The 60,948-nt window shown below is 43.0% G+C and overlaps 4 protein-coding genes across 9 annotated transcripts; 1 reads left to right on the forward strand and 3 right to left on the reverse strand.

The window, feature by feature from the left end:
* Positions 1-4,662: 4,662 nt before the first annotated feature.
* Positions 4,663-12,384, reverse strand: rce1a (Ras converting CAAX endopeptidase 1a). The gene is made up of 8 exons (XM_040181918.2): positions 12,008-12,384; positions 11,603-11,705; positions 10,809-10,892; positions 10,362-10,440; positions 10,064-10,231; positions 8,993-9,064; positions 8,832-8,894; positions 4,663-7,779 (listed from the first exon to the last, which is right to left on the reverse strand). Exons 1-8 carry the CDS (start codon positions 12,175-12,177, stop codon positions 7,550-7,552), a joined length of 969 nt encoding a protein of 322 aa, XP_040037852.1. The 5' UTR covers positions 12,178-12,384; the 3' UTR covers positions 4,663-7,549.
* A 3,457-nt stretch (positions 12,385-15,841) lies between these two features.
* Positions 15,842-33,831, forward strand: peli3 (pellino E3 ubiquitin protein ligase family member 3). 3 transcript variants are annotated; one of them, XM_040181614.2, is made up of 7 exons: positions 15,842-16,645; positions 27,817-28,017; positions 28,341-28,470; positions 28,969-29,070; positions 29,413-29,637; positions 31,940-32,128; positions 32,986-33,831. In XM_040181614.2, the coding sequence occupies exons 1-7, from the start codon at positions 16,287-16,289 to the stop codon at positions 33,583-33,585; spliced, it is 1,806 nt and encodes a 601-aa protein (XP_040037548.2). In that variant the 5' UTR covers positions 15,842-16,286; the 3' UTR covers positions 33,586-33,831. The 3 variants fall into 3 exon arrangements, with proteins under 3 accessions (XP_040037548.2, XP_040037549.2, XP_040037551.1); XM_040181615.2 differs by having other exon boundaries at positions 27,820-28,017; XM_040181617.2 differs by lacking the exon at positions 15,842-16,645 and adding an exon at positions 16,678-16,811.
* Positions 33,832-35,648: 1,817 nt separating this feature from the next.
* Positions 35,649-44,652, reverse strand: rab1ba (zRAB1B, member RAS oncogene family a). The gene is made up of 6 exons (XM_040181619.2): positions 44,289-44,652; positions 41,020-41,092; positions 40,845-40,940; positions 39,256-39,351; positions 39,015-39,146; positions 35,649-38,131 (listed from the first exon to the last, which is right to left on the reverse strand). Exons 1-6 carry the CDS (start codon positions 44,300-44,302, stop codon positions 37,937-37,939), a joined length of 606 nt encoding a protein of 201 aa, XP_040037553.1. The 5' UTR covers positions 44,303-44,652; the 3' UTR covers positions 35,649-37,936.
* A 67-nt stretch (positions 44,653-44,719) lies between these two features.
* Positions 44,720-60,495, reverse strand: LOC120822172 (ephrin type-A receptor 3). 4 transcript variants are annotated; one of them, XM_040181612.2, is made up of 16 exons: positions 60,271-60,495; positions 58,480-58,541; positions 57,491-58,109; positions 56,530-56,685; positions 55,864-56,196; positions 55,010-55,045; positions 54,856-54,964; positions 51,114-51,202; positions 50,387-50,500; positions 48,796-48,876; positions 48,620-48,712; positions 47,778-47,899; positions 46,974-47,083; positions 46,538-46,697; positions 46,265-46,401; positions 44,720-45,476 (listed from the first exon to the last, which is right to left on the reverse strand). In XM_040181612.2, exons 1-16 carry the CDS (start codon positions 60,374-60,376, stop codon positions 45,200-45,202), a joined length of 2,604 nt encoding a protein of 867 aa, XP_040037546.1. In that variant the 5' UTR covers positions 60,377-60,495; the 3' UTR covers positions 44,720-45,199. The 4 variants fall into 4 exon arrangements, with proteins under 4 accessions (XP_040037546.1, XP_040037545.1, XP_040037544.1 ...); XM_040181611.2 differs by having other exon boundaries at positions 54,856-55,045; positions 58,480-58,538; positions 60,271-60,494; XM_040181610.2 differs by having other exon boundaries at positions 54,856-55,045; positions 60,271-60,494.
* Between the last annotated feature and the right edge of the window lie 453 nt (positions 60,496-60,948).

Consider the following 60,948-nt stretch of genomic DNA (forward strand, 5'->3'; position numbering starts at 1 on the left):
AGAGACGTATCAGACTACAGAGCAAAGCTCATCCTCTGGGTTGCACCATAACAAAAATACAGCATAAAGCCCCTACTTTTGAAAGTCTTTACAAAATATACCACTACATACAGCGACCAACAGCAGGTTGCTTAAGTTTTAAATAATTGTGTATGTTCAGAGGACGAAAGGATTGTACGTTTAAAATGTATACGTATATAACGATTTTTTTTCAGCAAATCTTCACTCTCGAGCATCATTTTACGCTCCACCCAATTTCCGCATGGGTTTAGTCGGATCTATTAGGAAAAAGGGGGATGAAACAGGCAAATTGGCCAAAAGAGAGTTGAAGAAAAGAAAAAAGAAAGGATCCACATTTTACTGCTCCGGTTTCTGGGCTGTGAGGTCTTTTACAAAAGCGTGTCCTAGAACAGTAATCTTGACTCTATCTACTGTACTGTCCACACACTGGGCTATCATGTGCTATTAGCCTGGTTTCTCCATGTTTTATAGGACTCAAAATGTGAAGTTTTTTTTGTGTGTTATATTGATTCATTTCTTCATCAGTAACATAAACGGTTTTGCTGTAGCAGAGGCCAAAAAACTGCCTCAGAGTGTAAAACTTAAAATGTACTTGGTGATACATGCCAAGTATGAGAAGATTCATCTAAACTAACAATTGATGATATTTTCATCAGTTGATCCACAGGTAGCACAATCTCTCCTCTGCTCAAAGCAAAGCTGACAGCACTGATGAAATATGAATTTCATTTGAGGTTTGGTTGAGATTTTGGTATATATATTTAGCAATTGGAATGTGCTTCTAGTTATGGATCACTACTAAAAAGCACGAATAATTATAATTAATTCATGCTTTTCTGTGATGAAAAAGAAAATACCAGTACAAAGGAACGTGATATGAAGGGAAATTGAATGTGGGCTGCATCATCACAGCTCTAATTTTTTGTTATCGGGCTGCTCTTGTAAATCTCTTAAGCCTCTCCAGTTGATTCAGAATGCTGCAGCACGTGTATTAACAAGAACTAAGAAAAGGGATCATATCACTCCTGTATTAACTTCTCTGCACTGGCTCCCTGTTAAATCAAGAATAGAACCTTCCGTTATCAAGCTCCTCTTTTGTGGAACCAGCTTCCACTTTTAGTCCGGGGGGCAGATTCGGTCAGCTCTTTTAAAGTAAAACTTAAAACGTTCCTCTTTGATTCTGCCTATAGTTAGGGCTGGCTCAGGTTAGCCCGGACCAGCCCGTAGTTAAGCTGCTATAGGCTTAGACTGCCGGGGGAATTCTTAGGACACGCCGAGCTCCTCCCTCACGCTCTCGTTCTACGATAATTGACGTTTTATTAATGCACATGACTAATTCAGCTTCTTTCCGGGAGTTTTTTTGTGCTTTCTCCCCTAGCAGGTCTCCGTAGATCGTAGTTCCTTCTGGACCCTGGTCCTGACACCTGCCGTGGCCCTGCTGACGCCTGCTGCTGCCATCATCATCATCATTATTATTTTAGATATTAATCATATTACTGTACTCGTAAACCAACATTACCCTCTCCTAAAGTCTCTGTGCTCTCCCTCCCCACAGGCTTCTGTAGATGGTGGTTCTATCTGATGGTGGTTGCCCCTGCAGTGGTCCTGCTGTGCGCCTGGCTTACTACTCACAATTACTTGAATCATTTCTGTCATAGGAATTGAATGTATCATGCATTGTTCATTCTGTACACATGGCATCCATTGTAGTCCCTCCTCTGACGTTCTCCCTAAGGTTTCTTCCCTTTTTTCCCTCTTGGAAGGGAGTTTTTCCTGTGCCGATGGTGGGTTTCGGGACAGAGGATGTTGTATGTGTACAGACTGTAAAGCCCTCTGAGGCAAAATTGTAATTTGCGATTTTGGGCTATACAAAATAAAATGAATTGAATTGAATTAATGATGCAAAATTCTGCATTCTGCTGTTTGTTTTTATTGTTCAGCGGGTCTGCCTCGGAAACGGCGTACATTTATGAATGACACCCCAGCTTAGTTCTCTAGGCGCAGAATATCAAAGTATCCAAGAAGGCAAATGTATTCCAGGTGCTGAGGTGAAGTGATATCACTCTCTCCTCTCGGTGCTCAGGCTCCCTTGAGGCTATTTTAATTTCCTCCATTTTAAATTGACATTTTATTGTTTTCAGCTGAAGACAAGTGATTGATTGTGACATACAATGTAGAGGAAGAAGATGGAGGGAGTAAAACATTGAGGAAAGCAAATGAAAGAGGAATAAATTGAGACTGAAGAGCTGATGGAAGGAAGCTGATAGAGGAGAGGGGAGAGGGACAGCACAGATTCAGGAGATGGGCAATCAAGTGGAGATGTAGGGATGCAGTTTACTGCACTCATCTTTTGTCTATTCTGACTGTGGCTAATGTTCACTTTGCAAATTGGGCGAATGCAACGTAAGGAAACCTTGAATTTGTATTTCAAACGCTAATGCGCTTGAGTCAAATCAAAGAAAACACAGATAATAACCTAGTGTGACGATATTGTTGAAGCCCCCCCACCACCGGGACCTTCAAGAGGACCGCAGGTTCATGCATGCAAACATAACCACGTAGCGCAACATTTCTATTTCTACGTATTTGGTCATCTTTGCATGCACAATTTTTACATCAGCAATTCCACCATACACAACTGCAGACGTACTCTCACAGGGTGCAGAGCGCAGCGTTTTCCTGGCCAGGAAACCAAGGTTACAGAGGAAGGAGCCTCCTGAAGCTCTTGAGAAGAGACCTACCTGTCCTCCAACATCACAGCCGGTACCCTACGGACAGGTACTGCCAGAAAAGCGCCATGGCAACCGCCTCGAACAACCGTCACAGGTTCAACCAGCAATCAAAATCAATGTGAGATTTCACATTAATGTTGAATGATACAGAATAATCAGTAAAAGAGTCTTTATAATTTATTAGATTGACCTGATGAGGATCAGAGGTGATAAGAGTAGGGCGTGGGACAGCGCCTCGGGTGCTCCCTTGCGTCAAACTGGACATCGGCACAGTCTTTGACCTCACGTTAAAACACTAGAACTCTTATTTTTTGTTAAGTTGGATTGAAAAAAATACTGTAACACGCATTTGGAAATATAAGGCAGGCCACCACGGAGGCTGACACAGATGTGCCATCAGGTGTCTGCATCAGTTAGCTACAACAGAAAGTCCTGGTGTTTCTAGTCACGTGTCCCAAATCACTTTGTCCCCACAAGGCTTGAAACGTGATCACAAGAATCTTGAACTGGCCTCAGAACTTGATGGGAAACCAATACGGAGAAAACACCCCGCCGAAAAAAAGCCAATCTTGGCTGCATCATTCTGGACCACCTCGAAGGCTTGGGGGTTGTTGTGGGGAAGCTGAAAAGAGACCTGCAGTAGTCAAAGCGGAAGGAGTGACTGATGGAGTTCAGCTCAGCTGGGAGGAAAAAAAGAGAATTAAACTTTCAGATGTTGGTGAAGACTCAACGTCTGGATGGAAGGTTTGACAGAGGGGGATAGAGAGCCAAAACACTCTGACAGCCTCGGGACAACGCCAACTTCTATGGATTTGACGCCATTTTGCTGAAAACAGACTGTTCATCACAGGAGAGCAGTCACTGTGACCCGTTAGCCGGAATGGCTGCAATTATGAGCATAACCACCAGGCTGATGTAATTACATAATACTCATAGTCCTTTTCCTCACTCTTTCAATCCCGAGTTTTCTTTCGCTCGAGTGAAAGCCTTTAAAAACCAAGCAGGACTGTGAAGGTCAACTTGAACATCTGGAAACTGAGCTACGATTACAGCTGTGAAACATAAGCCGCGCGACCCAACCGGCCACGTCTCAGGAAAGCCAGCGCAACATTTCACAGCAGCTTTAGATGCCGCGGAACTGTACTGTCATTACGATGCCTTTTACAGACAAAAGCAGGAAAATATACAGACCGTCTGCATCAACCCCCCCACGCACACACAGAATAACCCCACCCCATCGTCACATTAAATGGTTATTCTGTTGGTTTAAGTGGTGGAATTAACCAAAAAGTCCAGAAGCCCACATAGGGCTCAATATGAAGCCAGTCCCCCCGTCCTCCATTCCTGCTCAAGCATATCTCTATGTGGGCTAATGTAAGAATGTTTTCTTTACTCAATCCATAACAAATATAAACATTTACAACACAGGCTTAGTTTTCATGGACGGTCTCAATAAGTACGTCCCACATTGAGTTTACATTTCATACAGATATGCGTTGTGCCTGAGCTACACGCTATGAAGGCAGTGAAGTGAATCTAAAAACTAAATAAACCTACAGGGCAGGAAGAGATACTGTGCAGCTTAAAAGTGGAGGTCATTTTGAAAAGACAATATAATGAGTAGAAACTCCCACATGGAGGTTTATTTTGAAAGGACACTGCATCTACCCGCCTTACCTTCTATGTCCGAGGGTGGGTGTCATAGTTTGAAGCATGAAGCCACTAAGAATCAATATTTGACAAGTTGGGAGTGCCAATGTATCGCATAAAGAGTTTCACCTACTGTATTTGATCTGAAATTAAAACAGAGAAGACATGAATGTCAAATTGAGAGACAAGGATCACCTTTAAAGCGGCCACGCAGACAAGTGTGCAATGAGGCATCAATAACAGCACAGACACGGGGAAATGTAACAAAAAAGACATCATTTATTTACAAATAGATACTTCGTTGAGTGACTCTAAAGTTTTTGTATAAGATTGTCATACCAAAACACGGTTCAGTCGTCTCCAACTTGAAATGTACAACAAGTGTGACACTGTGAGCATAAAATACATGCACATATCTGTACACTCTGTTCCCATCACCAAAATAGATCTGATTACAAAAGATAGTGCTCAATATAAACATCTGTGGAGTTTGGTTACCCCGGCTCACTTCCTCTACTCTTTTTTCACAAGTTCTGAAATACTCCTCCTTTGGGTGCTGTGTATTAAAATAACAGAGCTGCCAAAGCTCTGCAAAAATAGACTCAGCTGTGTCTCTCGCTGTTGGAATATCAAAACAGCTTTTCCATCTGCATACTGACGTGTCGTTGCTGGCTGAAGACAGGGTTTGGAAAGAATACAAGTGCCTTTTTATTTCTTTTTGTCGTCTCTTTCTGTAGCATAACAGGCCAAACTGGTGTTTCCACAACCCGATTGAGTCGGAGGTTAAGCCGCCGACAGGGAACGGAAAAAAGCTCAAAAGACTCATTTGAGTTTGGTGGAGCAAGAGCAAGAGCACAGAGTTATACAGAAAATATATAGATATTGGAATCAGCTGATGGGGAGGCAGGAACAAAGAACTGCTGTGGGATTTGACTGGTGTAGTTTTCTTTGTTTTCTCGTTAAAGCCACTGTGCGTTCGCTGTCAAATGGCCCCCACCAGTGGCAGCATTGGAAAAGACATGGCAGAGAGTTATGGTAATGACCCCAGGTATGTCCGTCCCCTGGACGCTGACAGCTTTGTCAGACGGACTTGCAGTTTATGACAGAGAGAACATGAGAGAATACACATCATCGCAGTGACACGGACCACGCATGCACATAATATTCAGGTTTGTGCCCTTATTCTGAAAAAACATATTCCTACAAAGATTACAACATGTAATGATACAGGGTTCAACAATAAGCACCGTCTGATTCCCCGGGACAAATTGAAGGACCCCTCGAGCTAGTGGGTCCAGAACTAATTTACCCAGTTAGGTCAATGGTCAACAAAACTGGTCTTGGTTGTTATTTGATAACCACTAATCAAATAACAACGGTTTGCTATCAGGACACTAGGATACAAACTATCTTACGTGATGTATTGGAATTGTATGTTAAACCTACACACAGTAACATTGTACAACATCGTACAGGTGTGAATGGATTCAAGGGAAAGTTACATTTCTATATGGGCCAATTTAATTTGAACACTGCAAAACTGTGAAAACAGTGAAGAACAAGAAACCTGGACGACCACGTCACAAAATGTGTTTGTCCATCACTATAACACCCATTTGTACGGGAATAACATCCTGGGGCCAAGGTGTTCAGAACTACTGTTCAAAAGCCCACTGGAGTGGAGCAGAGAAGCACATGACGCAAGAGGCAGATGAAACTAAAGCTCACATGCATCCATCCCCAGTGACATTCTCCCCTCGGCGTCCTCCTCCCCACGAAGTTGGGTGGAAGCATTAGTGAAAATGAGCTCGAGCCGAATGCAGATTTCCCCTCAGCGAGGCTAAATATCCAACTGTGATATTAAAAACGAAAAAATGTAAAAGGATTATAAACTATGTAGATGGAAAAGTGACAGCGTCGTGACTCATCTCAAAAACAAGAACCATAGTGCATGTACACTGACTGTAGAAGTGCTGTTCTCCTTCAGTACTGCACCAAGTCTAGGACCTTAACGTAAAAGGAATAATCTTTGAGGCCAAAAGGGCAAAACAAATGATGTAAAATGACCCAAACCCAAAAGTTTCCAGCTAAACAAAACTCACATTCGGGATCTGTGGTGTCACCACTAAATCCTAAAACCTGGGGAAAGGGATATCCCTTCACCCACAGGAACCCGACCAGCAGCAGTAAAACCCTTGAGGTATTTTACTAAGTAGTAAACAGTAAAACAACGTTTCTCTACAGCAGATAACAACTCCAGATGACATGTGGGCGTCACAAACAAGCCCACATGTCATTTCAACAGCACACCTGTGCTCCAGTGCAGCTACAGCAGAGTGGGAGGGGGGGCTTTATGGACCACAAAGCAGTGCAGCCATAAGAACCACATTCTCCGACAACCCCCTTCAGGGATTTCCATGTGTTGTCACTCCAGAGATGCTAAAAGGCATCAGAAAGATAGTTCAAGTCTATAAGAACCTAATAGGAGGTCTGTATCGAGACACCGGCCTGGAGCTGCTTCCTTAGGATTCACCTGAACCCAACTAGTAAGATCCACACCCGAGAACCAGCCACACGCAGCAAAAAGAAACCAACCCGACCCCAAACCCCACATGTATCAGAAGGCTACCACTCAGGCCTTCTGCGGATAGACCTGGCCATGCTTTCTGTTGGACGAGGGGGGGCGCGGACGTGGTCAGATAAGTTGTGAACAAACCAACTGATTATATAAACCTTGTTTGTGGTAAAACTAAAAAGCAGCCCAGCTAATACTGGATTTATTTGGCCAATGCCAAGATGTTCCCGTTAAAAACTGATGGATTGGCCAATGTTTATGCATTTTACAACAGCATGAGCCTGCTGAGAAATATCAGGGCACGGTATCCTGTCTCATTGGTTGGATTAATAAATGAATAAAAAAGACAGCTGCTGCAGCACTAATGTATGCGTGCACTACTGCAAATACAGAAGATCAAAGCTGACTTCTTTGTGATATCGCTTTGATTCTGCAAGGACACGCTTATTGTAATAATACGGGCATTCATCATAGACATTCATCCCCACCTTCCTAAGCAGACTACTCAGCTGAACGCTTAACTTGGCAAAAAAAAAACCTGACAATAGAAGTGTGGGGCAGCAAGAGGGGGTCAGGAGAGGCAGAGGGAGCTGGGGGAGGAGGTGAGAGTGCACACCGGTGTGGGGAGGCCATAGTAGGCGGGGTCGGTGAAGGGGAACAGGCAGAGCAGGAAGAGGAGTACCCCCATCAGGTAGGAGGTGAGGACGGCGAGGCGGTGGGGGTGCTCCATTGCCGTGGTGATAGCCGGGAAACCCATGTAGTTACAGAAGGAGTGGCAGAGCACCGGGCCCATCAGGTGACCTGCAGCAGAGAGGAGACATTCACGAGTAATGACGTCATTATATGTTGCGCTTTTTTTTCGTCTTCTTCTTCGAAGGTCCTTATTGAAGCTGCTACTGGAATTGTAACATTATACTGCCACCTCGTGTTGTTAAGTAAATCCTTCATGGGTCATGTCCTTTGCTGTGTTAGGGTTAATATCTCTTTTTGTACTTTAAAACTGAGTTTTTCCAGTGGAGCTCCGTTGCCTTTTTTTTAATACCGCCATTGGCATAGCAACTAGAAGGCATTTCCGTTAGTAGTCGTGACTTAAAATACATTTTCTAAGCGTTTCTCCAATTGCCTCAATGCCAAGAGTCATTCTGCACCGCAGTTGTCATAGTAATGTTTTCTAATTATTTAAACAGCCAAGTGTGAGTGAGAAAATTACCTTCAGACCATCTTTATATAGTTATTATTATTATTCCCCTTGACCCCCACTGGTGTAGAACTATATTTGATTATCTTAGCTGATGCCATTAAAGTTATGACCATGTGTTTTAAGTACTTCAGCATTGCTAATCCATGTATCGTAACAAACCTCTTAGAGATTATATATTTATATACATCTGAAAAGCAGATGTCTTTAATATTGTTCAACAGTAACCTTTTAATGACCTTCTTCTCTCCTTTGAGTGAAGGTGGATGCTTGTGCCAGATTCAAAGAAATCCCTTCAAGGCATTCCATATATCCACAAAAACAGACTCTTGACAGATGCTACAGCGTTAAGGCGCTGGCATGCTTCTGCGGCTGCATCTTTTCGCGCAGTCGTGTCGATGGACTCATTTTGGTTCATGGTTCTAAAAGGCCTGTGGGTGTTGCAGAGCAATTCACCGCCAGAACAACAGGTGGAGTAACATTTTTTCCACGGCTTTGTCGAAGGCGACCTAGAGACTGGCGTCTTTGTGTGTGGAAGTCATTGGTTTGTTTATTTACTCTTTTGTTTATCTCCCTCCATGAATCGGAGGCCATCTGCGCGTCCTTATAGTCCGCTAATGGGTTGTAGAAGTGGTCATATTTCTGTATTTCTCACCTGTTCGGATGAAGAGGAAGGCAGTGTAGGCCCCAAACACCGCCGTGTAGGAGAACTGGAACACTGTTATGGACCGAAAAAAAACAAAAAAAAACACCATCATCCACCTCCTTCCCTCCTCACACAAACAACAGGAAACGGGGGACACGTCGGGCACTCACCTGCAGCGAGGAAGATCCCCGACAACGTCCCCTGTCTGAACCTCAGCAGCTCGATCACGTGGTGGAAGTGAGCTGAGGAGGGACGGGCAATGTTTGAGACTGTGCAGCCCCATTGCAGGGTCACGGTTAGGCTGTGTCCTCAAAAGTGAGCTGATTTTAAATAATGTTTTCACTGTTTTTTTGTCAGAACAGTTTCAATGACAAAATTCAATATTTGATGAATAATGAGTAAATATCGCATGCTTTCATGTGGATTTGTTTGTGCTCCATCTTCAAACCTTGGAGAGACATCTTGATCCTCCTTGCGGCAGTGGCATACAATGGGAAGCCTGTGGCGCTTGTCAGTGAATCTGTGGCAACTCCGTCGGCAGCGTCACAACAGCGAGCCGAGTGGGCAGAGCCACATTTCCGAGAACGGCCGTAGTTTGTATGACAGCTCAGCTGCAGTAAATCAGCTTTATGATTTTAGTTGAGCCACCTGAGCCACCCGTTCTCTTAGAGCAGGGGTGTCAAACAAATTTTAGGTTTGGGCCAGATCCTGCCCACTTTGATCTCAAGTGGGCCAGAGCAGTGAAATCCTAGGCGATGGTGTTTAGTGACACCTCTAAGTGCAAGCGTCCGTGCAACCATTAACTGCAAAGGACTTTCCTCTAAGTATTAAAACAAATCCTTATATTCACTGTGTTGGTTTGTCCTACTACTTTATGAGCCTCTGAAAATGAGGGTGACTTCCAAAATGGCTGTAATGCCTAAACTGTTAATGTCTATTTGTAATATCCATTGAATTAAAACTGGAAGTCTACACTTTACACTCCGCTCAAATCATTTAGAGTTGGGTGAAGAGGCAACTTTTTTAGAAATGGTGTTTAGTCCTAATAGTTAAGGCCCTGACGGGACGTGTAACACTCACATACCACCACCCTGCAAAGTTGATATGCATAACAGGCTAGCAACAGGATGGAAGCAGATAGCAATATGATCATCTTATTGGAGTGATACCGCCAGTGTTTCTCTGACCATTATACAGGCGCCGTGGATGAATACTATGAACCTCACACTGGCTGAACTCACCCACTCCGAAGAAGAGCGGGCAGGTGAAGATGGCGGCCAGAGGCCCCGCACAGGGCACCAACATGGGCAGCATGCAGGCCCTGAACACCAGCTCCTCCGTCAGCGGCGCCACCACCTGATTCCTCAGCCAGCGCATGTCGCTAAAGCACAACATCCAGAACGACGGGTCTGCAGGAGGACATAGACAGAGGAGGAGCTAGAGGACACGCTTGGAGCTTTGTACAGACATATGGGGATTTGAAATGGCGCTATAACTTCGACCCAAAAGAGAGACAATCCTGCATGTTTTCCGTCTCACCCAAAGCCACCCGGATCCCATCCATAAAGCTCCAGGGACAGTCCATCGCTAATTGCATGAGGGGCCCCAGAAACAGGACCTGGACACAGAAGGCAGGAGTTTGGATTTCTCAGATATCTACTTATGAAAAGAAATATGACTTGTTTATTTAGCCAGTTTGTGTAAGGCAAGAGAAAGATGCCATTGATAGTTGGTTTTGCTTAACAATGGCGACTCAGGTTGTTCTCCCCCATTGCTGCCACAGCTGTCAGCAGTGTTTACTGTGTGTTTTTAGGTTGTTAACGAAAAGGTACAATAATAACTGTGTGCTACACAAAACATCCAGTCTTTTTCTTTACCATTTAGTGTAACAGAGCAGGATTCTTTTCATCGGTCAACCCAACTGAATTCCGTAGTGGGATCCTTCAAAATCTGCTTATGACTGATCGTGGAAGATTTGTTCCTTACCATGGTGAGCATCAGAGGAAGCATGATTGCAGGAATGAGGCCTTCAAACCGGATCCCCATAAGAGCGAGTAATGATGGGACAGTCTGACACACAAACGCACACAAGAACACTAGTCTCAGTTTGATGATACGACAACGCATGTGTCAGACTGCAACATGCAAGAACAGCACATGAATGGCCACATGAATAAGGGGGTAGTGGTTAAAAGGGGCAGAACGTTTCCGTTAAATTTCCAGAAGCTTTCCATGGGATGTTAAGCATGGGAATGGTTTTTTTTTTTACGAAAGCATATAACAGGGAACATAAATGTCGTTGAGAAAAGACTCTGCAAGCAGAGCTCAGCTGGACCCTGGAGGCAGCCAGCAGGGAACATTGTCTGCCACAAACGTAAATATTTGTTCTGTTGTTTTTGAATGTCTGTCATTACGTAGCGTATTGATTACTTGGTAAACTGAACGTTGATGTCGACCTGACAGAAATCAGGGAAAAATACCAAAACCAGAGGCTTGGACTTAGTTAATTGTACATTCAGAACTTTTTGGGGGGAAGGGGTAATCATAGGAAATACACCATTTTATTTAACCTTCATGATCTTGTTGTTCACTGAGAGAATACAGTTTCTAGTTACAAAATGTTGTTTTGTCATATGGCATGGGAGATACAGTTAAATTACCCCAACTTGTCTGGTTTATTCCTGTTAATTCACACAGAAAGTGTCCAACTTTCAATATTCCCGTTATTTTGCAACCCTAATAAAGGGTTTTATTCAGTAGTTTACGAGGCATGGACTCACCCGGACGCCAGTGAATTCTCTCCATGCCCACACAAAGAGAGGCGACAGGCCCGACACAATGAGTACACTGGTGAAGCGTCTCTTTATCACAGTGGGGTGATCCCTGGGAAAGGACCAGCAGAGACATTAATCACAGCCAACTTTCCTGTGAGGCCCCCAGCAACGTTTGTACCACCATGGCTGGAACATAATGACATTGCTAAAGAAAGAGCTGCGCTACGGTGTCACTGTCAAACACAGTGTGGGCTCAGGGAGTAAATGAGAACACAGATGAAAACATTAAAAGATTTGGGGCTTTACTGGTGACGCGCATTGAGCCCCGCGGTTGGGTAAATGTATCAGAAGGAACGTTGTCATTATGAACCACGTAGCAGAGACCAACCACAGAGTGCTTGTCCGGCTCACCTCGGCAGCTCGCTCCTCCACACGTACAGACTCCCGACATATGAACACGCCAGCAGCAGACAGGCGAGCACCGATATCCAGCACAACCCAGCCGGCGGTACGAAGCCGCCATTGCTGGGTTTCACTCCGTCTGTCAGAAGGTTTTGCGATAAGTCCTTCTGCTGTGCCATGACGACGGCCGGTTGAGACTCAAGCAAACGACTCCTCGGTACCGGGGCGGTCGGTGGACCATCTAAAGAGATAACATGTCCACGTGAGTTGTCAATAGCCTCTTTTCGAAACGTGAGCTAAAGTTGCTAGCTGGACGGCTAGCTCCAGGGGCGCTTCGTAATGACGTCATTATATGTTGCGCTTTTTTTTCGTCTTCTTCTTCGACGCTGCTACTGTAATTGTAACATTATACTGCCACCTCGTGTTGTTAAGTAAATCCTTCATGGGTCATGTCCTTTGATGTGTTAGGGTTAGTATCTCTTTCTTTTGTACTTTAAAACTGAGTTTTTCAGTTGTTTTGATCTATTGTCTGATTTTTTGTGCTATTCAAATCCAACTCTAAATCTTTTGTCGATATTAACTTATGATTCGAGAAAAATTGTTTAATCCTGACCTTGGAAAAAGGAACAAATCATTCTCCAAAAATAATCAAATTTCGAATTCATAATATCAAATACTGAACTTACACTTCTCTCTTTTACGCATCCTAAACAAAAAACAGTAACAAAGATAGCTGTTTTGCATTATCTTTAACAGCTAAATTGTTAGCCACAGGTGAGTTATGAAATACATATTTGTGTCACGGTTTGGGTTCTTTTCCTTTCCTCTTATTTTGTTTTGACGCGACCAGTCACAAGAGACACACATGGCTTAAATACACTAGGGAGGTGCATGTGATTGGACACAGGTGGAAACAATCAGACAATCACAGGGGATGACAGGACAAGGCAGGAAGTGAAGTTACCCAGGGAGACAAGAGGCAGAAAACTAAGAAATAAGACAGGAAATAAACCGCACCGGGACAATTTGTGTGCAGATTTATTAATGAGATTGTAGCCTTGAGTCTTGTAGTCTCTGATGACATACTTTTTTTGTTTTTTGGGAACTGCAACTATATACATATTCACCAGATGGAATCAAAGTAATGCATGTAGTTGCATTCATTTGAATTTAAACACGTAGTTAATTAAAATGTGATAATCTGGGTTATATTGTACTTTGCGTGCAATATCTGTGAACAACAAATGCAATACACAAGCCTTACATCAAAGTCAGAGGGATTCAACTTCTGAACAGCATGCATGTACATCTGTAGTACCAAAATACCATGAATATCCATGAGGTCACATTAATGGACATTTCGGTCCGAACCATCTCTACAACTGAAGTTCATTGCTACAGATACATACAAATGCAGAATGTAAAGGAAAATTGACCCATTTTAGTATAAATTATTATATCAATATGTGTAGACTTAGCAGTATTGGTACACAACAACGCAAACCAGGTAACCCAAAAGTTGTTCCCAATGAATTGCTTCTAATGGACATACTTAGCATCAACAAATGATTCATCAATAATCAGTTAGGTATTTGCTCCTTGAGTGATGCATTGGTGCATTACAGTTTTTTTCTGAATACTTAAGCGCTAATCGTGATTCTTGTAGTACAATTTCTAAAACTATTAATACGTATAGTAAAACCACTCACTGAGTTTGCAAAACAAAAAGCACAAACACTGATTTGCACTCAGTTTGCAATTTTGTAACACACACTTTGCAAAACTGTAGGCACAATTCACTGCACGATACTCTTTTAGCAGAAATTTAAACACAACTCACTGCTTACACTCAATTACCAAATTTCCAACACACAAAATTATACACATGTATGGCAATCATTAACACTAAGCCGAGGGGGAGGATGTGGAGGTGAAGAAGCGAGAGGGTTAGAGGAAGTTAGATGAAGAGGACAATGAGGAGCCAAAGGGGACAAGGAGGGGAAAGAGGAAGGGTAAGAAGAGTAAAAAATAGAATAACTGATGACATCAGAGCTACAATAGTGGACCATGTCATCAACCATGGGATGACCCTGAGGGAAGCTGGCCAACTGGTTCAGCCTAATTTGAGCCGCTACACTGTGGCAAGCATCATTAGGACATTTCGAAATGAGAATCTGTAAGTACTTTGTAGCACTGCCATACTCCACAGAACCACAACAGTACCATACATGCAAAAATACTGAAATTGGTACTTTACAGAATTGCTAGATGTCCAGATGTCGGGGGCAGAGGAAGAATGTTCACTCCAGAGCAAGAGACCCATATAGTGAACATGATGATTGCCAATAATGCAATAAGACTGCGCGAAAATACATCAGCGCATAATTGATAATGACACCATCTTTCAAAATATACACAGGGTCCACAGTGTCGGGACCCTGGTCCTGACACCTACCGTGGCCATGCTGACGCCTGCTGCTGCCATCATCATCATCATTATTTTAGATATTAATCATATTACTTTACTCATAAACCGACATTACCCTCTCCTAAAATCTCTGCGCTCTCCCTCCCCACAGGCTTCTGTGGATGGTGGTTCTATGTGATGGTGGTTGCCCCTGCAGTGGTCCTGCTGTGCGCCTGGCTTACTACTCACAACTACTTCATTACTATCATTTCTGTCATAGGAATTGCATGTATTATACATTGTTCATTCTGTACACATGGCATCCATTGTAGTCTGTCCATCCCGGGAGTGGGATCCCTCCTCTGACGTTCTCCCTAAGGTTTCTTCCCTTTTTTCCCTCTTGTAAGGGTTTTTTCATTTTTTGGGGAGTTTTTCCTGTGCCGATGGTGGGTTTCGGGGCAGAGGATGTTGTATGTGTACAGACTGTAAAGCCCTCTGAGGCAAATTTGTAATTTGCGATAATGGGCTATACAAAATAAAATGACTTGACTTGACTTGACTTGACTTAAGCATTTCTGCACTAAGTCGTGTACTTGCGCGCCACAGCATAAGAATGAAGCAAATTTACAAAGTTCCTTTCGAGAGAAACACAGAACGTGTAAAGCAACTGCGATATGACTATGTGCAGGTAAGCTATAGTGTCATTGGTTCTGAATTTGGAAGTGCATACTGTAGTGCTGTGCATGGGCCTGATGTGTTGCATTTGTTTTGTATTGTCCAGAGAGTAATGGAACTATAAGCAGATGCCATGGGACATGAGCTACTTTTTGTACATGAGGCCGGTTTTAACCTCGGTAAAACCAGGAGACATGGCAGGAACATTATTGGACACCGTGCCATCATCAATGTCCCAGGACAACGTGGTGGTAACATAACCATGTGTGCAGCTATAAGCCAAAATGGTGTTGTTCACCATCATGCAACCATAGGCCTATACAACACTGCACACATTATTGCATTCCTGGACACCTTACATGACATGCTCACTGTTCAGAGACCAGAGCATACTCGATATGTCATCATATGGGACAATGTTAGTTTCCATAGGGCTGCTTTGGTCCGCAACTGGTTTACGGACCACCCATTCTTCATGGCACTCAACCTCCCTCCATACTCTCCATTCTTAAATCCCATCGAGGAGTTCTTCTCTGCTTGGCGCTGGAAGGTGTACGACCGTCATCCTCATCAACAGGTAGCCTTGTTTGCAGGCAATGGAGGTGGCATGTGGAGATATTGACCAGGCATCATGTCAGGCCTGGATACGGCATTCAAGGAGATATTTTCCCCGGTGCCTTGGACTGGAGGATATCGCATGCGATGTGAACAAAATTTTGTGGCCGGACCCAGAAAGATGACATGATGTAAGCTGATTGTCTTTTTTTTTTTTTGTAACTATTTTGTGTTCTGACTTTGTCTTGGTTTTGATGAGTGTGAATAAACACCAATACTTGAAGTTTGGATCCTTGTATGTTTACATGACACTATGACAAAAGTATGACCTCAAATTGACATTTGTACACAGAGAAAGCAAAATGAATACAAAAAGTGTTTTGTTGGCACATTGTGTGCTTAGTAGATGATGCCTTGTGTTTACTGTTTGATACGAAAACACCATTTTTACGAAGGTGTGAAGAGTTAATCTAGCTGTGTTCGCTTTTGCAAGAGAACTACAATGTTTTGATAATTGGGTAAACGGTTTTCTTATTTGTGTGTAGGGTTTTGCAAAAATAGCCAATAGTTACAAAAAATGTGCTTAAGCAATCAGAAAAAACTGTAATAAATCCATGAACGCACCAGAGTTGGGATCCCCGAAATTACTGGATGTACCTAAAGGCAGCACAATATTGGTGCGATAAATGCCTTTTAGCGAGAAACAGAAACAGAGCGAGAGAGAGAGGCAGGCGGGACATCGGGCGGTCTGCTCTTACATCCAACAGGAGTGAACTGGTCGCAGACTCCGGTGTAACGGAGGAGCTACACCCTGTGCTGCTTCTTGTTCTTCCACTTCTCCTCCTCCTCCTCCTTCCTCTCCGCTCGTCCTCTCCATCCCTCCGCTCGCCAGGCCGCACGGGGACTGACGGAACCCGCTCCCAGACGCAAGCGCCCACCCGCCCACCCAGAAGGAAGAATAACGCACAGATCCGAGCCAGTCCCGGACCTTCGTTGGCAAATATCAGCGGGTAGGGCCCCGTTTATCTGCTTCCCCTCCATCAGCTGTCTCGCATTGGTCCCGTCCCGCAGGAGCCGATGGCCTGCTGTCCGCTTTGCTGCTCTTCCAGCGACACCATTTGCGTTAAAGTCATATTTTTGTATGTGGATTTATCGCCCGACGTGAATCTTTATGAGGTAAATCTAAATTGACCCGTGATGGCGAACTGGAAGTGACGCAAAATGGGGCTACGATCTTACTTTCTTTCATTTTGCTTCATTATTACGCTTTGTTTTTTTTGGTTTATCCCGACACCACTGCTGTGTGTGTGAGTGTGTGTGTGTGTGTGTGTGTGTGTGTGTGTGTGTGTGTGTGTGTGTGTGTGTGTGTGTGTGTGTGTGACTGGGAGACGTGTGTTTGTGCGTAAGCAGGGCGTGCGTATGCTCGTGGCAGTGTGCGCTGTTTGTGCGGTGGAATCCCTCCTTGTACAAACTCGTCCGTCACGATGGACACGAAGCCTGTTTATGTCGCCGGCACCTGACATTTCCATGTTAAAAATGGGTGGGAAATGATTCAATTTTGCGTGGATCACACATTGCCCCCCATGTGCAAGGCCGATCCGGTTACTACACTGTCGTGGCTTGATAGAGAGCAGGAGAAGAAGTAGGTATGCATCCATCCATCCATCCACACGCAGCGTGGCTTGTGGGAACACGCAATCCGCTGCAATCCGCACGGCGCAGCAGGAGTAATGAGGGGGGGGCAGAGGCCATGTTTGTATCATCTGGACCCGAAACGAAGCCCTCTGGCGCACTAACATCTCCGTGTAATATTCCCCTGCTTCTGGATGGTTCTGGGATGCTTTCAGGAGGAGAGGATCGGTGGGAATATTGAGGGGTAATGAGCTCATAATGGCTCACAACACACACACACACACACACACACACACACACACACACACACACACACACACACACACAAAAAGTAGTAGCAGTGGAGCTTTTCTGCTATTCATGATCCAGCAAAATTGTGTTTTTTTGTAGCTTGCTGTAGAAATGACAGTATAGACACATTGTCCTTAACATGCATGGGGATGTTTTGGTAAGGGGTGAGCGATGCTCAAATATGTAAAACCAGTTGGTACGGTGGGTGTTTTCCACTTCTGCATCAATGGATGTGATGTAGGAATGTATGAACATGTATGTTTCTAGACAGAAGAGATATAACACAATATTTCTATCTAGTAAAAAGTGGTATTGGTTCACATTAAAACCCACTTGTGTTTGCTCAAGTTGTGTTTGGTTGCCACAGCCTCACTTGGTCTGGTGTTACCAGTAGCCAGCGGCTGTCTGTTAGCCAACAGAATTAATGTAACTTTATAACTGACTTCTTTCTGTGCCTGTGTTACACTTTGGTTTGGTCATCAAACTGCCGGGCCAACCTTAAAGGGGTACCCTGTTGTCAAAAGCACGACATCGACAGTGATTGTTTCTCAATAAAACATGGCTTTTTTTTCAGGTTTAAACAGAGCGAGAAAACAAACTTTTCACTCTAAAATCTTTTGAAATAAACACAAGATAAACAACCGATACGTCGTAGCCTCCGCCATACTCCATCGCTACTACTGGCACGGAAAATGAAAGGTAAATAGTTCTGAGCCAAATTACTAATTTCACTATCAGAATTTGAGCAATTTAGTTTGATAACATTCATACAGTCCAGTAGATTGGCTGTTGAACTTTTTATTCCCATTCAAGTTAGCACAAGGTCAGCTGTAAGATGCCATCTTACAGCTCTCCGCAGTAAGATGGCCTACAAAAATACCATGTATACTGTAAATATTCTCTCTTGATTTATTCCCTCAGCAAACATTGTAAACATGAGTATATGGTCTCAATCTACCGCATGTTTATTTAGTAAACGATGGTCCATTTAGAGTCAAACAGACCACAAAGCACAGGATGCTTTACCTGTCGACCAGATTAAGCCTGTTGTCTTACTGTGATTCACAGGTTGCTGCTGCTACGTCTCTCCTCAGCATTACAAACCTTTCTTGACTTTGGCTTTGTTTGGAAGTCTGTTATTATGAGTACCACTTAAAGCAGTGACCAGTGATGGCGGTAAATAAAAGCTAAATTACTACTCACTAAATCTCTTCTAGTTGTATCAGCAGTTGGTGTAGCCGTAGTTTTTGTCATAAGCCTGTTGCATCATTACCTATTATCACAGGTTTTAGCAATAGTGTCAGCAATAGTAACAGTATTACCAGTGCATTAATAGTATTAGTAGTGGGATAGTACATTATCAGCATTAAACTCACTGATAGAAGCAGCAGCGGCAGGACCACAAGCATTAGTGCTGGTAGGGTTAGCGCCATCCATCCAAATCAATAGTAGTAGCAGTTTAGTATTGTTTGGAGCACTAGTTGTATTAGCTAAAATAACAGCAATAATATCTCATAACAGTAAGGACACAGTAGACTTCAAAGGGAGATAGAAACAGTATTGAACTGATTCTTTTGAATTGTGATACAGCTGTTTAAAGCTCTTGAAACAGAGGAAATCAATGTTAATGTTACCTATTATTATTATTACTTAGTTTACCAAATACCGCCATAATTAAATCCAAAACTAGTATAAAATAAAACTCTAATCCACAAAATGTTTTATGGTCTCCAAAACCACTGTTTGGCGATTTTGTGTGTATGTGTGTGTGTCTGTGACAGAGAGATGAGGTAACTCGGTAGCAACCCACCTGTCAGGCTCTCACAAAGACCAAGAGGTCAAACTGAGAGGAGGCGAGTCGGACGATTTAAAACAACAGGAAAGTAGTTTTGAGCCGCTGTTAAACTGTTCCAAAGTGCCTCCTCCAGCTTTAGTTTGAGCTCATTTCAACATGAAGCCTATTCTCTTTAAGATTTCCTACATTCACACGTTTTGGTTTAAAACCCACATAAAATTAATTAATTTAAACTATAAAATTACTGGTCAACTATAATCTACTGATAATTTTGAGTCACTTTTGAAAAACGAAACATTTATTTCTCTGATTAAACCTTCTTAGATGTGAATATTTTCTGGTTTTGTTCATCCCTCAAGATAGTGGACGTTGACATGAGGGCAAAATAAAACATTTAAGCACCTCATCTTTGACTGTGTGGATTATAGACAAAACAACCATATGGATCCATCGACACTGAAAATCTTTCTGCAGGGTGGCAGGAAGTTCCTGTTGTTGTGAAGAGCAGAGTCTAAGCTTCATTCTTTTACGGTATGTTAATAGTTATGTGGAACAAAACAAGCTAATCAGCAAAGGAATGACGTTACCCGACCAGCAGGTGAATGTGAATGTCAGTGGACTCCGTGTCTTCCCGTCCAGACTACCACTTTACCACTTGTTCAAACTCATTTTACACTTACAGCTGCATGTAAACGGGACTCTTGGTAGAACAAAATCTTGGTTGCCTGTAAACGTACTGAACGGTATTCTTCGGGAGATCTCTGCAGCCGGCCGTCATTGGTGTCACTCAGAAACCTTATCGTGACCTTTAAATAGCCGTGATTTTGCGTCTGCTTCGCTGTCAGCTGTCTGCATCTCTAGTTGAGTGCCTCTTCTGATTGCAGCGAGTAGTGCTATGTATTAGTGCGATATTCAAATAGAGCCCATGTTTGCTCGAGGTGTGTTATTCTCTCTGTCTGAGCATTTCTTCATTTCACAGCTTTCTTGCTATTTTTTCTTTTCTTATAGACAGAGATAGCATTGTCTAGCTAATGCTACAAACTTACCCAGAATGTAAACACTCAAAATAGGAATTATAATATTTCTATTTTATCTTCGACTTAATGACCTTCAAATCTAATAACCTTTCTTTGTCTTTTATGCTAATTACCAAATGTTTGTGTGCTACCGGTCCAAACAGACATTGTCTAGACGTTTGCATTTAGCTTAAAACACAACTGTGCCTAATAACAGCTTCGCAGAGCAGTTAGCCTTGGTTACACTCCCAGAAGAACGTATATATGCCTGCATGGATGTACCACAACAGACGTGTGGTGTATACAAGTTGGAGACATTTGGAGACCTTCAGTTCTGCTGAGTGAAGCCAATACTGAAGTTGCTTTCTCTTTTCTGATCAGCAGTCTGTAAGAAGACTGGTTGTATGAAAGTCGATAATATGACTCTACTCTCTTGATTTATTCCCTCAGTAACCATTGTAAACATGAGTTTGTGATCTCAATCTCATTTAGTTTTAAGTCTTCTTCTACACAACATAATGTTCCTTAAGTAACTTATGGTCCATTTAAAGTCAAATAGACCATAAAACAAAGTATGCTTTGGGGCAGGCCTACTATGATTGACAGGTCGCTGCTGCTACCAGAGACATATACTTATACTACTCTCTACTTCACTCCTCAGCATTCAAAATATGGTAAATGTTGTTCATTGACTGCAAAAAACGACAGCATGGCAACAACCGTAATCCAAGATATACATATATATATCCAAGAATAACTAACAAATAGCTCAAGGCTTCATACACACCTTCCACTAAACAATGGGTGACGTCACGATAACTGCATATACGTCTACAGTCCATGGCAGGGCTGCCCAATAGCTCGATCATTGTTGGGTTTCTTATATGCTGTTACATACATTTTCTCTCTATGTGTCTAGAGACAAAGCAAACGGTACCGCTGCATCAATCTCATTCACGCATTGCAATTTTAGCTCCACCGTATATCACAGATGCAGGTAGGAAGAAATGATGGCTTGATTCAGTGGTCAGGAACAAGATTCCATTTACATGAATGTAAATTCCCAAACATGATTTGAATCTTCACGTTTAATAGGCAAATGTAAGAGGAAAGACGGAGTGCAGACTGGATTCGGTAGTGGGGGAGGGTAACTGGGCGTTCATAACACTTGCTCGTAGGATGTGTACAGTCTAAAGAGTTACATAACTTGGAGCAGACGTGCTCTCTGGCTCTCTCGTGCTTTCAAATATAAAAACATAAACAACCAATCTGTGTGTCGGATCTGCTGTTTCATACATATGTTTTTTTAATTTGATCTAATATAACTGTGACTCTGTCTATGTAACCTACCAACCAAAAGCACAGTCTCATTTCCAGGAAAATGTTAAAACAGGTTGAATCTAAAAATAGTGTGATGAGTTTGGTCATGAGGCCATAATTCACTGCAGAGTTCATTTGTCAGGTGTATATTTAGCCCTCTGTTCATTTGTATCTGGAGGAGACAAATTTGACTCTTCCTTTCTTTCTCTCTTTTGTCTCTCTCTGTCTCTATCTCTCTCTACCACACACACTCGCCTGGCCTGCAGTGAGGTGTGAGAGAGAGAAGAGGAAAAGTGAGAAAAAACAAATGCAAAACAGGATGGATTGGGAGGGAGGGTTGTCTACAATATCAAAACCATTAAAGATATGTTATATCCTCAAATGGTCTCCAAAATGTTAAATCAGGTTCAATACAAAAGGATGTCATAGTCAACTGATACCGGTCTGTTTATCATTCTTTATGGAAATAAAAGTGGATTAGGTCCGACACCAATCATTTTGATATTAAAGTTAAGTAAGCAGCCCTTTATGTGCTGAATCATGTTGTTCTGTTCTGTTGGTTATTGTGTTTAATGATACATTACATTGGACTGTACAGAAACCAATACATCCAAGTTAATTGAAACCGTGACAGTATTTCTGCTACACTTTTCCATTTTCCAAATTTTTTCCATTAACTAAGGAAATAAAGGCTTACTTAGAGTTGTAATTCATGCCACTTTTTGTGGAGTTGAGAGAAAATCTTGTCATGGTCTGCCAGCAGGATACCTCTGTAGATTAATGCCTGTTTTAGAAATTATTACGTCTATATTTTTAATACATTACAATTAGGGCTATCAACATTAACATGTTAATCTATGCGATTGATGTGGCCGAGATTAATGCGATGAAATATTCTGACGCAACTTTGTTTACCTCCGATCCTCCGGTGTGCCAGTGTGTTAGATTTTAGAAGTAAAACAAACAGAGGAGCGGCATACAGCAGAGAACTGTGCAGAGGAATTCTAAAATACACACTTTCTAAAGTGTAAATTACTCAGCACTTGTAAGATTTACTCTTTATAAGAATAACAAACCTTTAATCGTGATTAATGGATTTCAAAATGTACGATTGATTTGTAATTTTTTTATTGACAGCCCTAATTACAATACATCTGCGTTTTAGTAAGTATTGCGACAGAGGCTCGCACTACTGTCCGTGTGTGTGTTTTTTGAATGGTGTCAAATGACAGAAATGGATGCAGGAGGCCCATGAGTCAAATCCTCCCTTTAAGATAAAACCGTGTTCATCCCAAAGGAAAATCTACTGCCAGAGATTCATCAGAGCTTACAACAGACTAATAAGAAAAAGAGAATAGGGAAAAAATATCCAAATATAAGAACAACTGAATAATTGTAATGAAGCAATCCTGACACTAAAAAAATATGTATTTACTGTATACTCAATCCTTAATTGAACAGAATCTCAGTTTTTTCTAATATAAGTGCAGGCTTATTGGTTTTGGTCTGTAACATTCCACTGTACTGAATCGCGGACACGAAGCTGTGCTGTGTGGTGGTGCGTCGGTTGGGTGATTGGTTCTGCGTGGTTTACAGGGCGGTGTTATTTGTAGTGTGTTGGGTTGTGTAATGCCGTGTGTCAGTGTCTTTAGCAGCAGCAGGTCCTACAAACCCTCCAGCCACTACACTCTGCTCCTATGGACTGCATTCGCTTTATCTATTCCTCTCTATTATTCGCTGGTTCCTTTGTCTTCCTTTGTTAGACAGCTTTTCTTTGTGTGTGTGTGTGTGTGTGTGTGTGTGTGTGTGTCTCTCTCTCTCTCTCCTCCTAGAGGATGTGGCTGCGAGTTGATTAGAAAATGCGTGGCATAGAAGAGGCAATCCATCACCCTGACAAAGAACGGCACTTCCACGCATGCGCTCACTCCTCTTACTCATTTCCCTCCTCCCTCTTCATCAACCTCACAGATCGTCCAAGCTTGTGTGTGAGACCAGCAGCATCTCACATTTGCCCCTCCTTTCATTTTATTCCCTTCACCTCTCCTTGCCCTTCAAATCCACTCCGCCTCTTCCGCCTCCTTACTGCCACATCCTTCCCCGTCTTGTCTAGATACCCTCATCCACCCATGACAGTCATGCCTATTTGGCTATTTTGGATTATCCTCATGGTGAACCTCAGTGAGATCATTTACAGTGCAGAGACAGAAAAGTGAAGAAATAAAAAAACGGCGGCAGGATTGCAGTGAAATATTGATTAATCCTTTCTGTGATATTGCTGTGGTGATTTCTACTCTATTAGAGCTGTTTTAAATATATGTAATGTTAAGAATCATTAACAGACCTTAACCATTGGGTTAAAACCTTTTCTCTTCTAGGAAGTACGTCCATCAGGAGATGGAGATGGAGTCCAGCTTTTACACAGTGCCTGTGTAAAAGCCACAGATTTGTTCATTATCAGTTGAAATTATATAGATTTTGTTTCCAAGCATAGGCCAGCAGACTCCTAGAGTGTCTTTTAGTACCACAAAAACGGCAGTGGTACCAACCTGTCAATCACGGTAGCCCCACCCTAGAAAATACCCTGTGTTATGGTCTATTAGAATCTAAATGGACCATCAGGAAACTAGAGACTGAGACCATAAACAAATACATAAATCATAAATCAATGGATTGGTTGCCTCAGTTTCCAGTTGCCATATGGCACTTAGGTTGTATTAAAACAAGTGATAGAAGGGGACACTTATGGACATTATGGCCTGTAAGGGATGCCTTGTATGGGATCGGGGATAAGTATTAGGAGAAAAAAAACTATTCCTCATTATCCTAATATGTACCAGATTGCAATGATGTTTGGATGATGCCGTTTGGCACTGAGTTTTTGTGGTGAATACTTTTGAGGCTATGAATACCTTTTTTTAAAGAACCATAGCCCTGGAAGTTCATCACAATAAATACAGCATTCTGCCAACCAGAGGGAGACCCCTTTTCTATTTCTTCTCCTTGCTCGTATTGTCCTCCCTCTCCCCTTCATTTGCTTCTGTCCATCCAGTCTCCACCTCTGCATTGCTTCCACCGCTCAATACCCAGCAAAGGCAACGGAGAGATTGGCTAATGAAATGGCCACTGGCTGCTTGAGTCGGCCTTCTGTAGTCCATCATCTGATTATGAAGAAGTTTTCTCCTCATCGGGCCCCGTCAGATGGCCAAAATCGGATCAGGTCTAAGAACGGCCATGCAGTACACTCACGGGAAGTGTAGTTTGTGTAGACAGGGATTGCAAGGGGCCGTTCCCTAATGCTGACACAGAAAAATCAAGACCGGAAGGAAGCGTCCAAGCATATGGGTATTTCCAATGTTATTACGTTCATACTCCCAGTATGGTTATCTAATCTGCTCAAAAGAGAGAACAAAGCTTGAAGGGCTTTTTCATGCTTTTGCACTGCTCGCTTTCAACCCTGTGTAGGTGGTCTCGCCCACTTTTGATTAATAATAGGCTTGAGCATTAAGAACAGGCTTAGAACCTGTGTGCAGAGATGGGGATTGAGGTTTGTTTGACTTGAGCGTATGTTGAGTCCAAGGTGTTTTAATGTAAATCCTTAGTTTGATCTGACATGACTGCAATGGAAAGCGTTTAAATACAATTTTAATAAAACTTTAATTGAAATAAAAGGCAGTGATTGTGAGCCGGCTCCACGTCTGTATGGTTAGTCTGGGCCTTCGGAGCTTACTTAAGAATATCAAATATAACAGTTTGTCGTTTGATGTTTATTTGGTGGTTAACTGCAAGAGTCTAGGGGACATTCTTTGTTTCAAACACTTCACTCCAGACTCCTTATCTGAAACCAGAAGTCACAAAGTGTAAATCATCACTACAGGTAAAATGGCACATATGTCTTAGAGAATAAACCGGGTTCATAGATAGGGATCCGTTAATCTGCCTTTGTGGAAATATCTGGATCACTTGACCCTACCCAATCCTATTAGGAAGGGCCGGCTGTGTTCTTGAAGCCCTGAGTCAGCAAACAGAATGCACTCCAGTCAAAATGAAGAGGATGACAATTACCAGAAGAGCCAACGTCACAACGACTTGAGCCGGTCAACCATCCTCTGCTGCAACAGTGACACACATTCAGCTGTTTATTCCTGAACATTTGCTGGCTATTTTGAGGGTCTATCACAGGGATGAAAAGTTTAAGGTCTGGAAATAATATTAGCAGGCCGATAACTAAATGGTTGGAGATGACCGCAACTTTCACATAGCCAATATAAAGATCCAAATGTTAATATATATAATTAAAATGAATGATACATTACCATTGCTAATAGATAAAGGTCTGTAATCGAGCAATATATTAGCATGGCCAATTGCTAAACGTCTGGAAATAAACAATATATCAATATATTAGCATGACCAATAGATAAAGGTCTGGAAATTACCGATATATAAGCATGGTCGATGGCTATAGGTCTTGAAGTGAATGATAAAGTTTATTAGCATGGCTAGTATCAGGATTTAATAGGGGCCCATTTATGCACCTAATTGATAAAAAAATAAATCAAGTGCTGAATCATTGCTGTTAGCAGGCTTCTTAGCTGTGTGTGTGTGTGTGTGTGTGTGTGTGTGTGTGTGTGTGTGTGTGTGTTGACGTTTTGAAAGATAGTATCTTAGTTCGCAATTCAGAAAGGCAAACGTAATGGGGAGCGCTGGCCAACTGTTAACGCTGGACAGTAAACAGAATCCCTCGCTTCTTTTTGTAAGGAAATAGCAATAACTGCCGGTTTGCATCAAATCGGCTTCCCATTAACACGTTACCACAATGATTGTTGCTCCCTCGAGAGATCAATCAAACTGGCAGGTTTTCAGCTAATAGGCTGGCGGTTTCTTTTTCAGATATTCGGCCAGTCATGTATACACTCGTGTTCCTCATGATAGGTTTTAATTGGGAAACAGCGGCACAAACACTAACGTCACAGACACACACACACACACACACACACAATGTGATCCTTGTGTGAAAGAGATATAAAGCTTTGCAATTTGTCACAACCACACTATAAAAAACAACCTATAGAATCTACTGTGAGGAAACAATTTGCACTCGGTTTGTTTGGGTAGATTTCACCACATTTTTAAAGTGAAGCGTAACTACGTTTTACAATAACATGTACTAAAATAAATTAGGTAGAGTCTACCTCATATTTAGCAACACTTTATACAACTGATTACTTACAAAAAGTAGCTAATATTAACACCAGATTGTAAGCACTTAATACCTTAATAATTAATAATTAAATTGAACAGTATTACTTATTAATCACTACTCAATCAGGGAAGGTAAGTTTTACTTAAAAATATTTTTTATTAGGCTGCAGTTGTTACTGTTGAAAAATAGGTAGTGTAGGTGGAATAATTATACATTTGTTTGCTTACTAATACACTTTTTAAAATGTAAACGATTTTCATGGGTATAATTAATTACAGTGCAGCTGGTCTGTCGAGTCCCTCACTATCTCAGTTCTGATTATACCAAAGCTAACAGCTAACATTAACATAGGTTACATTAACTCATGCTCTCAAGCTATTAAATACATTATATTGGTCTCATTTAAATTAAAACACCATCATGGATGTATAAACAAAATCATATTTTTTATTGGATTAGCATTCTTTATGTAAACCCCCAAAATTCTGAAAATGTGTTTCATTTACAAAAATCTTTGTAGTTGCACTTGTTTGAACCCATTATGCAAGTGTGACCCCAAATACATCTCAATGTGAAATCATCCCTGTGTATATTCATATTCATAATGATGTAATGTGCTGGTTATGTAAATGCACCTTTATTGAATCTTTGTTGAGTATCTACTTACAATCCAAAGTTGAAATACTTTGTTTATATATTGTTTATTTCTATCTAGAAACCAGCTAGCTAGAAACGCATGCTGTGAGTTCACAAGGATTTCCTTTTTTTCTGCCATAACCTCTGTGAGGTATCATCCCGTGTTTATTGCATACTATGGTGACAAGTTTAGCAGTAACAAAAAAAACCTCATCCTGGCACTTCACACTGTATATCTCTTGCCTTTCTCTCTTTCTCTCTCTCAAACCCTCATTCTTGCCTCCCCAGCAGCGAGCCCCAGTTGTGGCCGGTGGGCATGGTTTTGGAGGGCAGCTCAGAGGCGCTGTGTCCCCCCCCATCTCTAGAGCTGCGCCCGTCCTGCAACAAGAGCCAGCCCTCGCCTCCTCTGGGCTCAAGCTCGCAACCCCACGACGGAGTTTTCCCTGAGGACAAGGAGCCCGTCAAGTACGGCGAGCTCATCGTCTTAGGGTGAGTGAGATATTGAAGGGCCAATCCTTGCTGAAGTACATTGTGTTTAAGAGTCTGACTGTAGATTAGTATAAGTTTGCGATGTTCAGGGGGGGGGCAGTACCTGCCACCAACATCCATCCAATCAATGCCTCTCTGTGGCCAGCGCATCATGTGCCTATATTTTATGCAAGTTTTTTATGAACACATCTATCCAGGCAAAGCTTTACTTATTTAATATCTACAGTATATATGACATTTATCACCTCTTAGAATAAAAGAAAAAGTATTTATCATCAATCCAGTTATTAACATTATTACAATGATCTTCTCATGCTTCACAGGCACAATGGGTCGCTGGCCAATGGAGACAAGGGTCGCAGAAGAAGTCGCCTGGCCCTCTATAAGAGACCTAAAGCCAATGGGGTCAAACCTGATGTCATCCACAATGTCTCAACCCCTCTGGTGTCAAAGGTGAGTTCACAGCTCGGCCTCCTGACTCGGACAAGAATCTTTGTTCCAGAATTTGCCAGGTTTTGGCAAATTAATGTTAAATCAACAAATACATTTTGTTTTAGTTTATTTCATGGTTATTTGTTATCTAGTGTTATCTAAAGAAAACTAATTTTAAGACTAAATACCAGTTGATGGCGTTTTGAATACCAAATAATTTAACTTTTAAAATGAATAGAATTGGCTGTTCTGTATTCTTTCTTTACATCTGAGATTGACGTATGTTAGCATTGTGAACATATTAGCTTTCCTATCTGTATGCGTGTACTCATAATACAATGCATTGTATCGTATGATTTCTCTCTCATAACAATAAATCAGCTGATGATAAGATGTAATATTATTTGGAGCTGGCATTGTCCCTCTGGAACAGGAAATGTCCTCTGGTAGATTGTGCTGGAGGCCGGACCTTCAGCTCTCCTTGTCATGTGACCTGGATAATGTCTCTTCTGTTGGCAGGCACTCAGCAACAAAAGCCAGCACAGCATATCCTACACATTGTCACGGAGCCACTCTGTCATTGTGGAGTACACCCATGACACCAACACAGACATGTTTCAGGTCAGTGTTTGCCACACACACACTCGCAAAGACTAGTGCCAGTGTAAACAATATTTACACAATAATTATGAAATAATAAGTAGACCAAAGATGTGGAAACCCCCTCCAATGGGGTATAGTTGTGACACAACGGCTCTTTTAGTGACCATTGAGGAAAGCATTCGGTGATGGATGATTTAATATTCCAAGTCTCAAAGACAAGTACTGCTAATAGAACCTGCATGGCTAAATACCCATGTGAGTAGGAAAATACGTTTAGTCAAGCTAACAAATATGATTATCTACGGTTCATCTTCTGGTCACGTTTTTATGATATTGATTCTTCTCTCTGGGTTCTGTCAGATTGGTCGGTCCACAGAGAGCATGATCGACTTCGTGGTGACGGACACTGCGGGCAGCAGCAGTGGCCAGGGTGGGGGCTCAGCAGGGGAGGGCGGCGGCGGAGGCCAGTCAGCCCAGAGCACCATCTCCCGCTACGCCTGCCGCATCATGTGCGAGCGCAGCGCTCCCTACACAGCCCGCATCTATGCCGCTGGCTTCGACTCCTCCAAGAACATCTTTCTGGGGGTGAGTGTTCTCCCTAGTGGGCACCAGGCTTCTCCTGGTCAAAACCGCTCTGGGACCAGTAACCACGGTAACTGTCGTTAGAGCAACATTGGGGACGAGACTCTGCCTCCCACGGGTCCATAGCTATAAGGACGGGTGTCACTGTATGTGACCTGTATCAAGGGAGCATGGGAGAAGAAGGAGCAGTGTTGCAGCTCTATGTGTGTCTGTGTTGATGTGTCAGTCAACACCATGTTATAATATTTGGAGAGCTCTGTCATGTGCCATCAGGCTGACTTAGCACTCCTCTGCTGGGCTCCATCTCGCTGTTTTTCTAGTTCAATGGGCCCTGGAACCTTTGCTTGCCAAATTTTCGCTTACAGCTAGTGGGCAAATATATATAACTGAATATTGGAATGGCATTTAATGAATGTTATTTGTTTTCCAATGAACAAACCATAGAATAGTCATATTTCTCTATACTGTACTCAGTTATCACACTTCTTGATATTTAAGCTTCCAAAGGTCTGTGGCTGGATGCTGGCATGGCGAATCTTCTAAAACGTCACATCTAGGTGCACAGAAGCCATGCAAGCCAATACCAGCCCCTTGTCATGATTGCAGGACGTCATCCAATGCAAGATTTATTAGGAACCCCGACAACTAGGCCAGCAGTCAAGGATATAACGTCATCAACCAGTGCTCAGCTCAACACACACACACATTGTGACGGAGGCTTCAGGACTGCATCCACACTCATACAGGGAACAAATATAGTCCTTTTCATTCCAATTCAAGGTCTGACGCACTGAACAGAAAAATATGGGATTATGCAATTTTTGATTAATAATGCATGGTGAGTTTCAGTACTTAAGATTTTGTTACTAATGTCTGGCATCGTTGTATGAAAAGACGCTGAGGATACGATAGCGTGCGTTCCTTCGGTTGAATAAGCCATCCTTAACATAAGGTTGAGCAGCAAAGATCTTGTTCTAACCTCATACGTTTGCAAATGGTAGCTAACAGGGGAGGACTCCTGCAGCGTATTGCCACCATGACCGCTTTAACCTTGTGGTTAGTATACAGCACGGACTTGTGTTGTAAAAGCCTTGAGTTTGCCAATTTTGCCCGCTCCAACTTTGATTATGGTTGTTGCCATATTGTAGTTCATGCAGCCAATGAACCACATATTTTTGTATTCACTGTATTTTTCAGTGACATACAGATGCCGTGTACAGCTGTGGTAGCAGCAGCGACCTGTCAATCACTGTAAGCCAGCCCTAAAGCCAGCCCCCGCTTAATAGTCTGTTTGACATAGTTTACTAAATGAACATCACGACCAGAGGAGTCGTGGTCACCAGAGATAATGCAAGTTAAAGACATTTCTGCATTGGCTTCACAGGTTGCTGCCTGCTCCACTAGTGCTGCCTTTATTTGCGTGTGGACGTAATTTAAGCAATTAATCTTTAAGGGTTTGATTTTACTACACAATTATTTTTTTAAACTTAAGTAATTAAGTCTTCATTTTGATTTGTTATTCAATAAGAATCATTTTCCAAGAGGTATGGTGTGTTGGATGAGGGTTTGTAAACCAGTGGAGCAAAAAAAACAGCCAGTCCCTAAATGTCTGTGTTGTTTGGTGCAGAGCAGAATACAGCAGCTCTATCAGAGCGATTCCCTTAGCTAAGCTGCATGGGGACACTTAAAAGAAAGTGCAGAGTTGGTGATCACTTGTCTTTACGGGTTCTCCTTTACAAGCGACACATTTCATTTAAGCCAATTCATATGGTGTAATAAGAGAATTTTTAAAGGACCTGTGTGTAGGATCTAGTGGCATCTAACGGGAAGGATGCGGATTGAAGCGAAAGTTTGGTTTGGTTATTGTTCACTATAAAACATAGTCATAGTAGTCTAACCAATGGACTGTAAAGATTTTTCTAAAACGTTCTTTGACCTTGCAACAGAAATGTCAATCACATACAGTCCTCTCTCCTCCGGCAGCTCCTTATACCTCACTGCAAACCTTTTCCTTTACAACTGCCTTGGCTCTTTAAAATATCTATTTTTAATGAAGCTACACACAGGCCAGAAATGTGCTGTTTCACTTGTGTTCATTATACACCCTTTCTTTCCCCCAGGAATGGGTTCTTTCTCAGGCGTGGGCGCGTCTCCCTGCATTAGTCAGTACAGTAGTCATTGTGTTCTCAGCTAAATATAGCAGTAGAGAACAGCAACTTTAGCGGTTCTCCGAGCCAGCCACCTCTGACACCTTCCTCCACTATCATCCCTGTGAGCCTCCGATGTGTTGCTGTGTGTCCCTCAGGAGCGCGCCGCCAAATGGAGGACGTCGGACGGCCTGATGGACGGCCTGACCACCAACGGGGTGCTGGTGATGCACCCTGCGGGGGAGTTCGTGTCTGAACCCGCTCCGGGTGTCTGGAGGGAAATCTCTGTTTGTGGAAACGTCTTTGCCCTGAGGGAGACTCGCTCAGCCCAACAAAGGGGAAAACTGGTAAGATGGACGGGGCTGATGGAAAAAGAGTTGTACGTTTTCTCCAAAATACTCACAAAGTTCGAGGTCACTGACCTCAATAAGACCCATCAGCTGTGTGGATTTCTGCAGAAATTGGCACAAACATAATGCAATGAAGTGAACGTCCTCCTTCCGCAGAAGGTAGGAAAAAAAGTCCTTTACAATGCACCAGGGTCTTGTCCCTTTTCCCTATTGGTGTAAACTTGCAGGGGACAGTGGCTTTTGGATTTCTAAATAAATTCGCACCACCAGACATTTTCTGAAAATAAAAAGGGTTGTAAACCGGTCAGTTACCACAAACGTGTGAAGATTAGCAGCATGATCACCCCATCATAAAAAAAGGCTGAGCTTTCCTCCTCGCAGTCATTTTCCCACGAGAGGAGATCATTCGACCCCAAGAGTCTATAGATTCCTGCTCAGGGGTCAAAGGACAATTTTCTCAAGTTATTATTGAGAATCATCATTATTGTTAGATACCAACCTGCAAATGCAGTGTCATCCGCAAATGTGTACAACTGGACGGGGAGGGGAAAATGCAGTCTGTTTGTGTGTGTTTGTGAGTGTAGCGGTACGAGTACTCGCTGTCAACCACATGTTGACAACAACGGAAAGAAATCTATTCTCAACTGGTAATTCAATCTTTGAATGTCTACATGCTGATGATGACGGTAATGTGAGGGAACTCGCTTCCGATAGATGGCTTGTCAACTGGCTGTCAAAAACACAACTACTGCAGCACAGTGCCATCATGCGGAGCTTGGGAGGGGGACTTAACAAATCACTGTGTCTTCTTCTTCTCTTCCCCTGCTGCGTCCATCCTGTGTTCTCCTCTTGAGGTGGAAAACGAGTCAAACACCCTCCAGGATGGCTCTCTGATCGATCTTTGTGGGGCTACTCTGCTGTGGAGGACCCCTTCCGGACTGCGCCACACCCCCACCCTCAAACAGCTGGAGTCCCTTCGCCAGGAGCTGAACGCAGCCCGGCCCCAGTGTCCCGTGGGCTTCAATACGCTGGCCTTCCCTAGTCTGGCCCAGCGAGAGATCGTCGACAAGAAGCAGCCCTGGGTCTACGTCAACTGCGGCCACGTACACGGCTACCACAATTGGGGCTATCGTAAGGAGAAGGGTCCCGCCGGCCCCGGGGGCACGGCACCAGCCAGCACCGGGGAGAGGGAGTGCCCCATGTGCCGGCGAGTGGGCCCCTATGTGCCGCTGTGGCTGGGCTGTGAGGGAGGACTGTACCTGGACGCAGGCCCGCCTACTCACGCCTTCTGCCCCTGCGGCCACGTATGCTCAGAAAAGACAGTGGTCGGGTGGAGCCAGATCCCGTTGCCCCACGGCACCCACGCCTTCCACGCTGCCTGCCCCTTCTGTGGGACCTGGTTGACAGGGGAGCAGGGCCACATTAAACTCATCTTCCAAGGGCCCGTCGACTGACGACGACATCCGGGAGCCACGAGTGACGGCGGCCCGGGCGGAGGTAGACGCGTTCAGTAAATACCGTGTGCTGGAACCCAAATCTGAACACTCAAGTGTTGGACAAAAGAGAAAGCGCCGATGACGAATACCAGACGAGGACTGCTCACATGATGACCTGAATGTGCTGGGCAGTAGTAGACTGCCACAGCTTCAAATGGAACATGAGGTGTATGGTGAATCTGTAAATAAATCGTGTGGAAATCAGCAGGTGTTGAGTGATCTTTTTGTTCTTCTCTCTGAGTACCTGCTCACCCTCAGCCAACTCATCGCATCTCCATCAGCTGCAGGTTGCTAGGCTTTAATGCCTCTTCCTCCCCGTAGGAGACCCCTCACGCCGTAGTAGCAGCAGCCACACACACTACTACAAGCTGCACACTCGAAGCCTCACTGTTTGCAGTGCCCCAATAGGCTAAAAATACCTGAAGGTAATCATGCGCCCTATACCTCCCCAGCAGAGGAGGGGGGGTTAGGACAGAAATGTCATCTGAAGAGCAGCAGATCGCCTTTTCAACATCTAAGGAAATGTTCAAAGAAAACACTGACAAAGCATTTAAATGGCCCACATTCAAGGGCTCCATGAGGACCCACACCTCCAATTCCTGATGGAGGTGCAACACAGTTGTGTATTATCATGTGATACCTGCTGAAAGGGTCAGGCTGCAGAGCGGATGCAGAGGGCAGCTGCAATCCCACCCGGAGCGTCTGCAGGCTTTTTTATTCATCGGTGCCAAACCCTGGATAACAACTGCAAATGCTCAATGTCAAGTATCTGTTCATTTGCCCTCCGTGACTCAGTGATGTACAACAGCCGGGCTGCTCCTGCCTACACATGGTCAGCAGTGTGAGTGTGTCTGTGAAGCTCCATGGGGAGAGGCAGGGGAACAAATCAAGGGCGGCCTCCACGTGGAAGATCTACAGTATGGTTGCCAGGGTAACCGTTGTTTCCTGCAGCAGCGTCAGTAGACATCAACAGTGCACTCCTATGGCAAGCTGTGTAATAAACATCCCTGGTGGAAGTAGGCTTTCATTCAAATTGTAGATATCAGTCAATGTGCAAAATATGTCAACAAGTACCGGCTGGGTAGACCTCACATGGTGGAATGCATTGTTACACCCCCATAACAAAAAACATATGGAACTTCTGTGGAACCTGATATGAAAGTTGGCAGGTTAGCAGCTCCAATTACGGCTGCCACCACCAGGTGGCACCTTGCAAAATGTCCCCCCCCCTACACCCTTGCTTTGCTGTTCCTTTTACTCATTTTCATAGTTTCATTTGATAAAAATTAAATGTTAATGAAGCAACGTTTCTTATTAAGTGACTTTTAGGCTGTCACCAACTGGGAACAATTTGCAATTGGAATAACAAGAATGTAGTATTATAATTGGGAACGTTTCTTTGATCACTTTGATTTGTATCCTCTGACATTGATGTTACTTGATGAAGAGGGATTCTGCACAGAAAGAATATTTTCTGTTTTCTATGATGTTTTAACATCAGTAAATATTGTGTAATCAATGATTAATCTATAGTCAATGTCTACCCATTGCTTTCAATAGCCAGATATTACTATCTTTGACTGTAATAGCTTGGTTAGAAGGGTTTCATTCAAACTTTTATTACCTGGATTACAATTATTGACCTTCACCATATAATTATATTTATGATTATATATGTATATAAAATACACATCCATGTCAGAAAATATCTAACTTTTTCTTTCTTAATACTTGTTTAATCTTTTGACTTAATTTCTGAAGTTTTATTGAAGTGTTTTATCTATTGTAAAAAAATATTCATGATTAATGACATATTTATATATTTTTTTATACCTTGAGGTCACCTACACCAACCAGTCAAGTTTCATTTTACATGAGCGTCCGTCCAAAATGTCATCACTCCAGCATTTTATCGGTTTAGAAATTTGTGAGAAATTGTTATAATTAGCATATGAATTCTTGAGTTATGACATATAAGGCCGCTGCTGTTGCCCCCCCCATCACAATACCAGACCAGCTCGTTTTGACGTTGATCTTTTTCATCCTTTTATTATATATAGTATATTTATAATATGTACAGAAAACAAACAAAAGAAACATGATCAAACTCAGCAGGGAGACGGTACCAAAGTGAACGAGCCGAACAGAAAAGAAGCCAGAAGGTGACTGACAGGCGGTGCTTTTTATTACCAAACAACACCTAGTGAGTGTCTTATTGAACAGCGAGGGACAGTGTGCAAATGACGTGGGAAATACCCCCCAAACGAAGAACAAAAAATGTGAACGTAAAAAGAAAAGTTTTGTTTCATCAGAATCACATTCATAAGCAAAAGACCCCCCACACCCCCGACGAGTCTCTTTGACCCCCCCTACCCAGAGTCCCCCCTCCCCCTAAATCCTACAACAGAGAGAGAGTGGTATTCAATGAATACATTAAAATCAGTGGAATATAAAGACTAAGATAAAACATAAAAAAGGGAAATCAGTCATTGAACCCCAAAAGATCTGGTATACGTGTGTGTGTGTGTGTTTCCCTCCAGTGTTGAGTTTAAATGATTCACATCTACTCAAGTGAGACCCGTGTGATGCTGTGATGCCACCATGTGTCCAAAGACCTCGGGAATATTACACGGCAAATGTTAACACACACACACACACACACACACATACTTCGGGAGGACCTTGAGGAATTCATCGAGTCGGAGTGACGCGGTTGGCTGGAGGGGGGGAGAGTTGGGAGTTCATATCCGGTCAGCAAACCAAGACCAGTCAGTCCCAAGCCCTCTCAAACAGCCCCTCCATCCCCCGGAGACAACACCAGTGATGACAACGACTACGGAGCAGCTTCTGCTCAGCGTGGATCGCCCTAGAAGATAAACCGAGACCAGCCGCACTTTCCACTTCTTTGTATAAAATGGGAAAAGTTGAAGCTCAGATTAATGAGACCCAACAAAGTGTCTTACTGGGCCCATCTGTGTGGGGATGGTTGAAAAAAAAAAAAACAAACACTACAATAATAAAAGTAATTGTAAGATCAATGCAGTTGTACTTCAGTAAATTAAGCTGGGCCCCCCCGTAATATTTAGTGTCATTCCAGGAAGGGGCTGTGCTAAATGTTACAACATTTTGTCACATTGCTTTATCTTATGGATGAAATGAAGACTACAAAACAGAACAACTAGCACCATATATTGCGGTGGTCACACAGCCCCCCGGCTGAGTATGTGGACTCAGCTATAGCTACAGTCTGTATTTGCTCTTGTATGGGATCTTTTTACAGGATCGGAAACGTTTTACTTAAGCAATTTATTTCAGAAACCTGCCGAAGCTTCTGGGTAATTCAGCTTTGGTGACTGGAGGAACAGAGAGCCGAATAGTCAAATATTATCTCAGGCTATTGCGTTAGCTTCGGCACATGCTTTGAAGGGAACGTTCCCCAGCATACAAGAGTTTGCTGACTAGTAGTGTGAGCTAAAGTATAGCTGGCTTGCTAGCCGGTTACAAGTTAACTCGCTAACTAGCCGCGCAGGGGGAATGATGCTTTTACTTTATTAACCCGCGGAAAGAGCAGGAGAACAGGTGTGTGGCTCAGATTCACCTGGATGACAAAGACATTATAAAAAAAGTCCCACTGCGTCCCGTCTGAACCTGAAGAGAGTGAGGAGGGGGAGGAGGCGGCTCACCCAACACCCAATCAGTAAATGGAGATGATAAGTCAGCAACACTTTCAACACTTCCTACCATGTGGGACTCAAGCACACTGCCAATATTCCTCTGTGTGTGTGTGTGTGTGTGTGTGTGTGTGTGTGTGTGTAGGCAAAGAATTCCAGTTTCTTTTAACTTCTGCCTCCTCACTACAATGTGTGTGTGTTTATAGAGAAATAAGATCACTATAATATATATATATATATATATATATATATATATATATATTTTAGAGATTTCCACTTCCTCCATTCCAATCTAAATCTTTACCAATCCCACCATTCAATCCCCCATTTCGGTTTTCTTTCCGTCTTCTTGGCAGACGTAAAGGTGGCCTCGGCCTCTGTCCCTCCCTCACAGCTTTCCTCTCCTGGTTGTTTGATGGGCCTGAAATGAACAATCCGTCTTCTGATCTAAACACTTAAACAGTGTCCCTGTTGGGCCGACCCTCCCTGGATCTGCTGAAGGAAGGGGGGGCCAGCAATTCTGGGTAACGTGGCGTTATGGTTAGGGAGTAGCAGAGATTAGGGAAGGGAACATAGAAAGGGAGAATTCAGTGAAGATGGCGGCGGAGGGTGTTGTTGCGGTGGCCGAGGGGGGTCTCTTAACAGCAGCCCCCCCCGGACTGCCGGACGGGGGTGCTATCGATCTTCAAGTTGGGCTTGTCTCCGCCGGCCGTGGCCCCGGGGCCCATGCGCTTCTTGATCTCCGCGGCCATGGTCATGAAGGCCTGCTCCACGTTGGTGGCGTTCTTGGCGCTGGTCTCCAGGAAGGGGATGGCCAAGGAGTCGGCAAACTCCTGCCAAGGAAAGAAGGCTTGCAGGTTAAGCGTGCATGTTAGACCTGCAACCGACGCGCACACTGGGTGGAGGACTGGTAACTCGTGCTGTACGTGAAGGTGAGGCTTTCCTGGGATTTGGCTTACTATTTAGATGAGACAATACACACAAAAACGTTGGTTTTCATGCACTGATTCATGGAGAGGTAGGAAGAGATATCCAAACCTATGGCAGCTTCCCGAAAAGTGTGCAAATAAGCATATCTGTTATGCAAACTGCTAATTTACACATATACTTTCACAAGGTTTCAAATGCTAGGAATAATTAGAAGAAGTTACCAACTGGAAAAGAGGCTTTGTGAGATCCATTAGTTCATTGAGAAAATGACGATGACAGACGGCCCAGTCTCCTTTAATGGTCTGAAATAACTCCTGTACTAAATAGCTTCCCAGCTTCATTTGTAACCTTCACAGTCCAATTACAAAGCCTTGTGTTGTGAAAGCTCACACCAGTGGAGCAACAATCTAACAACTCGCTAAATGGCTTTCATAGAATCACAATAACCCATTTCTTTGATCATATTTGTAGGGGGATAACTTATACAGATAACAGGACATTTGTAGCTTCATTCAAAAACCTCAAAAGAAGCTTATAATGTAAAAAGTAACAAAAATATATTTTTTAGGAGAAAAACAAACCAATTCGAAAGTAGTTTGAATTATAAATATCATTCATGTTTTTTGGATTGCTGTTAATAATAAAAATGTTCCTGTGAGTTTCACATTATAAAACCTCTAGTAGTGTAATGAGCATAATTCTTCACTTTCCTTGAAGAATGACTATATACACAACTGATCAAAAGGATTGTATCTCAGTCCTGCAGACAGATACAAAACCTGTTACCTTGGCTGTTGTGTAGTCCACTACTTTCTTAGTGGTCAGGTCACACTTGTTTCCCACCAGCAGCTTGTTGACATTTTCACTGGCGTAGCGGTCGATTTCCTGAAGCCACTGCTTGACGTTGTTATAGGACTCCTGCACGCAGATGAGAAGGTGCCGCGGTCACATTACAGCTTTTTACAGAACCTCAACACAAAGTAACTCTATTCTGAAATGTCACAGTCATTTGCCGCTCTGAACCCACCTGATCCGTCACATCATAAACCACTATGATGCCGTGGGCTCCGCGGTAGTAACTGGAGGTGATGGTGCGAAACCTCTCCTGGCCGGCAGTGTCCCACTGCGACAGACAGGCAGAGATGGAAAATGGCCGCAATGGAGACAAGATTAGATACACCTAAACACCATTTCATAAAGAATAAATACATAAATAACGACTCCCTCCTCTGAATCCTTGAGGCAATTCGATGTCATGTATTGTTATGACCAGCATGTATTGATGACATTAATGACGTGCTAAATGCACATTAAACATGTTCAACGAACATTATATTCGTAAAAATCTGTAAGTTTACAAAAGCTGTACAACTAAGGGAAACACTGGTCTCCCACGTTCATTTACAGGATAATAGAGGACAGCTGATTTCATCCACACACTGAATTTCTTTGTTCAGACTACTATTTTAAAACTGCCTTTTATGTCATCTGAAGTATTTATGGAGCAGAAAAACATCGTCAGCAGTTGAGACTGCAGGTGTATGCCAGACTCTGGCATATTATCAGCTCCATTTCTGGTGCCTGTGATGGACACAAAGGATTCTTTTCCTGCACTTGATGAAAGCCTAAAAGTCATGGCACCAACCCAAATTTATTTTCCACACTATAAGGCGCGCCTTCAATGAATTCCCTATTTTAGAAAAAATTTCATATATAGGGCGCACCGGATTATAAGGCGCATAAGATACTGCAGTCAAACGTTAGACGTCGGGGCGGGTGGATGGGGGGGGGGGGGGGTGTGGGGAGGTGGAGACGGTGCTTTCAGGGTCCAATCGGTGCTGCGAAGTGCGTCCGCTCCCGCCGCCCCCCTCGCCATCCACGCCTTAAATCTTCGGCTGCTCTCCAGCCCTTTTAGAATAACTTCTTTCCCCCATTAAGATGGTTCAGCTACTGTAGAGAAAACGGCACCGTCTCTCGCTCTTTAATCTCATTAAGTGCTCGGCGAGAACGACAGCTTGGTTTCTCCGATGCGCCCTGAAACAAGCTCCATATCTCACACGCTTGAGCGCCGCTCAGCATCTCGCCGTCGTAGACCGAGCTTTGGCATGTTTGGCAGAGCGCCTTGAGCGCTGTGTACAACCAGTATGGATCAACCGATTAACCAATTGATCCGTATATAAGGCGCACTGTCGTTTTTTGAGAAAATGAAAGGCTTTTAAATGTGCCTTGGAGTGCGGAAAATACGGTAACGCAAATTATTTAATTTCCTTACTGAAGCAGGTCTTTCATCGCCACCACATACTTCCATTTAGAAAAACCTAATACTGAAGCATCACAAAGTTCTGAAAGCTTCAGAAATATTGAGGGCTATCGGTTTTATACAACCTTCCCAAATAACACAATTTACAATTACGGAGTTTACATTAAAATAATGAATATCAACTATGTTTCACCTAAAGTGGAACAAAGAAAACAAAAAAAGCTGACCAGAAGTGTACATGTATGAGAAGAGTTACAGTGTGTCAGCTCTGTTTGGGATGGCGGAGCCTGTTCCCAATTCATCCAGGATCGGCTCGGTCCGAATGTGTATGTGTATGTGTGTGTGTGAGAACTCACAATCTGCAGTTTGATGGTCTTGCCGTCAAGCTCGATAGTGCGGATCTTGAAGTCCACTCCGATGGTGCTGATGTAGCTCTCTGTGTAGGTGTCATCCTGTGGAGAGGGAGATGTTTAGAGCCTTAGGAGGAGAGATGGGAACAAGCTTCTTGGAGGGTGGGACTGATCTACTTACAGCGAAGCGGAGCAAGAGGCAGGACTTCCCGACTCCAGAGTCTCCGATGAGCAGGAGCTTAAAGAGGTAGTCACTGGAAGAACAACACGACAGGTTAGCACAGGCACATCTGTATATTCATACACAACAATATAAATAGCAACAATGTGACAGCTGAAAAAAGTGCTCGAAGTTCACGACATTGAATGAAGACATGCAACTTTTCTTTCTTCGTCGGTCACTCTCAGCTAAAAACCCACTGGTTTCTACTCAAGATACCTAAAAACAACCTCACAAAAAATTGTGTTAAATTGTGTGGTTTTTTTTTACAAAGCCTCAGTATTTTACTGAAAGTGCCGCTCACTGTAGTTTTTAGTAACTGTTCCTCAAAAAGGAGGAATGATACATTTATGGAATAATACATTTGCTGGCAGACCAGATGGACATTTGGTGCGTTAGTGGGGATTTATGATTTTTTTTAAACATCTGTGGTGCGGAGACACACTATGCACTCTCTGTTGGTTTGGTATGTAGAAATAGAGCAGGAGTAGAACAAAGACTTAAATCAAAGGAGAAGGGTGTCTCAGACCTTTTCACTTCTGTAAGAACTCCAATGGTGGACTCACGGAGTTAAACCTTTACAGTGAAGAAGAGAGCCCAAGTATCTAAACAGTATCGAATCTGTTGTAACCAAAGCATGGTGGAATTAACAAGCTAGCCATCTAGCTACCAGACAGCTTCCACAAGTTATCACTTTAACCGATGAAAGCGAAGGTCAAGAGTACGAGCTGGAACTGAGATAACGAGTGCAATCTGAAAGAAGAGGTTGGAATTCAGCAAACAACTGTTTACTAAAATATCCCTAAATTACCTTTAATGTTTGACCTAAAAAAACCTTCCATTAAAAAATAGTGGGGGGGGGACATTTATGTGGGGATTTTAGTTTTTGACACTGTTTTCAATTCATCAAGTCAATAATGAAACCATGCTAGAGCCGGCAGGTCCATCCGGCCCTGGAATGGGGACTGTCGATCACTAGAAACTTCTTAACGGTTTGCTACTCACTCCTACAACGGCCAGGTTCCTTTGGAATGATGGTACAACACCCCCCCCCCCCCATCACTGAGGGAAAATGTCACATGAATTTGTCACACAGGAAGGACAGCCGAGGAGAGTTGCCCAACACCACGGATATTCTTGTGGCATGGGAAAGGTGAGACTTGTTGTGCCTGACTCTCAATCAGCTGCTGCGATCTCACGTCTCATCAACAGCACTGTTGCAATCAGCCCACTTCATATTTCCACACGGCTTGTGGATTGTGTTGATGAGGGCAGCTCATCCCCCACCATTCATTTCAGCAAGCTGCCCAGATACCCTCTTAAGTGCGCAGCCTATTGTGAACTTAATCTCAGACATACGGAGACGGCTCTTAATTAGGCAGTGATTCAGTAATAAGAGCAGCGTGGGTGACTATGTGCAACCTCAAATCGTAGAAGAGACTAAGCAAAGGATCTCACCGAGTTGTGTTGCTTTATTCTTTGGAAACAAACGTCAAATGTGCTGTATAGCATGCATTCATAGATCCCTTGAAAATACTTTCTCCTTGGTATATGAAAGGTTATTAACAGCGATTAACTGCGATGGCAACGTGGTGTAAACAACTGAAATGGCGTAATTAGGGGTCAACAAAAAACAGGACTCTCTCCCCTTTCCTTCCATTCAGCAAACAAAGCTAGCGACAAGCATGTATCCATTACTCTACCCAAGCCGCGTGATTCCTTTACCCTAAAGGATTGTACAAAACGCCGCCAACAAGACGTGGATGCTACAGGCGGTGTATTCTTTGATACAAAGTGTAGCTTTTCTGATTCCATACTTAGGAATAGTTTTTTCAACAGTTTTTTTTCTTTTCAGAAAAGATGCTAATGTTCTAGAATGATGAATGTTATACAAAAAAATGTTGTACATGCCGGTACACTAAATAGTATCGAACAGGGCGATACTGATATAAAACACAGTGTTGCAGGCCGTCAAAGATGTCTGATGGGCAGCTGGGTGGAAGCTCCATCCTCATGGAAGACACCAAGAATGCTCTGCTAGTTCTTTCTCTGGTCAGACATCACTTAATCATGTTTTATTGTTGAATTCATTTTACGCCCTTTTTTGTGTAAAGACAACAACTATTTAGACATTCAAGGCCGTTGGGGTTAAATGATGCGACCTGTGGAATGGTGATGACCCATTGAGGGGATCCTGATTAACAGAGTTCCCTTTAACGTTGGAGAATAACAAACACGTATAAAATGATTTGCATCATCAAATGTTTTTTTTTTTTAACCTTTGAATAAACTCAAATATTTGACACCTCACCACATGCAGGCTGATCCGGGTGCAGCAGTGGTCGCTGTGAAGGGACATCTAACGAGACACACGGTCTCAAAGTCAACATCGTGAGAAAGCATGCGAGGGCGTGGAGGCGTTGGATTAAGCTACAGACGCTTCCATCAGGACTCAAGTCTCTGACGTGGACACCGGGACAGCTCCGACCGACCCGGGGACAAATCCATGGTCCTCCCCCTTCAGGGACAGCTGTCAAACATCTGCTCTAGCTGCCTTGTCATGTAGCATCAGCTCACAGCGGGAGATTATTTCATCCGCCTAACTAACATGCACATACATGTGCGTATGTATGTAGTGGGTGACGTTAATTACGTCGTTACCGCGTTAACTATTTAGCTGTTAAATGCATCTACAGATGACGGACATGCCTTCAGTCCAATCTGCTCGTGACGTCAATCTCTGGAGGAAACCAGACACTGGAGTCTCACAAAAGTAACTCGAGAAAACAAACGCACTTATGGCGCATTTAAAATGAAGTTACCGGCCGTGTGAAGCGCACGTAGCCACAGATCCGACGCGTCCGTGTGATTCGCGGGCTAACGTCCGCGGAGGACACGGGTCCGCCATCCGCCACAGCACCGCTACCGGCACGCTGGAGCTCTTCCTCGCGGATCGTACCGGGAGCTCACTGCCGTGGCGGCGGCTCTCTGACCGGGCGGACACATCCGTGTGTCCGTCCCCGTGGAAAGGTCGCGTGTCACGGCCGACACGGGGACAGAAAGCACGTCCGCGCCCTGTTCACCGCTAACGTTAGCTAATTACTGCTTAACAACACACTCATTGACAGCACAACAAGGTTACACAACGGAACAGGCCATCGTACAGTGAGGACGTGTAACCGCACTCGACATTAACTGGTTCACAATGTTGCGGGTTGAACGGGACTCACTATTCGGGATTCATGGTTTCACTCTGGAGGTGTTTTTCTGTCGGGAGATTCGACTCTTCCTTCCTACTCGGGTGAAAAAGATGACTTCCGCGTATCCGAGGCACTTAGCTGGCTGTTTCACCGTCTCTGTTATTGTCCCCTGGTCATTCCACTGTATTCGACCTCTATCGTTTCATATGTCCTTGATTCTAGCGGACATATCTCTGTTTCCGACGGTCAGACAGCTGTATTTTACTCCTGCTTTTTGCCTTTTTGTGCCCGTTGCTTGCTAGCGGCTCAAGATGGCTGCGCAGGTGCGGTAGTGACGTGTGGTGACGTATCGTGACGTGTGGTGACGTGGCGCTACTCAGAAACCTTGTCGAATCCACGTTTGGTGGGCTGATGGGATTGTAGTTTATTAAGTGTCATTGGGGACAGCATTGCCATTAGAATCTGTTGAATCTGTGTTATTTTAATGAAGAAACTCCAGACGGACATAAGACAGGATTGAAAAGTTCAAATCAAAAGTATTCAATAAAAGCAAAGGTGCTGTGCTAAAAAAAGCATATGCCTACAGGTATTTATACAGATCAGTAAAGGTGTGAAAGGCATTGTCCACGGCCCTAGGCATGTGACTTCTCCTGGGGCGTTCGTTCAATGTAATTTCGAATGTCTCTTGGTCAATATCAGTTGAGCCATCAAGATTACATGCATTTCGGTTCATTACATTACATTGAGCACAATCATAGCTGTGCATTGGTACAGCACTGGTGTACACTAAATGCATTTTATTAATTGGTCTAATTTATAACCTGGGTTGTCAGTTTGTTTATAATATTCTACAATTCCAAATACATTTATCTTTTCTAATGACAGATAATTCTCGTAATGGATTTACAAAGCAGATATACAAAAACTTTTTAAAAACTAAGTTACAGTCTATCAGCTTCCACATTTTCATCACTGGCTGCAGCACCACCAGGACTAGGCCGGTACAAATTTTCCAATCTTCCTCCAGAATCCGTCCGTGGATCCTGAGAGGCGGAAACGGCAGCGGCAACCTCCAGGCCGTGGTTGATGTAGCCGGCCTCCTGGCTGGCCTTCAGCGCTGGCAGCTCAGAGAGAAGACCTTTAAGTATCTCGCCCAGTTCCTTGAAGTCAGGCCTACGGCTCGGCTCCTTGTCCCAGCAGCTCTGCATCACTTCATAACTGTGTATGGGAGGAAATGAAGGTTGGGCAGGGAGGCATAACAACTATAAATCCTATAGATATACAAGAATAATCCCCATGCTTTAAGGCACAGCAATATTAATATGGGACCTATTGTTACAGATTCCATCTTTGTGTCGAGTGATATGTAATTTGTCAGAAAGTGGGGAAAAGTTTAATCATTTTAAAATTCTATTCATTTTTTATTTAACCCCTGGATTTGTATTTGAGTAAATTCAGTATGAATATGTTAAAACTAAGGAATCTTACAATACATTAACAATTTATAAATGTGCAACAAAGTAATAAATATATTCTATATTTGCAGGCAGATGTTAAACAGGTATTACATTACATTACAGGACATTTAGCTGACACTTTTATCCAAAGCAACTTACATTACATTTTTAACCCATGGCTTTTTACATTTTTGCCCGGGGGAGCAATTAGGGCTTAGGTGTCTTGCTCAGGGACACTTCAACATGGGACATGGAGCAGCTGGGGCTCGCGGTTCCCGCCGCACCCTCTCTACCTCTGCGCCATGTCGACCCCGGTATAAAGGTATAAATATCGTCATCTTAGTCCCCATGTGTCAAACTCGCGACCCGGCGGCCCGCCGGATGACACTGATATTGTGAGAATTATGTTTTTTTATATCGATGTGTTTTGCACGTTTCGTTTCTTAGGATATATTCATGCATAGCATATATTCAAACTGAATGAACTTCTAGTACCAACAGCTTTATGTTATTTCTCATAACCAGGAGCAAGTGTGCCACTGGACTCACAGATTGTGGTCACAGTCCTCCGGGGGTTTGAGCCTGTGTCCAGACAGCAGCAGCTCTAGCAGCTCGTGGTTGTGAACTCCTGGATAGGGGGTCCGACCTCGGGACACAATCTCCCACATGGTCACCCCAAATGACCACTAAAGAGAACAGGGACGAGAAATCATATTCAGAGGAGAATTCTGTAAGATGATCAGCAATTATCACGACCCAGACATGAGCTGCTGATAGTGGGGCTGTCAAAGTAAGGTGATGCTCCACCAAGAGTGGACTCACCACGTCACTTTTGGAAGAGTAGATGGACTCAGACAGGCTCTCGATGGCCATCCACTTAATTGGCACACGGATAGTTGCCTTTTGACGATAATAATTGCTGCTGTAGATTTTCTTTGACAGGCCGAAGTCAGCCACACACACCCTGAGGTCATCGCCCAGCCTGTGAATTAAGAAACAGGTTTTTAAAAGTGTGTTCAATATATTCAGCACAAGTTATGCAGTGGGGAGTAAAAAGTTCCGTTAGTCAATGTCTTCACACACAGCGTCTCCTCTCAGACCCTGAGTCTGCTCACTTACATTTTGAGCAGCTTCCTTCTCATATACAAGCTACGGCTGAATACCAATGGCTGAGGACAGAGACACAGTCATATACCAACAAGTAGTCCTTCATTTTGAAGCCCCTCTCCCCCCTCTCACTGCCTGCTTCTGGACTCACATGCAGTTGCGTGCAGCTAGATCTCTGTGCAGGAACCCCTTCGCGCTCAGATAGGCCATCCCTGCTGCAATGTCGATCCCAAAGCGCAGGAGACTCTGATGGGGCACAAACTGGAAGAAGGTGGGAGAAGGATGTGATCTTTTGGATATTTGTGAATGTTAAATTGTAGGGGAGGGAAACGAGAATGCTGAGTTTAGGTATCTGTCATTTAGTGGTGAGATTGCAGATCTCTTATCACTCCTCCCTAGCATGAAAATAAAATAAAGATAAAAATGATGAATGGATTAGATTAATTGGCATCGCTAAATTGCCCGTAGGTGTGTGGATGTGAGTGTGAATGGTTGTTTGTCTCTGTGTTAGCCCTGCGATTGGTTTGCGAACAGGGTGTACCCCGTTTCTCGCCCGTTAACTGGGATTGACTCCAGTCCCTACGTGACCCGATATGACGGCTAAGTGGTTTGAAGATGGATGGATGATGTGATGAGCTTCTGCTAAATGACCTGTAATGTAATGTAATGTAATGAGCTTAATTTATTCATGTGTTCCAGTTTTTAACGGATAAATACCCTCAAAAAGCCAAACCCATCTTAAATATGATGCAATGAGGATTTCTGGGTAACATGTCTGTATATTTTCCAATGTCAAGTCAACACCGACAAGCTGAGCACATTTACCTGCCTGGCTATCAATTATGAATTTCAAACATAAAAGAGGCAGCGAGTAACTATGGCCAATGCTAAGTAACGTTATTGCATTCTTCTATAGGTAAGCTGTGTGTATCGGTGTATGCGTGGGAAGTTTCACCATAGGAATATCGCCATATCGGGTAGCAATGAGGAAGCGGCGCAGGTCTCTATGTTTCATGTAAGGCAGGATGACCAGAGGGACAGGCAGAGGAAAGTCCTGCTCTCTCTGTAAAGTAACCCCTGCAGGACAAACAGACACACACTCTTTCACAAGGCTGACAATACTAAGCTGAGTCTTTGGATACAACATGAAACCTGTAATTGCCTCTAGAATCAAACAGACTCTCTTATTTCATTGGTCTCAAAAATAATGATTGAACGGACCACTTCTGCTTATCTAAATTGTAGCTGTGAACTCATTGTACTTGACTTGAGTCTTCCTTTAGCTGCTAGCCTACCAGCTAAGACTGCTAACACTTGCCATGTTTGTTCATGGCCATTCTGAGAATTTTGGAGGAGTGGCTTTGCAGGGAGTTTTGAGTGTTGATTCTGCCAACTTTCAACTTTCTTGCTCGATTTTGCAACTTTTTGGGCTAGTGCTGATAGCTACTTTGGCACAGAGTTGGTAAAATTGCTCAGGGTTTTCATGATGGACCCAATAAGAAAAAAGTTTTTGAAGATAAGGAAGACAAAGAAGTTTTCAGCTTACAAATATGAAAACATTTTATATAAAGTTGGTTAAGGTGTTCATTTTTATATTTAGTCATCGCCCAAACATACGTAACTGTAGACATGAGTTGTAAATTTCCCCAAAATTACAACATTACTGTAATATGTGATATATGTCAATGGCTAACCTAATGAGCCACTGATTTACCCATTAATACTCAACAGAACATGTATAAAGCTTGAGTATAGAAAGAGAAATAAATTGGTTCTAGGATGAAAATGTTATCTTACCAAGTAGTCCAACCACATTTTCATGATCAAAGTTCTTCATGATATCTGCCTCTCTCAAAAACTCATGTAAGTCTTCTTGACTGTGGATTCCAACTATGTGGGTTGGAGAAACAGAATGAATAATAAGAAGTAGCAGATGAGAGTCCTAATAAAGGGCTTGATTTCAGTACACACACCTCTCATGGTCTTCACGGCCACCTTGATGTCCCCGCCTTCATCTAGTGTAAAAACACCTTCGTAGACTGAGCCAAATTCTCCTGCAGAGCAGAAGAAATAAACTGCCAAATCAAATATTGGTGTAAATATGCAGAAAAAAATTACATTTTTACCACCAATTTGGTCAAATTGTAAGTGCCACAGCAAAATTAGGATGGCTTGCCATAAAAGTTGTGATCATTCATCGTTCCAAGAGGATGAATCCTCACATCATAATTCTTATTCAATTCGCTGTAATTCCCCGACGTACCTTCTAATGCAACCAGCAGCACATCAACTCATCAACGAAATCTACGTAATGGATTGGGAAAGAATTTGGTACAGAAATTGAAGGTTCCCAAAGGATGGATCTGTATTACTTTAGATTTTGACTTTTGATCAAGATATTGACATTTACTAAAACTACTATTGGATGTATTGGCCTCCAACTTGTTAGAGACAATAATCGCACTTAACACTTACTCTGTCAATGTGAGCGTGTTAGCCTGCTAATTTGGTCCAAAGCACCACTATCGACAGACCCCCAGATCCACTAGAATGGTTGAAGACTCTGAGGACCTCATGTACGCACGCGTTTGCGCCCAATTCAGGCGTATTTGTTTTGCAATGTGTGTGTAAAACCATGGCGAGGTATGTACAAACAAGCCCGCAGTGAAAATTCTCTGCCTCTTCAAAGCAGGTGCAAACCAGAATGCGGGTTTCCTCACATATGCCTCCTGGTGAAATGGCAACAGTAATCCGAGCCTGACGGCGACATAGGCCAAGGAGACAAGCTAAAAGGATTTTTGCCACAAGGATCACACTTTTTCAGTTGAGTGAACACAAAATCATTATACGTTACAGATGAAGCAGCCATGCAATATTACAGATAAAGGAAGAAACCAAAGATGACATTGCCTCTCCGACTCAGCGTTTACATTCCATTCCAGCAGTTGTTAAACTCCTTGCTACATTATTGGCATCAGGATTATTTCAAAGAGCCATAGCATCAGCAGTGGGAATATCGCAGTCTGCACTTAGTCGTATCACAGCACAAGTACTTAACCGCTACAGCGCATTGGTAATCAACTTTGTTGTCACTGAATTTTGTTTTTTGCTGTTTTGACATTGGCTAATCCACGACAGGCTCCTAAACCTGGCAAAGAACTATTAGAACCAGCTTTTGATACATTTGTCAATTTTCTGCATTTTTGTGGCCTGTTTCATACCTTTCGTTGCTTTAAACGTTGATTAGTCAGTGAACAGTCAGGCTTTACAATAAAAATCATTCACTTGTTTATTATTCAATGATGTTCTAATTCCAGTAAAGTGAGTGTAAAGAAAAACATTGGCTTTTTGCAGGTGCAAATACATAGGTCATTATGATAGTATAGTGCATACTGGCACTTGATTTGGTTAGCAATATCCCTTTTCACATTTTTTTTTAAATGATCATAATCATGAGAACTGAACTGGTTACGAATTAGTCAACAAAACCTGTAGTTAACCATGGAACCATGAACCACAGTTGAACTGTGACGGGATCTTTTTCATGAGAAACCATAAACTGACCTTTGCCGAGCTCCTTGCCCAGGGTGAGCTTGTTTCTTTCCACAAGGACCTCCTTAAGACTGGACAGCAGCCGGTCACTGAGCCCCTCAAAAAGCTGGACCACACCCTCTATCACTGAAACAAATAGGAAGTCAAAGGATTTACTTCTAAATTGTCTGAGCTCCCTTTGAATAAGAATCATGAATAAGATTTAAAAAGTGGCTGGTCTTCCTACTGAAAGGAAATTGTATGAATAAGACATCTATCTTGTCAAATGACAGGTTGCTGTGGTAGTGAGAAAAGAAAAGTAATCTTGACAAGACTGGACTTCTTTTTCTCCCACCAACAACCTGACTGTTACCTTTGATAACTCCGTCCTGACCTCATCCCTAACTGCTAGGAACCTCGGTGTGACACTCAAAAGTAAACTTTCCCTCACTGCCAACATCACAACAACAAGACATTCCTGTCAGTGGCGGCTGGCCCTTAGAGGGCCATGGGGCCAAATATATATTTTTTCATCATATTAAAAGTACATTTTACAAATAGTCAATATTTGTATATTTGTGTTTTTGAAATATGGAATATACCCAGTAATATTTAAGATAAAATAAGATATCTGAGGAAAATATACGTCCTCCGCCTGTCTGCATGTCTCAGCTGGGCTCGGGCCAGGCCCCAAAAAAGCGGGTCTAAGAAGCAGTTTAGCCAATTGCTGATTAAAGATAAATGAGTGGTAAATGCTTACTGTTGGACGTCTGAGGTGCAGCCTCCAGCTGCTGTGGAGGTGGGCTGGAAGGTGCATTCATGGGCAAAAGCTCTAATTCCTGTTGAGGCCTGTTGGTGAAATTGTTATATAGTTATATATTAATTAATTATTGTGGGTGATTTTAACATTCATGTGGATGTCGACAACGACAGCCTTGGTACTGCATTTCTTTCATTGTTAGACTCAATTGGTTTCTGTCAGAGTGTAAATAAACCGACTCACTGTTTTAACCACACTCTCGACTTGGTTCTTGTGTATGGGAATGGGATTGAACATTTAACAATCTTTCCACAGAACCCTCTCCTGTCGGACCATTGTCTGATAACCTTTGAATTTCTCTACCGGAATCTCCTCCTCATGCCAAGGTTTTCTACAGTCGACACTTGCCCTGTCTCAAGATATCAGAAGACTCCTGTGAGAACTTCAGTCCATCCCAGGTCGATCATTTTGTCGATACTGCTGCAGGCTCTTTGAGAGTGGCGCTGGACGCTATTGCTCCTCTGGAAAGAAGAATAGCAACAAGAAGGAAGTTTGCTCCTTGGGATAACCCTCAAACACGGAACCTAAAGCAAACTGTGTGGAAACTTGAACGATTATGGTGTTCCACCAAATCAGAAGGATCTAGGCTAGTTTGGCAAGACAGCCTTAAAACATATAAGAAGGCTCTCCGTAACGCAAGAGCATCTTATTACTCATCATTAATAGAGAAAAATAAAAACAACTCCAGGTTTCTCTTCAACACTGTAGCCAGATGGACAGAGAGTCACAGCCCGGTCGAGCCGTGTATTCCTTTGGACCTCAGTAGTAACGACTTCATGAATGTCTTCAATGATACGATTCTGACTATCAAAGACAAAATTGATGGTCTCCTGCCTTCAACGAGTGCCGACCTGTCCTCAGATGTAGGAACCTTGGATGCAGCAGTGGGCCCTGATGCCTGCTTGGATGCCTTCTCTTCCATCAACCTTGACCAAGTGACTTATTTAAATCGGACCAAGGACTCATCTCTTTTCTTGTGTTGCTGGACCTCAGTGCCGCATTTGATACCATAGACCATTGTATCCTGTTGCAGAGACTAGAACATTTAATTGGTATCAAAGGAACTGCACTCAGCTGGTTTAAATCCTACTTATCGGATCGATCCCAGTTTGTGCTTGTAAACGGTGAATCCTTGAGGACCACCAATGTTGTTCACGGTGTCCCACAAGGTTCTGTACTTGGACCAATTTTTTTTACCCTCTATATGCTTCCTTTGGGTGATCTTATCAGGAAACACCGCATAAACTTCCATTGTTATGCAGACGATACTCAACTATATCTGTCGAGCAAACCAGAAGAGACCGACCAGCTTGCTAGACTTCAAGAATGTCTTGGAGACATCAAAACTCGGATGACCGGCAACTTCCTGATGCTGAACTCAGAAAAAACAGAAGTTATCTTGATAGCGCCTTCGAAGCCAGCTGTCACGTGATACAGTTTTTATGGATGGAATTGCTCTGGTAACCAGCAGCACCCTCAGGAATCCGGGAGTTCTCTTCGACCAGGATATGATCTTCAACTCTCATATAAAGAAGACTTCAAGGACTGCCTTTTTTCATCTACGTAACACATCAAAAATCAAGAACTTCCTGTCTCAAAGTGATGCAGAAAAATTAGTTGCGTTTGTCACTTCCAGAATGGATTACTATAATTCTTTGTTTTTAGGCTTCCCGTGTAAATCTCTTAAGCCTCTCCAGTTTATTCAGAATGCTGCAGCATGTATATTAACACAAACTAAGAAAAGGGATCATATTACTCCTTTTTTAACTTCTCTGCACTGGCTCCCTGTTTAATCAAGAATAGAATTTAAGGTACTTCTCCTCACCTACAAGGCACTTAATGGTGAGGCACCGTCTTATCTAAAAGAGCTTGTAACACCGTATTGCCCTACAAGGCAGCTGCACTCCATAGATGCTGGGTTACTTGTTGTTCCTAGGGTGTTAAAAAGTAGGATGGGAGCCAGAGCCTTCAGTTATCAAGCTCCCCCTTTGTGGAACCAGCTTCCACTTTCAGTCCGGAGGGGCAGATTCGGTCAACTCTTTTAAAGTAAAGCCTAAAACTTTCCTCTTTGATTTTGCTTATAGTTAGGGCTGGCTCAGGTTAGCCTGGACCAGCCCTTAGTTAAGCTGCTATAGGCTTAGACCGCCGGGGAACTTCTTAGGACACACAAGCTCCTCTCTCACTCTCTTTCTACAATGATACACGTTTTATTAATGCACATGACTAATTCAGCTTCTTTCCGGGAGTTTTTTTGTGCTTTCTCCCCTAGCAGGTCTCCGTGGATCGTAGTTCCTTCTGGACACCTGCCGTGGCCCTGCTGACATTTGCGGCTGCCATCATCATCATTATTATTTTAAATATTAATCATATTAATCATAAACCAACATTACCCTTTCTTAAAGTATTTGTGGTTTCCCTCCCTGCAGGTTTCTGTGGGGAGGGTGGTTCTATCTGATGGTGGTTGTCTCTGAAGTGGTCCTGCCGTGCGCCTAGCTTACTACTCACAATTACTTGAATCATGTCTGTCATAGGAATTGAATGTATTATACATTTTTCATTCTGTACACATGGCATCCATTGTAGTCTGTCCATCCCGGGAGTGGGATCCCTCCTATGACGTTCTCCCTAAGGTTTCTTCCCTTTTTTTCCCTCTTGGAAGGGTTTTTTCCATTTTTTGGGGAGTTTTTCCTGTGCCGATGGTGGGGTTTCGGGAGAGAGGATGTCGTGGTATGTGTGCAGACTATAAAGCCCTCTGAGGCAACTTTGTAATTTGTGATTTTTGGGCTATTTTCTGAAACTGATTGGCTGGCCCTACCAGAAGAAGCCACCAATGGTTCCTGTAGATACATGCTGCACAACATCAGGAGAATATGTCCCCTTCTCACTAAGAAGGAAACACAGGCTCTGATCCAGGCTCTGGTCATTTCACAGGTTGACAATTGTAACAACCTCCTAGCAGGTGTACAAGCCAGCCCCATCCGACCTCTGCAGCTCATCTAGAATGCAGACTCGTGTTCGACCTACCCAAATTCCCCCTGCTCTTCCTCTCCCTTCACTGGTTACCAGCGGCTCTCCGTATTCGGTTTTAAACATTGGTACTTGTGCTGTGCACCCCAGAGATCAGGTCCAGTCTACATGCAAAATATGGTCAAACCTTAAACCTAAAACTATTCTTTGATAGTATACCGACCACTCAAATCTCTTTCTCACCCATTCATACACAGATGACAGGAGCTACTTTACACAGTGACACCTGCCCATCAGTAACTCACATTCATACACCAGTTGCAACTTTGGATTAAGTGTCTCGCCGAAGGAAACATTGACATTGCAACAAGTAGTGGTTCTGATTCCCAAATGTTTTCTTTCAGGGCCCCCTTTGAGGATATAGAAACAATGTAAGACCCCCCCCCCACTCTCCTCCTTAGTAGCCGAAGCCTTGTTGAGAGCCATGTGGGGAAATAGCTCAGAATTTCACACCTTAAGCCAACGGTTAACGTACTACCAGTGTGAGCTTGTTCTTTGCAAAACAATCCACCTTATCAAATACAGCTAGGCAGCCAGGTGCTATAGAAAAAAGCTACAACTCATATTGTATCACAATGAACTCAGAAATGTGTCTACTTATAAAACATTTTTCTATTGTTATTTCAAAAGAAGCAGAAGTGAAGCCTCCCTTTACCTGAGTTTGGTGTAGTGGCTGCGCAGGACACACACAGCAAAGGGGAAAACAGCCCCGAGCAGCAGGAGGCCAAACAAGACTCCGACTGTTAGCCACATGTAGAGGCGACTCGGCTCAGCAGCCGGCACTATGTGGTGCTTTGAGACGTTTAAGTCCGATGTCACAGTGATCTCCACAGGTGGAACTTTCCCTATGAGAAAAAAAGAAGTGTTCACTGTGGCTCCCAAACCGAACCACACTTTCATAAAAAATTGATTATTTTTACTCTTTATCTCAAAGTTTCATCTTCCTGGGACCATGGATATGCACAGCAAATATCATGGACGAATGGTTATTCTTTACATTTAGGTGTGGACCATGAACTGTAAAGAAGAAGTGGGTGACTCATTATGAAGCCACCCACACGTTGGTGGACCGCCATTTTAAAGCCTTGACTTTTGCTGTCGCCATTTGGGATTTTTCCAATAAAGAGAAGTCACCATATTTGCAATGTCCGGGAGTGACGTTGAGATGTTGAGACTTTAGGGATGTATAGCTCTGGTCATTGCTGCATGTTGTATTCCCAAAATAGAACTTTTGCCATTGCATGACTCTTACACTAATGGAACACAAGTCATAAAGGCATCAAACCGACTTGGCCTTATCAATAACACAGCAATGTAAAGCTTTAAATGTAAAGCTTGCTAACATGAACTAACATGCGCTAATGTCAATGCAGCTTGGTCATACCAGATAAAGTAAGAACATGTCAACAAAGCTGTTGTTAATTAAGAAATAGTGTATTTTTCTGTGTTGTTTTCTACGGAAAGAGGAAGAACATGTCTTGTTTGAGTTGCATAGTCAAACTCATTCAACATGGGAAGTTTACTGTTGGGAACTGAAACCAGATATAAACCCTCAAATGATGTTGTCACAACACTGGCCACCCCTGTGATGAGGTAGCCTGTTTTTTACAGTCTTTTCCTGGATGATTCAACGTGTTGAAGACATCTAGTCAGAGTTACGTACATCTATGGATGGTGATGGTGGCGGTGGATGAAGCCAGCGTTCCCCGCAGATCGGATAGGTCATTCTGGGCTTGCACTGTAAGTCTGTAGTTGAGCTGCGGATTCACTTCTGTGATGCTGACTGACGTGTTGGTCAGGCCTGCCGAGTATGGAAGGAAAATCACATCGTCCCCACATGCCTTCCACCGATGGCCAGAATCCGCTTCCCACTCACACTTGATGGAATACTTAATTTCATGTCTGCCGCCCCAGTCCTGCGGAGGATCCCACGTCACCATCAGCACAGAGACATTGGGATAATAGACCGTTAGATTCACGGGGGCAGAGGGCGGCTCTGAAAGACAGGACAGGGAAGCGAAACATGATCAGAGTCAAAATCAAAATCTATCTGGAGAAAATTCAAATAACATTAGATGAAGACATACAAGTCCAGCATCGGGTTGAAAATCAGGGACATCAATCAATCAATTTGACAATCAATACATAAATTGATTGGAAATGGGTCACAGTGACAGATGAAAAAAAGAGTTGTCCATTCTGCCACCACGTCTGTTGTGATACTACCACTGGGGGAGCCAAAGCAGACAATTTTCAAATTCAATATGATGACTTTAATGTTAGTTCCTGTGCATCCTTTTCATACTAGGAGAACACCAGTGTTTCTTACTGGTGCAGCCGAGCTCATAGGGGTCAGTTGGCAGTCTGTTGAAATCTTGCAGACAGTCGCACTTCTCTGTTCCCTCCCCATGCGTCCTGCTATTCTGCGGGCATGGCCGGCATTCTCCACTCCCATTGATTGGTTTGTAGAAGCCCATTCTACACACTGGTGAAATAGAAATAGTGAACAGGGCAGCTGCTGTGGTCAGACTGTAGTTGTACTGGTCAAGTTGGAATTGAGATTTTTGATCCAATGACATATTAGCAATTTATTTGTAATACATAAACAGTGTTCATATATAACAAACAAGAGAAATATGTAGTGACATTTTACAGTGTGAAAATAAAGTGGTTGATGAAAAAACAGCTATTTTCAATCGACCACAAACATATTTATGAAATTTCTTGACACTTCTTGATATTTATTAGATTTGATTGGCATTGGCATTGGTGAAGGTTTGCACTTAGGATATGTAATAAAATGATTATTGAATAAGCCTTTTTTTGTTTTTGTTTTGCAAAGTCATGGTTCCAAAGAGATTTGGACTGGGAATATATTATCCCGAAAAGGATGAGGATCATGGTGAAGAGTCATCCTTGCAAGATTCCTCGCCACAGTACTTCTCGAAATGTGTCAATATTTTTCACAAATATTGGCAAAAATCAAATGCTGTCATGTTTTGATGACATCCGTGGCAGTTTGCACATTGGAAAATTGTGTTAAGTTGAAATTAATAAATAATTAAAGAGCCACAATGAAGGCCAGGTTCCTAGGGAGCCAATCAAAACGCAGATGGTTTCAGAATTCTATAGCCTTTTCAATGTGCTAACAACATTCACTTGTGATGAATTAGAGTAAAAGACATTTATCTTTCCACATTAAATTCTGCCTTCCATTTGACTGTTGTGCTGTATAATGACTGCCAGATTGCCTCTTTTTGGACATTTGAATTAACTATAAATCTCCATACCTTGACAGGTGTCCTCCATGACTTGATGGCCAGCCTTACAGTTACACCCACCCTGCACTGGACTCCAAACTCCATCCACATCACACTCTCTAACAGGTGGGAAAAGCTCCACGGCCCCCTTCACGCAGGAACCCTTTAATGGACCAGACGCGGCCCCGGTTGCCTCAAACGAGGCAAGGTTTGCCACGGTGTAAGGGCACCTCCTGTAGTACAGTCTGATGGAAGCTATTAGCACACACCTTCCTGAATAGGAGAGGGCCAGATGGAAGCCCCTGCTGCTCACGGAGCCCAGGCTCAGAGCCCGGCTGCGGTTCAGATACCTGGATACCTGGTTTGGAGGGACTGTTACAGGGAATGCCTTGGAGGTCTGAAGGTCCAAAACAGCCTGAGTGTTTTGAAATCTTGCAATAGGTGTGTTTGAATCAAACAGGTAAACTTTTAGCGGGGTGAGCTGATGAGACGGCTCCTCTTCTTGGGCAAATGAAACATCCATCAGTAGATGGCGGGCACCTTTCCGCTCCATCCATCTGCTTAAAATCGTTCTCGTTACGATTCTTCCACAAGCTTGAAGCACGGGTACTGGACTCGGTGTGCCAACTGTGAGCTGGATTTCATTCCACTGTGATAGCAGGAAGATGCAAGAGAACGCCAGTGAAAAGCTGCAGAGTAGAACTACAGGTGCAACAACCTCATTAAAAGACAAATGTGGTTGTTGTTGTTGTTGTTTTTTACAAAATTAGTTCATTATTTCACTCATAACAAAAGCTACAGGCCACATCAACCAACCACGTCAACAACTTTTTAGTAGTTGCTGAACTAAATGAAGGGCATTTCAAAACAGTAGATTGAAGTTAAAAATAGAGGAAATTTAAAAACAGGAACTAGTTCATACTGGGGTCATTATTAAGCAATTCATTAAATTGTGTTTTTACAGTACATGATACATTTTATAATGACATGGAAATGTGTCACTTAGCAATCCAACTTACTTCATTGGTTGGGTCAGAATTCCATTCCAGCCTGGTCTGTTTATCAGATTGGAAAATCTCTACTAAATAAAGTCAAAGACAGAGAAAGATAACTGTTCCTCTCTCCAATCAAGCTGGACTTGTTTTCTAAACCGAACTATAAGTGACTTAATAGCAGGGGCTGGCACAACACTTTGCATCCCCTTTCAACACTAAGCATGAGGCTGCTCTTGCTCTATTATTCCCTAATCTGCCAAGTGTTTCCCCCTTGTCTTCATCAGGGGGCTGTTTAACGTTGCTTCCTCCATCTTTAAACAAAACTCTTTTGTAGAATTTAGTAAAGGAGTGATGTAAAACAAACCTTTGAGCAAATCTTTTGCCTTCACACGGCTCTCGAGAGGTTTCCCTCTATACATTGCATTCCTTTTTTCTATCTTTAAATAGAAAATAGTTCTTAGCGACAATAATATTGCTCTGAAAAATTGTATTGGAGAACTGTTAAGGTCTATCTCAATGCTGCCACAGTCTTAGTCCCGCCTCTCAATGCTCTCATTGGTTGAGTACTGATCAACATCCCCGTGACCCAATGGTTGTCTGTGGCTGGATTCAAATTGTCAAAAAAATTACCTCCTAACATCTATTCCTTGACATTACGTAGTTATGATGCAACGGGAGACGCATGTTATGGACGTCAGTCAGCAGCGGCCAAACTACAATTTCTCAGAAAATGGACTCTACAAAGAAGCGCATCTTAGATGCCTTCATCCATGTGTAGTTACAGTGCTGTATCATGCAGGCCACGAACAACCAGGTTCAAAGTATTGCTTTATTTATAAGGTTGCGAAGAGTTATGCTAATGGTTGCTGACATGGTCTGCGTTTCTCGGTCATAATCGTTATTTCTCGTGAACGGCCAAATGATACGTTGCTATTTAAATATTGCCGCCGCAGGACGGAATCGTGGGACGGAATCGTGGGATGGAATCATCTCCCTCCCTTTTGTGAAAGATAGTGAAGAATTCAAACAGCGCTTATCTTGGCGGTCACTTACACTACTTCCGGCTCATTCACCCTTCCTAAGCAAATTTGACAATTCAAATCCAGCCAAAATGTATGTTCAGAGCCTGTGAGCAACAGTCTTTCAAAATAATTTAAAAAAACAAAAAACTTTATGAGCCCTACTTATATTGCAACTATTTTTTAAACTTTCGATACAATCATGAAAACTTGTTCTTCCCATTCTTCAAATATATACACATACAATGCAGATAAAATACATGATAAAGTCTTAGGGCATTTCTATTGTCACCCTATTTACAATGGTCACATCCGGTAGACGGAAGCGGGTTGAACTAATAAAGTACTTTATTTTGACACAAAACCCCAAAATGCCTAGAGGCCAAACACGGAACAGGACATCACCGACAACCCAGGACGCACACACCATAGTAACGACATTCAATGACGCGACAAGAGACACACGTTGCTTAAATACACTGGGAAGGTACAGATGATTGGACACAGGTGGAAACAACCAGGAACACGGCAGACCATCGCAGGGGGTGACACGACACGACAGGGCAGGAAGTGAACAAACCCACACCGTGACAAAAATGAGAAGATTATCATATACATATATACCATAAACAGCACTTTTAAAAATCTCAATCACTTCTTATGGCCCACTTTATAGAATTGTGCCTCAGACTTAAAATTTACAATGACATCACCACATAAGCATGTTAAAATGTAAGACACCAATGTGCACAGTAACATCTTTGAACCCTCGAGTGTCGAACTCCTGAAGACTCACCCTCCTCTGCTTGGTGTTGATCATCACAGCCGACTTCCCACAGGCAGATCCAGAATAGGATTAAAGGAGGCCAGACACGCCTCAGCACCAGGTTACCCACAGCCATGTTTCCAGCAGGTTTGAGGTGTGTTCTCACATGCGCCTGTGACGGTGCTACTAGTTGAGTCTGTCTGCATTTACATTCGCTGTTGACTTGACAATGAGGAATGTCGTAATTAAAGTGCTGAGATAAGTCTTCCCTTCCACCCCCACCCTTCTGAGTTCCTGTATTCGTGGTGTTGTTTTCAAAGATGCAATATGCTTCAGAACACACAAAATAAAGACACTCTAAAGTATAAAGTATAATTCTAACTAGAAAATTCAAGTGTGTCACATCGTCCCCTTTCTAGTCTTGCTCCGTTTTTTGTACCTTGTACAGATATTTTTGTTCTTTGATTAACTAAGTAAGTAAATAAAAAGTAGTATAGTTATAGTATAGTTAGTTACTATACTAGTTACTAGTATAGTATAGTTTTTTTTTCCTCTACCAAGAGTGATTTGCTTTTGCACCAGAGAGTTCGGACCTTGTCATTTTACGTTAGCTTGATCTGAGTGTGCCCATTCCCTTGAAACGCACGCAATCATAAGGTCTGCTGCGCGGGTCGTCACCCCCCAAGCTAAAATTGAATTTCAATGTAT

This window comes from Gasterosteus aculeatus, chromosome 7 (genome assembly GCF_964276395.1).
Source record: "Gasterosteus aculeatus chromosome 7, fGasAcu3.hap1.1, whole genome shotgun sequence".
Classification (NCBI taxonomy): domain Eukaryota; kingdom Metazoa; phylum Chordata; class Actinopteri; order Perciformes; family Gasterosteidae; genus Gasterosteus; species Gasterosteus aculeatus.

What these genes read in the sequence shown, in the direction of transcription:
- peli3 (XM_040181614.2), top strand. Translation starts at nt 16,287, where the DNA reads ATGTACCTAAAGGCAGCACAATATTGGTGCGATAAATGCCTTTTAGCG. An exon ending in CCAACACAGACATGTTTCAG is followed by an intron (nt 29,071 to 29,412) that starts GTCAGTGTTTGC and finishes GGGTTCTGTCAG; the next exon opens with ATTGGTCGGTCCACAGAGAG. An exon ending in CCAAGAACATCTTTCTGGGG is followed by an intron (nt 29,638 to 31,939) that starts GTGAGTGTTCTC and finishes TGTGTCCCTCAG; the next exon opens with GAGCGCGCCGCCAAATGGAG.
- rce1a (XM_040181918.2), bottom strand. Translation starts at nt 12,177, where the DNA reads ATGGCACAGCAGAAGGACTTATCGCAAAACCTTCTGACAGACGGAGTG. An exon ending in GAGAATTCACTGGCGTCCGG is followed by an intron (nt 10,893 to 11,602) that starts GTGAGTCCATGC and finishes TTTGTGTGTCAG; the next exon opens with ACTGTCCCATCATTACTCGC. An exon ending in GGGGATCTTCCTCGCTGCAG is followed by an intron (nt 8,895 to 8,992) that starts GTGAGTGCCCGA and finishes GGTCCATAACAG; the next exon opens with TGTTCCAGTTCTCCTACACG.
- rab1ba (XM_040181619.2), bottom strand. An exon ending in AGACCATCAAACTGCAGATT is followed by an intron (nt 39,352 to 40,844) that starts GTGAGTTCTCAC and finishes TGTCTGTCGCAG; the next exon opens with TGGGACACTGCCGGCCAGGA. An exon ending in TGGACTACACAACAGCCAAG is followed by an intron (nt 38,132 to 39,014) that starts GTAACAGGTTTT and finishes TTTCCTTGGCAG; the next exon opens with GAGTTTGCCGACTCCTTGGC.
- LOC120822172 (XM_040181610.2), bottom strand. Translation starts at nt 60,376, where the DNA reads ATGGCTGTGGGTAACCTGGTGCTGAGGCGTGTCTGGCCTCCTTTAATC. An exon ending in CTAGCTGCACGCAACTGCAT is followed by an intron (nt 46,698 to 46,973) that starts GTGAGTCCAGAA and finishes CTTAATTCACAG; the next exon opens with GCTGGGCGATGACCTCAGGG. An exon ending in ACTCTTCCAAAAGTGACGTG is followed by an intron (nt 46,402 to 46,537) that starts GTGAGTCCACTC and finishes TGTTCTCTTTAG; the next exon opens with TGGTCATTTGGGGTGACCAT.